Genomic DNA, 60,948 nt, shown 5'->3' with positions numbered 1-60,948 from the left:
GGGATTAGATTTGTTATTTGACCAAATAGTAGAGAACAGAGAAATCCAGGTGGAATTTAACAAATTGTCAAATTTAGGCTTGATGTAAAAAAAAAAATACACTAACATTCAGTGTTTTCCAAAAGTGGAATGGCAACCCTTGGAGAGAGAATGAGCTGCTCGACTTGGAAATCTCCAAACAGGCTGGATTATCTCCTTTTTAGATTGACAGTTGTTGGTCAGTTTGACTTAGACTGGGTCCCTTCCAATTCTGATAGTCTGGAAAGTGGTGGCAATGCTGGGGGAGGGAAGGGGGAAGAAACCATGTAGGTTGGACAGTGGAGTACAGTGCCTAAACTAACTTGGGTCTTACAAAACCTGACCTTGCCTATAAAATCATGCAAAGGAACTTAACCTCTGCAGTACTTTTTCTCCACTTGAAAAATTAAGGAGGTTGGATTAGATGATTTTTAAGGTCCCTTTATTCTCTGAAAGACCAGGAAAGTCCTGATCTCTGAAAGTATTGCACATGGCTAAAGTATTGAGTCTGAATTTGAATTTAGCCTTCAATCACTTACTCTCTGGGCCACAGTAGATTTAAGTTTCCGGGCCTTTGTACAAAATATCCCCAATTCCTGGAATATTCTACTGCCTCACTTTCTACTCTCAGCTTTCATGACTTCATGGCTCAACTCAAAGCAACTTCAATAGGTGTCCTGCCCTCCTCCCCTCTCAAAGTCTCTTTCATATACTCTGTACATGTTTCTCCTGATTCTCCCTATGATATCTCCAGCTGCTAAATGCACAATACTTGTCACACAGCAGGAGCTTAATAAATACTTGTTGACAACTTGAATATGTCTCTGCTATTTACATTCTGGGCTACAGTTTCTACATATGATAAATGAGAGGGTAAAATTGGATCAGTTGTCAAACACAGCCCACAACATTCCCAGATTAAAATGTAAGTGTAATATTTAGCAAAATAGAAATACAAGAAAACATAGTTAATGTTAATGTGTGGTTTAAGTCAATAGGCAATTGTAGCGATCTTTACTAACAATTTATCTCTGAGTTGGATACCCACTGGCCTAGATGATGTCTTAGGTCTCTTTTTCCTCTTGAGAAAGTTGGGGTAGGGGAAGTAAAGGAAAGCAGTGGGGTACACTTTGTTCTCCAGAATCTGCCCCTTGCTATTTATTCTGGGTCTCAATATGTTTTTATGAAAATATTATTAGAAAAGGGTAGTAATGACCACATACAATCTAGATCTCAGGTTCTTTGTATAGTAAAAGATGACCACTTACTGAGCTTTGGTTTTCATTATGTCAAAAAATATCAGCGTAATGAGCACTAATTCTCTACGACTCAGTTTCCTCTGGTGTCAGTGGTACTAGGATAAAGACTACTCATCCTTGTGCCTCAGTTTCCTTTTATGTCACAGAGGGTACTGGGGTAATGACCACTCATCCCTGTGCCTCAGTTTCCCCTGATGTCACAGAGGGAGGGTCCGGGGTAAGGACCACTCCGGACCGTGCCTCAGTTTCCTCCGCTGTCCGAGTAAGGACGACCTTCGCCCCCCAGGGTAGGGGGGGCAGCCTGGCCTGGACACCCCGCAGGTGCCCGAGGCCCCGCCAGTCTGAGGTCTGAGATCCCCAAGTCTGTCGGACGGACGTCCCTCCCCCTCCCTCCGCTTCCCCCGGGCCGATCCCCTGGGGCTGGGGGTCCTGGTCAGTGGGGTCAGGGTCTGCCGGGCTCTTACCGCTCCCCTCCCTCCCGCTCGCTCGCTCTCTCGGAAGGAAGGCGCTAGGGAGGAAGAGGAGGGGGTTAAGGCGTCGAGCCAGCCGCGCACACGCGCGCGCGCTCCCGAGGCGCACCCAGCCCCACCGTCCGCCCGCGGCCCCGCGCACTCGGCGAGGCGCGCGCCGCAGCTCCCGGAGCCCAAGGGACTGGGGCTGGGGTGGGGGGGCCTGCCGCAGAGGAGGAGGGGCGGGGTGGAGGAGACTCCGAGAGGGGCGGGAGCGGGTTGAGGGCCAGGCGCATGCGCGCTAAGAGGGTGGCGGTACTTGGCGGAGCACCGGAAACTTAGAAACAAAGTTCCGAGTAGCGCCGCCCCCTCCCCCAGCACCCCCTCCCCCGCCAGTCCCCCCGCCCGGCGCGCTCACCCTCGAGTACTTATAGGCACCACACACCCGGCGCTCCGCCACATCCAGCCAGCCAGGGAGCGAGCGGACCAGTCCTCGACCACCCGGACCACCACCCATCGCCCACCGCGGACCCCGGCTCCTTTCGCCATGTCCAGCAGCTCCAACGTCGTCGCCATGAGGAAGGTGGTGCAGCAGCTCCGGCTCGAGGCCAGCCTCCACCGGGTGAAGGTGAGACCCCTCCCCAAATAGCCACCGCAGCCCGAGGAGGGATTCGCACCCCAAACTCCGGAACCTTATCCCTCCGTAGACTGCAGACCTCGGGACTCCATCCCTAGCGCCGCAAAGACTTCAGTCCCCTCAAGTCCCGGCGCCCTGGGTTTAACAAGTGTCTGAGGCTTTTCCCGAGGTGGGACACTTACCCAGACCCCCGACTCCCGGTCATCTTCCGGAGCCGAACCCCCCGGACTTGGGAGTTGGTGGCCGAGGTGACAGCCGGGCGGGGCAGTCGGGGACAAAGGCACTTTGGGGATTTCTGCCCCGGTCCAATCTCCATGTGCCGCCCCGGGCGATGTCCGTTCCCCTCTTTTCCCGTGACCCGCCCCTTCTGTGTTCCCCCCACCCCGACCGCAGGTCCCCCCGCCCGAAGGCTGTTCTGTGATTCCAGCACTAAGTGGGTTCAGCGTTGGGACCCTCCTCAGGTCGTAAGTTCTTCCTTCTCCTGAGAACAGGAAGAAAAACTTGAGCTGCTCTTTCACAGGTTCCACTTTTTTTTTTTTTTTTTTTTTTTTTAAACTACCATTCTTGCTGGAGAAGAAAAATGAAATTAACCCGCCCTGGTGAATTGTTGGCTGGCTTAGGGGAAAAAGAGAGGGAGTCCCGGGAGGATTGAGGAGATGAAAGAGGAAATTAATAAAAAATGCAGCCTCCTGGGAGGGGAGAGAAAGTCCGCTTGGACAAGGGTAAAAAATGAGTTCCGATGTATAGAGCAGTTTTTAGTTTACAAAACGTTCTTAATGCTGCCCACGTCCATGCAGGTGAGTGAAAGCGTGCCCACCTCTGAGGCTTTTGACTTGTGTCACCTTGGGCAAAGAATTTAATCTTTCTGGGCCTCAGTTTCCTTGTCTGTAAAATGAGGAGATTTAGACTCAAGGACTTGTAAGACCCTTTTTGAATGACCCTTCTAGGCAGAAACATTCAGTCCACCATGCTACCCTGAGATAATCATTTATCAGCTGCCAAATCTTAGAGCCCATCCACCTTTTAAGTCCAGATGAAATCCTCATGAATGTCCTTCATACCTTTCTTAAACTTTTTTTTTTTTTTAACAATTATGAGCACTGTTACATACCAACCATTTTCTAACTATTGCTTACAATCCAGCGTTCTATCAGGTTGCAATATTGCCTGTTTAATAATTTTCTTCAGCAATTAATCATTGCTTCAGATTCATTTCTATAACTAGATTGTATTTCTTTGCTGACTAGCTCTGTTGATAGATACCTTTGTCTCTAGGACAAGACTAGACTGTGAGATCCAGGTGTTATAATAGTTGGTACTTGACGCAGAATTTCAAGACAATTCAATTTATATACATTATCTTGATTTTCACTGCAACCCTGGTGAGGTTGGTAGACACTTCAGGTATTAGCCTCATTGTCTAGAGGAAAAAAAGAGACTCGGATTATTGCTAAAGAGTATTCCCAACTAGGTAAGTCTTGAGAATAGGATTAGAATTCATTTCTGTGTCTAAAGTCAGCTATTTCTTATGACATGGTAAGAAGGAGCATTTTTTTTTTTTTTTTATTTAACATGGTTTATAGTAACTGTTGAAAATGGTGATTCCAGAATGATTTAGAATTTATCTTGATTAGGCAAGTCATAAATTGGGAGGTACCTCAAATAATTTGGTCAATCTTATGTGAAATGCATTTTAAAGTGGTGCATATGAAAACAAATGGAACCCCGAGTATGAAGATGGTGAAATAGGGATGGTTCAAGACACTCAAGGTCACAGGAAACAAGAGGTACATTTAACAAAAGAAAGGTGGAAAGATAGTGGTGGGAGTAGAATATCAAAGTTCAGCCAGTTTGAAGTCCATTTCTGTTATATGATGAAGTCTGAGAGGCTGAAGTGGATCAGAAGAAGCAGTACAAATAATAGTATATGCATACTAGCCTTTTAATTAGTACACATATCCTTTTTTGAGATATAATACCATTTTATTTGAGCAAAAAGTTGAGAAAAACTTTCCTTAAAACATTTTTCATCATCTACCACCACTTTGTTCTTTGTTATAAATAGGTTTCTCAAGCTGCTGCGGACCTGAAACAGTTTTGCCTGCAAAATGCCCAGAATGATCCCCTGTTGACTGGGGTATCTTCCAGCACTAATCCTTTCCGGCCCCAGAAAGTCTGTTCATTCCTGTAGCAAGATGATCTTATGCTACTTGGGAAGGGTGAGTTACCTTAAGAAACAACAACAAACAACCTAACAGGTTAATTCTTTTGAACACAGTTCCATTTTTGACAGATCCCCATATGTACCTGTACCTTTCCCCAATTGGTTCCCGAGTTCTCTAATGAAGTAATGTAATATCAAATTATACTTTGACTTAACAGTGCTCTCCTCTTTAGCTGTCTTAACAAGACCACCACTACTAATTTTAGCTGTATATAGTTAGTAGAGTAAAACACAAAATTCTGAATTCAGAAAGAAGTAGCTGAATTTTCTAGAATTAACTTATTTGAATAGTGAGCCAAATGATTAGGAAATTAATGATTAGAAGTTAAACCAAAAAAAAGCTTAATCAAATTATCTAAAGAAAATGAAACTGCACATTTAAAACTAAATAACCCTAATAATTCTACATTAACATTTTATTTTTTTGTGCATACTGAAGCTTAATGACAAAACCTAGTTGTTTTTTTTTCCCTTTTTACTTAACCTACAAATATTTAGCTGGAAATAATTCAATAGCATTAGCTAGTAGAAAAATAAGCAGCTTTATTCTCTATTTGAATTTTTCTTGTGAAAGGAGTGTTAACAGATCCACTCTTTATAGAAATTCCAAAATCTTCAGTGTTCAGGAAGTTGTTTCCAGAAAATACTGTGTTCCAGTTGTACCCTCCCTAATTGGGCTTATATTTTGTAATTTGGGAGTGCACAAACAAACCCATGTATGTAGAAAAACCATGTATTCAAAAAGTAACCATCACAACTCTGTAAGATGCTGTGGCACCAGTATAAAGTATTTTTATTTTAATACAAAGCGTTACTAGTTACATAGTATGTTGTATATTTAACAGGTTAGAATTCCAGCTTCATTCATGAATCAATGAATAATGGGTATACAAATAAGTTACTTGGTTTTTAAAATTTTTGTAGGCACTTGCCTTTTATACAGATGAGAGTCTGGTAATGACTTATTTTTAAAAAGCTCACAGGATATATAGCAAAAATAAGAGTAAGAATTAGAATCCATGTCTTCTGACTCAGTACAAATACTCTACTATATCCCTCTTTCTTAGTGTTCTAGTGCTTGTTTTTAGTGTAATTAATAACATATGAATATAGTTTTCTTTAAGAATAATTGTTTTCCCTTGTAATTTTTTCTTTTAGATCTCCGAATCCAGTCTTCATATGTGGATCTGTGACGTGATGTGATGTGTTTTGTGATGTGAATTGTAACCATTCAAAGGAGAGAGAATTCTGAAGCCTGCACAAAAGTTTAATTAATATTCAATATATGTGTAACAATGTGCCAAGTTAATCATCCAAATTTCAACTTGTGTCAGACTTTCTCATCTACCTCTCCGAATTTTCATTGATTTCTGTTTTGTACACTGGCAAGAATACAATAAAGTATTCAGATGAAAATCATTTTTGTAGTTCTTTTTAAGTGTTAATGATGGGTTTCAAGGGACCATGGGGTAAAAACAAAATCTTTTAAAGAAAGAAGGGAAAAGAATCCTATGGTAATAAACCAGGATCAAATGTTCAATATACATATACATAAACTTTATTCATACAGGATGTCCTTTGAGTTACTTTGGCAGTGGTGAAGAGTTGTGCTGAATTTTTAGATTCTCTCTTCTGGCCCTTATTACACCAACATCATAGAATACTGCAAGACTGTCAACTATCTGATCAACAGATTCAAGATTCTTTCGATAACTTGGTGTGTGACTAGAGAGAAATTTGAATCTTGGATCTTTGGACTTCTAGTCTGGTTATCTTTTCAGCCATTCCACAACTATTCAGTTTTCTATCAGGCAACAGACTAACAAAGTTATGCTATTTCTAGTTTTCAGTATAAGGTGAAAGTTATAAAAGATGAATATATTAATAAAGAACATACTCCAAAATACTCATTTATTATTACAACCCAGAGCTGATAAATTCAAATAATCATCAAGGGAAGGATCTGCATTAACATGTATATGGCTGAAAAGTGAATGTGTCTTCTTAAAATTGAAAACATCCCAGTCCGATGTTGTCCAGTCCTGCTTTCTCAAAATTTCATAAATGAAATTTCCTTCTACTTGTGTCCATTTCACGGGGCTAAAAATCCAAACAAAAAAAATGCTTTAAATTAAACACAGGTACAAGTGTGAAAACAGCTTAAAGTTAATAATTATATATAAAAAATAACACTAAAACTAATAAAACTAAAATATATAAACATATGACGAAAGGTAGCATATTATGTAGTATTAATCGGGCCAAGAGTCGAAAGATTTGTTTCCACATTACCTAAAATTAGATTTAGTCTGTCATTAAATAAATCTTGTTAAAGCAAAAATTATTACCCAAAATAAGTGTTTCTTCTTGATTGTCAAGATGAAACTATTTCAGATTACTATCTTACAATTTTCAAACTCAGTATTTCTAAGGATTTTTAAAAGTGGTCTTAAGAGTATAGTTTAAATTCTATCCTTTCATCCATTCCAATTTGGGCACAAGCACATCAGAGGTGAGGATTCTAGAATGGCCCTCATTCCTAAAATTTAAAACTCACTGAGAAGAGGGTTTCCTTTTTGTTTCATGAATTTAAAACTGATCAACATATATATATATATTTTAAACACACACCTTATGAACCCATTCATATTCTCCATACTTGGAATCAAAGGTTCCTTTTTGAAGAGATCTCAATTTTAAGGTAAACCGTGGTCCAAGTTCTTGAATTCCCACTTTCTTTTCACTCTTAAAAAGGTACCTTGAAAAATAAAAGAAAAATTATTTTAAAAATTCATCTTTAACGAGAAGCTAATCTAGTCTTCTTAATCCCTTTTCATTTAACAAAAAAATAGAGCCTAAGTATCCTTGAGATGGATGCACCTAGTCTTTTAGATGAATCCCTACCTAGATTATGAATCTTTCCTTTTAACATTTGCAACATATAATCATCCAGCCTCCACAAAATAATGTTATACCAGAAAACTGCTCCCTCACAAGGTAGTACATTTCAATTTCTAGGCAGTCTTAATTGTTTGAAATTTTTCCTTAAACCTGGCTTTCCATAATTTCTACCCTCCGGACTTGGATCTGTACTGAGGCTGAGCAAAGCAAATCAAATCGTTCTTCTACATTTAATCTTTAATAAGACATTACATTTTCTCTCCACCATAGCTAGTTGCATCCTTCTCTGGACTCATTTCTCCCTACTAATGCCACTCTTTAAAAATGGTATTTAGAACTGAAAACAGAATGACTCTAGATGCTATCTGACTAGTGATGAGTACAGTAAGACTATCACTGCCCTCATTCTAGACTACTCTTCTATTAATGATAATTAAAATTCTATTTGTTTGGGAGATTGAAGGAATATCAGCATAAGCTATCAATACTTACTGAGCTTAATAAACTGTCTAGTCATCTATCCCTGATCTTATATAACTGATTTACTACACAGAAAGGCTAGACTTTATCCTATTAAATTTAATCTTACTAGATTGAACTTATCATTCCAGTCTGACAAAATCTTTCTGAATCTTGATTCTCTTAATCAAGAGATTAGTTAACCCTTCATTTCTAGCTTTCACATCCTCTAAATGAATACCACATATAGTGTCCTTCATCTAAGTGAACTGAATGGAACCAAAGACAATTGTGAAGAACATTAGAGAAGTTCTTGAGTTTCATATAAACCTATTAAATAATACTATGTTCAGCTGTCTAACTTATTTTCAGTCGATCCTACCTTCTCTAGCTGTGCTCCATCTTGTGTATAAAGATTTAGCAAATGGGTTGGTTTGGCTAAGAGTGCTAAAGGGGAGCCTGGAAAGGGAGGTTGTAGCTAGTTTCTGATGAGCTGTAGATGCCACACAGTAGAGTCCTATTTGATTCTAGAGGCAACTGGGAACTACTGGAGAAAATGCTGCCTTTCTGAATGAGGGTCAGCTCTGTAATTTCTGTACATCACTCTGGCAGTTCCTCTTCCTTATCTACTGGCTCTTTCTCTACTACCTCCAAATGTGTACAAGCGTTATCCTTAAAAAACCCAACTATTTCATTCCCTCAAGAATTAGCTTAAAATCTTTGTTCCTTTCCACAACCAAACTCCTAGAAAAAACTGCCTATACACATTAGGTGTCTCCACTTCTTCCTCTTCACTCCTTAAACAACCTAGTTTCCAATTTCATCATTCAAATGAAAGTGCCATCCCCAGAGTTACCAATGATCTTGACTGCCAAGTTTTAGGTTCTTTTTTCAACCTTTACTCATCTTGACCTCAAAGTATTTGACACTGTTGATCACTCTGTCCTCATGGATACTGTCTTCCCTTTGGTCCTGATGACACAGTTCTTTCTTGATTTATCTATTTGACCATTCCTTCTCAGACCCCTTAGCTGATAAACTTATTACAGTAGTAGTCCTAGACACCCCGGACTCTCTTCTCTTTATATTCTTAATGACCTTACAAATTCTGGCAGATTTAATTATCTCTATGAAGATGACTTGCATTAAGACTCTGCTAAGCACTATTCCCATATCACCCAAACTGTCCAATCAATATTTAATCTCAACATGTGCAAAGAAAGGACTCATTAACTTTCTTCTAAAACCCATTCCACTTAGGAACTTTCCCATTTTTGTTATCCTTCCAGTTACACGGCTTCCTAACTAAAAGCTTTCTCAACTCTTCTCACTTGTCTCATAGAGCCAATCAACTGGCCATTTTCCCTTCCACATTTTCCCATCCATTCTCTTCTATTTCGTCATATGGACATCCCCTAAGTTCAGGGCCTAATCATCTCTCCTCCGAATTAATCTTCCTTCTAAGTCTGCTTTCACACTGCCAGAATGATATTCCTAAAGCACAGGTTTGACTGCGGACAAGGAGTTCTCAGCTCCAGAGACACCAGCAGTTACTTCTTTCCTCTAGGATTTTATTAAACTCCTATTCAGCACTGAAAGTCCTTTACAACCTGGTGCAGCCTACCTCTTCAGTCCTTTGCTCTTTCTACAATCCAATTAAAACTTGCTGCTCCTCACCTAGATCTGGAAAGTATTCCTTCCTCCTCATTCCTTACTAGCTTCCTTCAAGGTCACTCCAGCACTATTTTATAGATTTTTTCCCTGTTCCCTTCTCCAAACCCTCATTCCTAGTGCCTGCCCAAACCCCCAAAATTACCTTATATTTGTTTTGTCTATGTCCTGTATTTACACATACACCATATACGTATGACTTCTCTTAATTGGATGTAAGCACAGATTTTTTGCTTTGTTGCTCCAGACCTATTATCTGACACTCGGGGGAACTCAATAAATGCTTGTTTGTTGACTGACTGGAGAGGGAGAGCCTGGAGGCTGGGACACAAGCTGTGGAACTGCTGCCACAGTGCAGGTAAAAAGTGAAGGTCTCAGCTAGAGTGGTGGCCAAGTGAAGAGGAAGAAATGGATCCAAGAAATGTTGTGGAAGCAGACTCAATGAGACTTGGCAGCTGATGGGGTGAGCGAGAGTGAAGAAGCAAGTTTGAGCCCAACACTGTGAACTGGGGTGTCTAGAAGAAGGGGGTACCCTTGAGAGAATTAGAGAAGTCTGAATGAGAGATAATGTTTTGGATACAATGATTCTGAGGACACCTCAGGACATTTGATTAGAAATGCCCCAAAAGCAACTAGTGATGAGAGGTGAGAACTCACAAGAAACTGGAATCTAGTTATGTCAGAAAGAAAGGACACAAAAATGAAAAGAAGGTAGAGTTAAAACAGTTAAAAAGACAGGGGAAGCCTTAGTATAAAAAGAAAAAAGAAGGTAAGACTATAAAGGTGACAAGGAGATAATGAGATAAGGATGGTGACAACTCCAGACTTTATTGTGGAGTCACAACTACTAGTGAGGAGACAAAAGGATTCAAATCTTTTATTTCAGCAACTATGGAGACTGATATTTCACATTGACATAAATGTATAGATGATAATTCTATTTCTAGCACAGCCAAATGACTCTTTTAAGGACATCCCCTTCTTCTAGTCACCCCAGTTCAATGCTGGGCTCATCCTTGCCTCTTCACTCTATTAGTGTCAAGTGTCAGTGAGTCTGCCTTCACAACATTTCCTGTTATCCATTCCTTTCTCTCCATTTGGCTCAAGATGCAGAATGGTTTCCCTCAGAAAAGAGGTTCAAACAATGCCTTACCATATGATAAGGGAGAATAAAGGAATTAAATAAATTTAACTAAACTAAATTAAAACAAGGAAGGATCTCTCTGTCAAGACAAAGGCAAAAGAAGACAGAAGACAAAGATGCCCTGGCTGAAGAAAGTGAGTTAGAGGTAAAAGGAGAGAAGATGCGAAGCTAAGAAATGGCTGTGAAAGTCATCCACATGGGGAGGAAGGTAAACTCTTTAAGGAAGATCCAAGAGATCTTCCCCCACAGGAGCTAACCCAAGAGCCCACCCTGGGAGGCTCTGAGGAGGGAAAGGAGGAGGCAGAGGTGACTGCCCAATGAGGGATCTGAAACAGATTCTTCCTGCTGCAAGTGCCCAGGATGGGTCTGAGAACTTCCCAACCCAGAGAAGGTTCTGGCCACTTCTAAAAAACTCAAAGGACACAATACTGACAAAGAGAACACAGAAAGAACTGAGCAAGAGACAAAGTCTTGGGGGCCTGTTGTTTTAATCACTATTTTCAGATCAGAAGTTCAGACCTTCAGAAGAGAAGGGAAGATTTGATAAATGAACCTCCCGTTAACACATGGGTGGCAGCAAAAGGGATTTGGATTTCTATACCATAGCTTCAAAAATAGTAATGGCAAGCTCCTGATCCAAGATGGAATCCACCTAACAATATCCAGTAAGATTATCTTCAAAAGCCAAAAATCAAAGTTATAGTAAAGAAAACTATATGTAGATGTACATCCATCAAACCAGACACTACAGAGAACCACCACTAAGGAAGATGAAGAAAAGCAAACAGACAATTCAAGGAAAAAAAAATTCATGAAAGGAACCAAAAATACTACCAATGATCTTCACTATCTATAAATATATGCACAATATACATTAGAAGCAAGAGGAGCTAACATCCCCAAAAGAAGAATAATTTGACTATAAAGCTATCAATGAGTATCAGTGGGATGACACTAATAGCTAGTACATGCTGTAAAGGCAAACCTCATTCTGAAGTTATGAGATAAAAGGAATAAACTGCAGGCACTCTTAATTAGGAATTTAAAGATTAATGAACATAGAAACAAAAACAAGATGGTTACAAAAAGAAAGTTATTTTGCTTCAGTTTTCTATTCTAAGGAGAATAATCTCTGGATTAGGAAAAACAAAATAAAAATGACTATCAGGGAACTGATAACCAAGATTAGTAAGGAGAGAGTATGACACTCCCTCTCTGTCCATGATGAGTTCATTTTCCAGGCCAAGATTAACTATATCTTTCAGCACTAAAATGGGCAAATGTGATTACTGAGCAATTATTATCAATGATCTTTGAAAGATCATAGGGAACAAGAGAAGAAAAACAGGATTAGAAAATAACAAATGTCTATTTTCAAAAAAGAGAGTATAAACTAGAGAACCATGAACCTACCTTCAATTCCCAATATCTTTAAAGCAATACTCAACAAAGAGACAAGGGGGATAAAAAGAAAAATAAGCCAGAATTACTTCATCAAGGCCAGGTCATGACAAACAAACCCCATTTACTTCACTGAGTTACTAGACTTGTCAATCGAGGGAATACTTTCATTTACCTAAATTTTAACAAAGCTTTTGAATAAATACCCATACTGTTTTTGGAGGACAAGATGTAGAAATGTGAGTAAATTAAGAATATAGTTAGGTGAATTCAGAAATGGTTGAAGAACCAGAATCAAAGAGTAGTCAATAAAGCTTTATATCACCTTGGAGGCAGGTATCTAGTGAAAATTTTCAGGAAAGTGGGAATGGCTCTGTACTCTATGATATCATCACCCATATCTTAGCCAAAGGCACAGATGTTATTTTTATCAAATTTGAAGAAAATTTAAAATTGGCCAACTAATTTACTAGAAAACAAAGTTAGGATTCCAAAACACCTTCACAGAAAATAATACTGGGTTAAATTCAACAAGCAGGGATTTAAGCACTCTTAAGGATGTACTAGAAGCACATAATTTGGACTATAGGAATGTTATAAAAATATTGTATTCAGTTCCAAGTGTCACATTTTACAAGAGACATTGATAAGCTGAAGAGTATAGAGAATGGAAACTGAGATGGTGAGGTCCTCAAATAATACATCAAATAAAGATGGCCTAAAAGAACTATGCATGCTTATCCTGGCAAAAAGACAGAAAGGACATTATAAAAGGAAAAGATTTGCTCTGTTTGGTCCCAGAGAAGAAGGGATTGGGTAGGAATTGGTAGAAGTAGAAAAGAGGCTGATTTAGGCTTGCTGTGAAGCAAAACTTCTGAAAGGCTGTCTCAGAAGGGATTTAGCTCATTTTCATCAGGTGTCTTCATACCAGGCCTGGATGACTTCCTGAGGATCTTATTAAGATAAAGCTTTGATCAGGATGTGAGCTCACAATTCTGAGATCTTGGATACTTGAAACATATTATTAAAAAATGACCATGTATGTCTGGTCTTTTACATTGTGAAAGGTTAAGGTAAGTATCAATTTTTATTAATATTCTTAAAGTACATAAATTCTAATTAAACCTCTTATTAATTCTATTATATAACTGAAAAATTTTACCTGTGAAATCTGAAAAAGATGTAATCCCGCTGATTATGAAATGTTGCAACTTGCCTTCCAATAAACTGAGGATCATGGGGGAAGAGAGAAGCAAACATACGGCCAATGGAATGACCCAGTCTTGTTGTAAAATTATTCAGAATGACTTCAGGCGAATGCTGAGTGGGTTCTTTCCCTTTCCTCTGAAACAATTTTGCAGAATTACTAAAGGCTTAAGAGAGCTAACATAGTTCTAGCCATAAATGCAAAGTGGACAGCAAGATTTCTTTAGTTGTAGTCTTAAAATAATGCAAGAAAACATTATTCATTTAATATCAAATAAATATTGAAAATGGTTAAAATATATTTTTAAAGAATAATCAAGCAGATTAATTTAAGATATAAAACCACAGATAATCGCTTCAGTCTAACTCCCAAAAGCAAGACAATGCATTTACCTACCACAAATGTCCCCCAAATTACCTACCAGATTAAAGAAGGTCCTTTCCACAAAAAAACAAGTAAACTTTCATTGTTAGAATGCCTTTCTTTATTTTTATGAAAATTCAGGACTAAAGAAAATGTTATGTTTTCTAATACTTATAGAAGTAAAAATGGGATATTACAATTTGTGCACTTTTAGAAACTAAAATTGGAATGGAATCAATTAAAAAGCTGTTCTCTGGCCAAAAATAAAACAATTCATGCTCCAATAAGAAGAGAAAAAGAGTTTTCTGTAAGCTTTGTTAGAAGAAATACAATTTAAAAACATGCATAGTAATATTTCTCATATATATATATATACATATATATATATATATATTACATATATATATCAATTTTTATTTATTTTTTTAAATAGCTTTTTATTTACAAGTTATATGCATGGGTAATTTTATAACATTGACAATTGCCAAACCTTTTGTTCCAATTTTTCTTCTCCTTCCCCCCACTCCCTCTCCTAGTGGCAGGATGACCAATACATGTTAATTATGTTAATGTATAAATTAAATACAAAATAAGTATACATGTCCAAACCGTTATTTTGTTGTCTTACCTTTATCTCCTTGCGGAGGCGAACACTGCTCATTCTAAAATGAGCAGTTGGACCATGAGGCAAATGACTTAAAACGAGTCCATCTGATTACAAAATTAAGAATGAATAGAAATCGAACTGATTCAAAACACCATACTTTATGGAACCAGTCCCTTAGGTACTTAGAATACTTATAATCTTTATCTTGTGTTCTTTTAAACTGGGGCTGAAGATGGGGAGAGAAAATAAATATTTGCTAATTGAAAAGCAAAATAAATTGGAAAAAAATTAATCTTACCTGAGTCATTTCTCCAAAAGAATAAAAAACTCTCAGATTACAAATTAGCATGTGGGAAATCAATCTAAAAAATATACATTTCTATCTACATAACCTATAAGTCACTATCTTCCTGGCCCTAGCCTCTGATTACTATTGTACTTTACTTCAATTACTTCCAATGTACAGATGTTCTTATTTGTCCTTAATTCCTGAAGAGGACTATGACATTGGGGAGGTGATGCCATGACACATAAGTGAATTAGATTTGAGGGAGGGAGAGCTGTGCAAAGTCACCAGCCTTACTTTCTCCTCCAGAACCATCTGGATCCAGTAACAAGACACAGATCAAGGAAAGGAGGGAAGAAAAAAGAGAGGGAGAAAGAAAGAGAGGGAAAGGAGAAAAAAGGTCATTCAATGTACAGATATCATGAGCATGAATAAGCATTTAATAAGCATCTACTATGTGTGCTAAACCCTAAGTATGAACTCAAGTATGAACCAATTGCAAAGAATGAATTCTAATTTTACACAGCTCAACAATTTCAGTGGGGAGATGATTGCTGCTAATTCTCAGCAACCTAAGTCAGAGTTGCCATCTTCCTCCTGTTCATTCTCTTCACTAAAAGCTCTCAAAGAAGCAGCCAAGTTTTCCCTCAACCTACTGTACAGTTACAAGGTAATCTGGGGCATTCCACCCATCTACCTACCCAGCCATACCCACCCACCTACCAGCTGCACCAGTAGTTTTAGCAGCAGAAATTAAAAATCTGTTAAACTGGATATATGTAAATGAATTGACTCCAACTTTGGGGAAGATGTGCTAAACTTCAAGGGTTCATGCTATAGGGAAAGTGAAGATGATGAGAGGCTTAAGTGTGATAATATATATATAAAGTACTGCAAACTTTAACTTGCCATGTAAATGGGTTACTACCATAAATAGAAATAGGGAGAAAAATGAGCATCATTTGTTTGTTGCTTTTTGAAGCAATAAAAAGAAATGACAGTATTTGCCTTGAAACAGAATATTTTTCTAAAACAGTTAAATATGGGTCTGGTGATGGATTGTACGTCTGCCATCCAAGGACTAGCCCAGCTCAAGCTGGAAAGACTCAGCATTGATTTAATGGCAGAGTGATGAATTTTTTGGTCACAACAACTCTCAAGGACCATCTCCTATATTCCAGAAGGCTGTGATCTGCAAAGGGAGGTCCCACACCAACAAAATTACAGAGCCTTGAAACACAGAATTAACTAAGCAAGTAATAGTTACTATGCTACATTCCACTCACAAGCCAACTGAGGAAATGATAGTACCCATGAGCACCCTGTCACAAAGTTGTTTTCAATTTATTTTAGTTTCTCCACTTAGAATAAGCTTGTAGACAAATTTATTTAATTCATTACCATGAAAACATTACTGTTCTATTAAAACAACAAAAATGAGACATCAAAGTTGTTTGTGTTTTTTTGGAAAGCTTTTTTTTTTTTTTTTTTTTTTTTTAAACATATTGCCTATAGAAAAAAGTTTCACCATAATTGAGAGTTAAGAAAGGACCTTGGAAAGCATTTAATCTAAACTCATTTCACAGATGAAGATACTGAGGCTCCAAATGGTCATCTGATTTGCCCAAAGTCTTAAAGGTCATTAAGATCCAGAAATATGATGTACAGTTTTGATGACATGAAAAATTGTTCTATTCTATTTTCTAAATTCTTAATAATTTAATTCTAATGATATCGGTACATAATAGGCAGGCTTCCTTAATATCACTCAAATTTGTCCTACTACTTTTTACAAATAGATTTTATTTTTCTTATTGCTGAATCTGGTGATAATTTACAGAAACAGAAGAATATATAATTCATTAACATGCGTTAGTGACACATTCCATTGTGAGATAGGATAAACAACAGCAAGAAGCTGTCCATAGTTAGTAGCAACAAACACATTAAATAAGATTTTTTTTTTCAGATTAAAAAAGAAGCAGGGTGAAAAAATGTACTTATTTTTCTTTTCCAAAGGATACTTGGTATTTTACGATCTTCATTAATAACAATCAGATCTGTGAAATCTCGAGAAATACACTGAGGTATAATTCTTTTTAGAGCTAGTCCTCTTCGGTAATAAACATGTGAATTTGGTATAACAGTGGACAACTGTTCACAGAACCTTACTGTTCTCTGCAAAAAAAAAAAAAAAAAATTAAATCTCTTATAATTATAATGAAAATCATATAGTAAAATGCATGAGTTTTAGACCAGCAATCCAAAAGATAACTCTTTTAACAGCTTTAAATTGGGTCAACAGGATCTTATTATTTTTCATAAAGAGGAAACTAAGTGGTAAAGTTAATGAATATTAAGAGTCAGGAAACTAAACAAAAAGGGTCACTGTCAAATTTTTTAGTAAATATGTTTACCCCACGAGGTCTGTCTGATGTGGTAATAAGAATCTTGGGACAAGTCTGTCTGTTGAAATGAGAAGCAAATTCATCTGTAGCTTCATCATAAGCAACCTAAGAACAAAAGAAGCATGTATTTACAAAATCATATAACAGGACAAATATTTTAATGATTTAAGGCCCAGAAGGAAGACTGATACAAAACAAAACCCCAACAAGAAACCCAGAAAATCTTGCCAGTTAAGATCAATGCACTTAAAAAACAAACAATTATTCATTCATTGATTCTTTCCCCCCATTCAATTCTGGATCCAGCTCAGGTTTAACTACCATTCTTGACAAGACTTATGCATAGAAATACACTGACATACAGTTCTTACAGATCAGTTGTACAAATCACTCATTGGATAATAAACATTCCTCTATTTTTTTTTTGAGAGATTGCAAACAAATGAATGAAAAATTATTATTTTTTTAAGCACCTGGAATGTGCCAAATGCTAAGCTAAATTATGGAACTACAAAAACTAAATCAGAGACAGTCCTTGCCCCTAAGGAGTTTCATTCCAAAGGAGAGATAACACACCCAGGGGAGTTGTGACCAGGGAGGAGCACTTTGTTTCAGAAAGCTCCAAGGACAGATGAGTGGGGTTAAAAAGGAACAGACCCAGACACTCAACTAGAACAATGGCAAGTTGTTCTTGGCTCCAAAACTGGAAGGTGTGATGATACATATTGTAACACTGTAGGATGTAAGGGAGGAAAAGATAGAGTAAAGCATGGTGGGGGTAGAGAGGCCATCACTATAAGGAAGAACAGATCCCAGGACAGAAGTTCCTCTAGAGTTCAGCTTGGTCCTCCAGAACAGTAAGCAAGGTAAGTAGAGAGGTTGTGGAGAAAGTAGTAGGAGGGAAGAGAATTGAAGACTATGGGTTATTTAGGTAGTCCTGCAGTTTTCAGCATGACATCATCCATAAATGGAGATGTGAAAAACCTTAACATACATAATATTTCTTTTCCACTTGGATTTTGTATTGGACTTCCATGGCAATGGCAAACATATGTAACAAGTTCACGTCTGTATTTCTTCCTCAATATTCATATTCAAGGATTCAACCTCGTTATTATTTGTTGTATTTTTCAGACATTTCTATGATGTTAACATATGCATGAAAGACTGATCGACCAAATCAATTGTTTTGTTTTATAGTCAACAAACAAGCATCCTGAGATCTTTTATTCTTTGCAGTTTTCAGTCAACAGTAAGACATAGTCTATCAAGCCACCAGCCTCTCCTTCTTAAGACTTCCCAGTCAGATATAGAACTGGATCTCTGGCTTTAGATTTTATATCAAAGCTTTCTTGTCCGGTACTCTGGATGCCTTTCTTTAATCAGACCCACCCCAAATTGCCAGCTCCTGCCACCTGTTTAGACTCTACCAGGTCATATCTCTCCCTGCTCCTGTCTGTTGTGACAAGGGCCTCCCAAAACTCAGAGGACACATCACCACTAGCTGCCACAAGGCTGGAAGGCCTTGAAAAATCTCATTCAACTATGAAAGACTTGGTTCTTTTCAGCAGTTCAGTGACCCAAGGCAATCCCAATCAACTTTGGAAAGAAAATGCCATCTACATCTAGAGAGTAAACTATGGAGAATGAATGTAAATCAATACAAACTATGCTCACTTTATTTTTCTTCTTAAAATTTTTTTCTGTTGTGGTTTTTCCCTTTTATTCTGATTTTTCTCTCCCAACATGCTTTACAAATAAATGTGTATTTAAAAAAAATTAATGCACACATACAACCAAAAAATTAAAGAAAACACTTTAAAAAAAAACCTCATCAACTGTCTCCCTACCAATGAACTGCTATTCAGTCACTGATAATCAATTTCATCAAGGCTATCAGCTATGTTTTCTTCTAAATCCTGAGAACTGTGAAACAAGAGTCTAAATGTTTCGAATGGTGGAGATGGAGAAAACTTATAGAAAATCTGCCTGTGTCTTTTCCAACTTTATACAGTGTTTTATTTAAAAATATTTGGGAAACTATCTACATTCAAGTAGGGGCTAAACTTAGCTTTTTGCAAACTCATTTGCCCCAATTGCTTGTTTTCTGAATACTGCTCATCTCCAGTCTATCAATATGCCTATATCTGTTATGGGCATCATAATGTTGCTTATCAAGTCGGTTTACTCATGGGTTTGGAATCAATCTGGTTTCTTTCCTCTCCCTTAACCCCAAAGGTCAGGGTCAAGGGTCAAGTTTGATCAGGTCTACTTTCACAAGATCTCTGAGTGGGAGTTCAGTTTGTGGATCTGGATTTGACTCCTGGCATTGTTGGTCATTTAACCTCAGAGAGCCTTGAGTGTAGAGGAGGAAGTTCTCTCTTTCAGCTATAAACCTAGAATTATGATTCTTTCCCCTTATATACTACCATTCTTGTCATCTCTTATTTATAATGGCCTTTTGAAATCTCCACTCTCCACAAAGTTGGAATGGTGCCTCACTGTTCAAGAATTTGCTTCTCCCTCAGTAATTCTCTTCTAGACTTCACTCAAAGCCACTTCTGACCTCTTTCCTCATCTCCCAGATGTTATCTGCTCTCTTACCCCAGAATCATTCTCCATTTGCTTCTGTGTAACCTCCAGAGGCTGAACGGACTATGTCATCTTTGACTTCCCAGTAACTGGTTAGAGCACAGAATGTCCTGAAGACTTTGCAGATCAAACTTCGAATGCTGCCTTTCTTTATTTGACAAGGAAATCAAGTGTATGCTGGCTAAGGCAGATTCTAGCTCCTCCTATCCTTCCTGTCTATTTTATATCACAAACTGTCTTCAAAAATGGCACTGGGTTCTGTCAATGTCTGTTCATTTACCATTCTAAAATGCCAAAAGCTTGTTTAAATACGTCAATAATGTCTTAATTGTACAGTTAAATAATTTCATTTGTACACTTTATTCCAACTTGACATTAGTTCGGATTTTTATTTTAACAAGTCAATATAACTGTACACAGACAGCTAACTTGGAAATGACTCAATTAGATAACTAATCGTTTCTTGTCTCTTAGGAGAGTCAATTTCTTTCTTTTTTTTTTTTTTTTAAAGTGATTTTTTAGTGGTGGCCACATTTGCCTCCAGACTCTTTATTCAAGTGTTTATATTTTAACAAGCAATTTGAATTATTATTAATTAAATCTCTGCTCTGAGAGGCTAATGACTAGGTTGGCTGTAAAACTGACTGGTTATGTTGGCCACAGCAATTCTCAAGGACTAAGTTAGAGACAACTATCATCTGCTCAGAGACTATCCACATGGAAACTGAAATTCAAGTTGATAACACTTTGAAAAGTTGCCTGTAATACTTCTGATCATCTACTACTTCCCCACTAACTGATTAATCTTTTGATCCTTCATGCCTTTCTGATCTCACACCCTCCTTAGCTTCCATGGGTTTAAACTGTCAGCTCTTTGCAGATGGTTGACAGACCTGATTAACCAGCTTCTCCAATCTGCCCATTTGAGATCTCAAACTGAATGTTCTACAGTCATCTCAAATTATTGGCAACCTAGTTCAGATCCTTACTACCCCTTACCTGGACTACTAAACTTCTGGTTGATCCCCCTGCCTCCAGTTTCTTTCATGCACAAATCTAAGTATGACCATGCTGTGGTTCCTAATGGATGGGTGTGATGGGAATAAGTATTTATATAATGTTTACTATGTGCAAAGCACTTTGTGAATAGCTTATCTTATTTTTTCTAACAGCTTTGCAAGTTGGTGCTGCATTACTATATCATTTTACAGATGAAGAAACTGAGGCAAACTGGTCCAGGGTCATACAACCTCATAAGCATTTGAGGCTAGATTTGAATTCAGATCTTTCTAACTTCAGGACCAGCACTCTAAACATCTACCTAAACATCATATTGCCTGTCTTATTACTATTTTGAATCAAATATAAACAATACTGTTTCGCACTTAAAATGTCATATGAGCTAGACTCTTCCAATCTTTCTATTCCACATGTCTCCAGTTCATCCACACTGGATTGCTTGTTCTTCCTCTCAATTACAGTCCCTCTCCTAATATCTGTGACTTTACCTGATTGGGCTTCATGTCCAGTATGGAGGTTCCTCCCTTCTGCTGGTTTCTTTTCCAGACAAGACTCACTTCAAGCATTGCTCTCTGTAGGCTTCCCTGGTTCCACTAGGATTCTAAGTCTTTTCCTCCTAGGCTTCTTTGCTTCTGTAGTATATGTCATTTATCCATCCATCCATCCATCCATCCATCCATCCATCCATCCATCCATCCATGTTGTCTCCCCTTTAGAATATACTTGAGGGAAAAAACTGATCTGCTTGTCTTTGTATCCCCATTACTTAGCATAATGCCTAGTGTACTGAAGTATATCCTTAATAAATCTTTGATTGTCTGAATATTTATAATCTTGTAGGAGGAAAAAAATGGGCTCCCAAAGTAGTCAAAACTTATTTTAAGAGTTCAAAAATGTTTTTAAATTTAGAATTTAAATAAGTCCCAAATAGATATACAAGTTGAAAATAATCATTTTCAAAAGATATCAATCCCATAAGTACATAAAACTCACACCTACATGGGCAATTTTGATTCATATTATATATACCATTTTACATGCAGATCTTCCAACTAGTGGTTAACACACATATTTCTGCTTTTGCACAGCCAAAATTCAATAGGATTTCCTCTTGGATATTTTACTGCCGCCAATTAAATGAAGGCCTTAGACATGGAACTTTATGGTCTGAACATTAGGCATGCTTAACTGAAAGAGTATCACATTTTCCCACTCAATTATCAGCTTCTGTTCAAATAAAAGTCTTGTCCAAGTAGACTATGCAGCAAAAGCTTATACTTATTATACCTCAGACTCACATTCATCTGTAACATCATTAACTACAGATTCATTTGATCTTGTTTTTCATCACAGTTTCAGTTCACTCTGAATTTTTATTCTTAAGACTTTATACTCCGAGTCCTAGTATTTTTCTAGGCATTAAAGTCTTTTGAAGCCTTTCTTCCAATATCAGGTTTAACTGCTCTGGCCACATGTAGGTTTTCTCACTCAACCATGTGGAGTTGGCACTCAATTCAAATGTAACTTTTATATATTTTGAAGTTACTATCTTTTGAAAATTATTTTCAACTTGTGTACCTTTATTTTGGAACTCGTATTTAATAAACTCATCAGAACAATAACTTATTGAAACACTAGATTTAAAAACATTTTTGAATTCTTAAAATAAAACTACTGAAAACTTTCCCATCTCCTACTACCACATAGTCTCTCCCTACTGGCGGGAGGAAAGGGATCAGACTTTGAAAATGTATTTGAATGTACTTAACACAAATCCCCTTTGTACTTCTTTCCAAAGGAGAAGAGCATCTATCCATCTAACAATCTCTTCCTTTTCCTCTTCATATGACAATCTTACTCTTAAATCCTACCTCTACAAAAATATTTAAATTTATTTTCAAATCAAACACTTTCACACAAAGGACTAAAAACAAGTCATTTTCTAAAAGAGTTCATACCAATTACAGCAAAGTTTTTGAAAACATGTTTAAGCAATGTTTTGAAACACAAATTGAAACTAGTTTCACCACAATGACTCCACATAGTAGGGAACCAAATTACAAAATCAGTCAGGACTTTTCTACCAAACACAAACTCTTCTAACGAAGAGTTACCCTTGTAACTAAATGTGTACGTGCAAATGTTACATAAGAAAACAAATGTATCTCAAGTGTAAGAAATGGGTATGATTTAATTTTGAGAATTAATATTCCAGTTCATGAGTCACACACCAAAATTTGGAAGACCTGGGTCTGAGTTATGCTTTGCAATGATTCCTGCTGGATGACCCTAAGCAATGAACCTCTCACTGACATCCTCTAGGACTATTAAGTCAGAGAACAGCTGCTGAACTACACCAGTAAATAATGTTCTATCACCCAAGAATTTGTTATGCTCAGACACAAATACAAAAAAAGGTCTCAAATATCAATAGATAATACAATTTTAAGTACATAGTAATTAGGAATGCTTCAGATCTCAAGAAATTCTACAAAAACCAGAAATATGTTCTATAACTGTCAACAATGAATAAATATTAAAATATCAAATAAGAACAACCTGAATAATTAGGTCAACTGAATCCCTTTAACAGCATTTTGGTTTTAAAACTGAGAAGGAACAGAGTATAATAAAATAAAAAAAGCACTAGTTCTTGGATCAATTCAAACTTCCCAGACCTATTTGCTGTGTGACCATAAGCAAGTCCCTTAATCTGTCTGAGCTGCAGTTTCCTCCTCTCTAATGGGAGGGTTGTATCACCTGGAGGAATTATTCTCACAGAGTTATAAAAATCTGTTAAGATATTTGAAGTAAAAGTGTTTTGCAAGCTTAAGTAGCAGTATATACATGTAAACTTTCATTTACTAAATAAAATACAAGGTTAGTTTTATGTAAAGTTTCTAAAATTACCTCTTCATCATTGGGGTCAACTATCGTCTCATCATAAACTCTCTGGTTTTCGATGGTCTTGGGCACTGGTTTTGGTGGTGCCTAGGTAAAAAAAAAAAAAAAGTATTGGTTTTCTTTTCTTTTCTTTTTTTTTTTTTTTTTGACTTTTTTATTATAGCTTTTTATTGACAAAACATATGCATGGGTAATTTTTCAATATTGACCCCCTCCCCCTTTTTTAAAATAACTTTTTATTGACAGAACCCATGCCAGGGTAATTTTTTACAGCATTATCCCTTGCATTCACTTTTGTTCCGATTTTTCCCCTCCCTCCCTCCACCCCCTCCCCCAGATGGCAAGCAGTCCTATACATGTTAAATATGTTACAATATATCTAGATACAATATATGTGTGCAGAACCGAATAGTTCTCTTGTTACACAGGGAGAATTGGATTCAGAAGGTATAAATAACCAGGGAAGAAAAACAAAAATGCAAGCAGTTTATATTCATTTCCCAGTGTTCTTTTTTTGGGTGTAGCTGCTTCTGTCCATCCTTGATCAATTGAAACTGAGTTAGATCTCTTTGTCGAAGAAATCCACTTCCATCAGAATACATCCTCATACAGTATTGCTGTTGAGGTATATAATGATCTCCTGGTTCTGCTCATTTCACTCAGCATCAGTTCATGTAAGTCTCGCCTCTCTGTATTCATCCTGCTGGTTATTTCTTACAGAACAATAATATTCCATAACATTCATATACCCCAATTTACTCACCCATTCTCCAATTGATGGGCATTCATTCATTTTCCAGTTTCTAGCCACTACAAACAGGGCTGCCACAAACATTTTGGCACATACAGGTCCCTTTCCCTTAAAAGTATTGGTTTTCAAAGAACACACTTTACATGCACTTTTTGGCAATACTAATTTTGAGAGTATAGACAATTTAAATATGAAAGCAGTCCCCTAAAGAAAAACCTTATTATTATCATTATTTTGCTTTACTTTCTCCCTAGACTAAGCAGCAAAAATCCCAAATGAAATACATTTTATCACCTTTATAGCAGCATAATCTCTAGTAGAAATACTAACAAAAATTAAAGTGATCAAAACTTGGATGCAATAGTTTGGAAAAGAAATAAAGTGGAGATCTGGATAACTAATCACTAATAAGATAAAACAAAATACAAGCAAAAAGAGGAAAACCTTATATAACTAATATCACTGATAAAAGTTTACTATAAGAAATACATAAACTAAAACAGATATGTAAACATCCAGATTTCAGTGGATTTGGAATCAGAGGTCCAATTACCAAGTAACTAGTAACTTAGTCTCCACAGCTTAGTCTCAGTTTATTCAGATGCAAAATGAGTAAGTTGAAATATGCAATTTCCTATTTTTATCTTGGGGCCTTTTCGCACACTGTCCACCATCATTAGGATGCTTTTATACTCCACTGCTACTTCCCTGATATCCTCAGAATTCCTTCAAGACTCAGCTCAAGTGCTACCTTCTGTGGGAGGATTTTCTCAGTCTTCTAGCCACTTGAGTATCTTCCCCCCAAGGATATCTTTCTTTTATTCTGTAGGCATCCAGTATATCTTTAGTTGTCTCTCCTATTAGAATGCAAGCTGAGGACACTGACTTATTTTTGAGTTTTTGCCTTTCTTTGTATACTTACTGCACAGCATAGCACTCAGAACATAATAAGAACTTAATTAACTGCATCTTTATCCATTCACTCCTTAGGTTCTTACAAACTGGTTTCTGTTTCTACTATAACTGTTCTCCTTCAATGTGTGGTGTGGGGTCATTTTCCTCCACCTTCCCAGGGAATCAAACATGGTACTGCCATCACATCAAGTCAAGTCAACAAGCACTTATCCTAATTCCAGGAATTGTAAAAAACAAACAAACGAATAAATGAACAACCCTCTCCCCACAGTTTCTATTTTTAAGGAGATCAGTAAAATGGTGGAGACAAGTTACAAATATTTGCTACAAATAAAATATATACAACAGGATTAAATTGGAAGTAATATCAAAGAGAATGCCATCAGTATAAAGAAAATACTGGTAAAGGCTTTTCTGTCTTTCATTCCTTTGAAGTTTGTCTTACTAGCTTCTTTTCTCTCTATGTCTCCATCTAGCCCTGACTTTTCTCTTGAATTCCTGTCCAACACTTCTAACTATCTACAGAGGAGCTCTTCCAGATACCTTATTTTCAACATGCCCCAAATTGAACTTTCTTTCTTCCCCAAACCAGTCCTTCCACTCCCCAAACCAGTTCTTCCACAAGTGTCTCTATTTGTCTCTTCATATTCTCCCAGTTAGCTAGACTGAAACACTCATGATAATTTCAAAGTTTCCCTTTTCTTCCTCTACATCCCATCAGCTGCTAACTTCTAATATTTTATGCATCTATCCCATCTTCTCCACATTCACCATAACCAGGTCCTCAACCCTTCTTACCTAGACCCCTCTCACAACTTCTTAGTTGGACTTCCTGCTCCTAGTAGTCTGTCCCCTCTTCAATGTATCCTTCCCCTGAAATCTGTACACACTGGCTTTCAGAGCACCTCTCAGATACTGGTGCTTCTTCACTCAAAAGCCTTCAATGACTCCCCACTGCTCACTAAACCTCTAGTTTTATTCCAAAGAGAGAAACACATATACAGTAGATGCCTAATAAATGTTGAATTTGATAGAAAAGAATAAACTTTTTATCCTGGTAGAAGGATCTATTGCATCCCACCTCTACTCCTCAGCCTCATTACAAAGAAACCTTCTATCCTTATCTCATTTTACTACTACTTCAAATACTCTGCATTTCAACCAAGATAGAATATTTCCTAGCCCTTCTTTCTATCTTCACATCTTGAAAAAAATTAATGCTGTTCCCATTCCTGAAATGTATTCCTCCACTTCCCTCTCATCTTTTGAGATCTGACACTTCCAACAGCACTTCTGAATCTCAAATCATATAAAGAAGCAGTAATCCTCAAAATTATCTCATGATGATTAAAACTAGACAAGGAGGAAAAAGAAATAACTGCTCTCAATGTCCAAATGTTCAAAACATCCTGAAAATGAAAATTGCTTGGGAAAGAGCTATCTGCTAAGAACTGTAAGAAAAATGGAAAAGTAGAATTTGGCAGAAATTTAGGTTTAAGCCAGTATCTTATACACCACAATAAGTTCAAAATGGATATGCAACCATACTATTACAAGTCAATATCATATGATGATTTCTAGAGAACCATATCATGAACCTTTCATAAATATGACTAGGGGTAAAGGTTCTTAATCAAACAAAACATAAAATCAATAATTTTAATTATATGAAATTGAAGTTTTTGCATGAATACTATCAATGTTACTAGGGTAAGTGGAAGCTAGATACTGGGAAAAAGGTTTTGCATCAAATATCTTTTGACAACTGTCTAATGTACAAAAAAATAACAAATTCTATGATACCCTAATGAGTAAATGGTCAAGAAATTCTTTAAAGAAAATCGTAACCTATTAACCATATGAAAAAGTCTCCAAATGATTGATAATAAAAGATGCACAATTCAAAACAACTCTGAAGTTTCACCCTATACCCAAAAAATTGGTAAAAGTGACAAAAGATGGGAACAGCTCATGTTAGAGCATATGTGAAAATTCTGACGTGCTAACATGCTGTTAATAGAGCTATGAATTGATCCAACTCTTTTGAAAAGCAATTTAGAATTGTCTAAAAAAAGTGACTATACTCTTTGACCCAATGCTCATAATATATAAATAAATAAATTTGTAATATATAAATATATAAATGTTTATATTTTTTGATCCAAAGATACCATTTTAAGGCATTTACTCCAAGGAGGTCAAAGACAAAGTTCCCATATACAACACAACATTCCGTGTAGCATATTTATGGTAGCAAAAATTGAGAAACACGTATTCCCATACTTTGAGGAGTACAATTATGAGGTGCATGAATGTAACAGAATATTATTGCTTCAGAAGAAGTTGTGACTATGAAGAATTCAGAAGGTTGGGTGACACATGAACTGATATAGCAGATTCACAACAACTAAAATAAAGGGAAAAAAAACCCAAAAACCACAAGCTGAGCACTCTCCTTTTAGTGAACAAGGCTATCTGTAAAGAAGATAAAAGGAAAGGTACTCTCACCTCCACTTCTCTACAGAGGGAGGCAGTATGGGTATGGATAGAGTACTCCTTGTACTGCCAGGATGTGGTAATGCTTCCTTCTACCTCCACCCATTTGCCTTCCAGTATATTCTGATACCATAGACAGGATGAGCTTTCCTATGCAGAGATCTGGTTGTGTCATTCTGCAGCTCAATCTTCAATGAACTATGAACTAATGAGCAAAATTCAAACTCCTCTCATAGGTAGTCTAAGCCTTCTACATCTAGGTCTATTTTGCTTTTTCTATTTGTCTGGGTTTTGTGAGAAATGCTTTGTGAACTACAAAGGGACCGAAATATGTATCAGCATCTTTATTACTCAAATTCCTCTTTATGCATTCCATTCTATAAGACTGTCAGGCAAACACCTGATAAACTTTTCTAACATAGTCAATAGTGGATGTAAAAATATTCTTCATCTCCCTCCTTACTTGTTGAATTCCTACTCATATTTTTTAAGCCCAAATCAAAAGCAGTTTCCTGTATCAATCTTTCTGGAGCCACACTGCAGACCTTTCCCCTTGGGTGTCACATAATAGTTTATTTTGTACCTGCTCTAATAACCTAATTCAATCAGGATAGTTACTTGTCTTCATTCTTGCTTCTCTTCTAACCTGTAAATTTTAAGGGGTATCATATCTATTAATTTGTTAGCTCTCCCAGTGACCACACTTATTTAGTTCCTATTGTGTTCACAACAATGTGTATTCAGTCTGTTGATTTATTTCTGAGCATTATAAAATAGAAATCACAAAAAGTTAAGGATTGTATTTACCTTATCTCCAAGTGCCTCTCTTTCTTTTTTAAGCTTTTTCTTAGCCGCCAATTTTTCCTAAGGGACAAAAACAAAAACAATACATGAATAATAAAAAAAAAATTATATCAAATATGTACACTAAAAATTATCAAAGACTACTTAAATAAAGCCCTGAAAATGAATTAAAGCTGTCAGTGTCTGCTACGAAGATATCTCTTAGCATGATTTTTAAAATACAGGTTTCAACTCAAAATAATGACCATGTGTATAATATGGCAAAGCATTGTTCAATTCATCAAAACAAAATTTCAGTAATTCTCTACCAATTATCTCCTTTCATTCAACACCACCTACCTTTCAAATTCTGAAACCTTACAAGGACAACAAAGGCAAATGACATTGTTTCTCTAAGACTTCTCCCTCTGTAAAACAGGGATAATTGCTCTTTCCAGAGATGTTATGAGGATCAACTAAGATCATGTATGAAAAGCAATTTATATATCTTGAAGTCCCTACATACATGTTGATGGTGGAATAATAAGTTACAAAACTTCCTGAAGCAACTTTCTTTCAATTGAAGTCAAAGTAGATAACAATTCTGAGGAGAAGGCTTGGGATCCTAAATGTCACGAATTGTACTGTACTTCTTAATTCATTGCTAACCTTTCTAGGACTAGCTTTGGTAGATTTTGCTGAAGGAGAGCACATCACAGAAGCAACATTTCACTTAATTTTAAATCCTGTCCACATTTCACAGTGTCAAGCACTTACCTAACGGGTAGCATAAGGATCATATATTTAGAGCAAGAAAAGGCCTTAGTATTCTAATCAAGCCCTCTCATTCCATAACCAAAGAAGATGAGTTTGAAGACAGGTTATGATTTGCCTATGATCTCCCAGGATATAAGGGACAGAACCTAGGTCTCCATTTTTTCTGCTACAATCTCCTACCTAAATATTCTGATTATAATTTTTCTAATTCTTCATTCTCCAAATAGCTATCAGAAGAGATTAAAAAAAGAAGCATTCAAGCACAGATCCTGTTCTGTATCTAATCTTTTTTCCCTATTAAAACCTAGTATAATGACTGCACCTAGTAGGCTTGCTGAATAACATCACACCCCTTCCTTCTCAGGAAGCAATGCAATGCCCTGTAGCCTCAAGAAGAAACACAAAGTCCTTAGTCTGGCATTGAAGGCCCTATTTCATTTAGTTTTACATGTTTAAGTCACACAATCCAAACCAAAATGTTGCCCCTACACTATATGCAAGATGCTGTGCTAGAAACTAAAGATATACAGACAAAATGAAAAACCAGTCCCTGCTCTCTAGAAGAATGCAACATGAAACAGTGAGTAAGATCTGTCTGAATTTTGCCTCATGCAGTCCCTCTCTCTGGGACTTCATAGTTACTGCTTTGAAAAAGGTAAAAAGGGAGAAGAGGCAATAGGATATTAAAACATATATTCACATGCAGAAATCAAAGAGAGCACATGCAAGCTGATCTATGAAGTAACAAACAGAAGCTAGTTTATTATCAAAATACGTTACACACTACCCAGATAGAAAGCAAACAAATATGACACAGAATATGATAATAAGCTTGACACAAAGGCATGATATAGTAATGATGGGGACTCAAATTATACAGACATCTGCTGGACTATGTATTTCTGCCAAAAGCAGAGCAGTTAAAAATCTCTCAACTCACCTTAATGATAATTTCAACCTTCAAAAGAAGGAAAAGCAAATCAATATGGGTGAAGTTGACTATTCTGATGAATAGAGAACTGGTTGCTACGGTGGAAATAGCTGGCACCTTGTAAGGAAATGCCCACTACCATTTAGAGTTTGTGATACAGGAGAGGACAGATAAAGACATAGTTTGGCAAACACCCTCGCTTCTGGGGAATGTATGTGAAAGGTTCATAGAAAGATTAGTTATATCACATGGACTAAAATCTAACAAGGGAAGTTTAGTTCAGGAGAGATGGGAAACTTTCAGCAACGAAATTCTCAAGACTTAAAGGGAAACAATTCCAGTGAGGAAGAAAAGTGGCAATTGTCTGTAGAACATGATATGGATATACAGAGAACTCTCCAAGCAACTTAGATTTTAAAGAAATATAGAGAAGATAGACAGAAAATGACAAAGGATGATTACACATTTGTGGCAGAGTACCATAAAAATGATAGCAAGAGTGCTAAATTTCTGAATGAGCTGAGGCTGGTGGCTAAGAACAAAGTGTTTTTTTGAAGGATTTTTTTAAAAGCTATATTGAGGAAAAGAAAAGAATCAAAAACATAAGACTCCTACTTTGGGTAAACAGGATTAAAATTTAGAAAGGCTGCTAAGCTCTTAACATGAGACTGCTTTTTCTGCCATAGAAAATGATCTCTGAATAGGTAAGAATGGGAGATGATAAGGAGACAGGAGCAACTGGACAGTGCAGCGGATGGTATCAGAACTGGAGTCAGAAAATTCATCTAAGATCAAATCTGGCCTCAGATACTTACTAGCTGTGTGACCTTGGGCAACACTTAGTCCTGTTTGCCTCCATTTCCTCATCTATAAAATGTGCTGGGTTTGTATCTCAAGGCAATCATAAAGGAAGGGAAAGGACCCACATGTGCAAAAATAGTAAAAAATGGTAGTGATAAAGAATTGGAAAATGAATTGATGCCTATCAATTGGGGATGACTGAATAAAATATGGTATATAAAAATAATGGAATATTCTAGTTCTATAAAAAATAAACAAGCTGATTTTTGAAAGGCCTGGAAAGATGCTGAGTGAAGTGAGCAGAATTATTGTGCACAGTAACAGCAAGATTGTGCAATGGTCAACTATGAAAGATTTGGTTCTTTTCATTGGTTCAGTGATCCAAAGCAATCCCAATAGATTCTGGACAGAAAATGTCATCTGCATCCAGAAAAATAACTATGAAGAGTGAATGAAAATCAACAGATGCTATGTTCACTTTTTTTTGGTTTTTTTTTTCCCTCTCATGGTTTTTTCCTTTTGTTCTGATTTTTCTCTCCCAACATGATACACAAAGAAATATGTTTTTCAAAAGTTAATGTACATGTATAACCAGAAAATAAAACAATCATAAAATAAAATAAGAAATCTAACACCTCAAAAAACATTTTTTTTTTAAATATGCTGGAGAAAATGGCAATCCATTCTACTATCTCTGCCAAGAAAACACAAAATGGGGTCACAAAAAAAATCAGGCTTGACTGAACCAATTGAACCAGAAGCTCTTAATGAACTAGAGTCACCTGCCCAGAGGTAGTGAATACAGAATTGGATTGGGAGTCAAAAGAAGAGCCAGGAGATCTCCAGTAAGTATTCCATGGAGCTCTGTTAGACCTTGTATCATTTTAACTTTTGAAATGAACGGACTGGAGGTATATGTCATCCTTATCAAATTTGCAAAAAAAAAAAAAAAAAAAACACAGTTAAAGAGAAAGTAAAAATGGTTTAGAATCAGTAGCCAAAAAGATCTTGCTATACTTGCACATTAGTACTAAATAGGGTAAAATTTAATGGGGTTGAATCAATCAAGTAAGCAAGCACATGCTAGGCATCTATTTGCCAGGCACTATGATAGGAGCCTATACTATGAACATAATGAATGGAAAAAATCCCCACTCTCAAGCTTACAGTCTGATGATTTTTAAATGCAAAGACTTATGTTTCAAGTTAAAAGAAAAAAAAGTAAATTATCTCAAAGTGGCAGAGACATGGTTCAATAACAATTTGTCTGTAAAAGATCTTGGCCTATTAATGATTGGCAAGTTCAATCAACAATGTGATAGGGCAACTAAAACCACACTAATGTTCTATTAGAAAAAAAGTCATAGTCTTGCTATAACACTCTATTCTGATTGGGCCATACATGTGTTTAGTTCTGGTTTTAGAGAAGTTTTAATTTTAGTTTTAGTTCTAATTTTAGAAAAGGCACTAATAAACTGGAGAATCTTTTTTTAAAGAATGCTAAAGAATTTCAATTCCATGCCAAAAGGATCAACTAAAGAACTTGGGGCTTTTTAGCCTAGGAAGAAGCTTGTGGGTGGGGAAGACTTAATTTGATAATTGTCTACAAGTACCTGAGAGATTCTCATGGTAAAAAAAGAATTAAACTTGTTCTGTTTGACACCAGAAAGCAGACTGAAGGGCAAAAAGTAATAACTGAAAATAGGCAAATTAGGGTTGACTGAAGGAATATTTTCCTAACAATCAGAACAATCCAACAGTGGAATGCATTGTTTCAGAAGTGGGGGGTACTGAATATTTCCATCACAGGGTATCTTCAATAAAAGCCCAGTTAATCACCTGTTGGATAATTTTCTTTCAGTTGCACTGTCTCCCAGGTCCTTTCAGTTCTAAAATTGGAATTCTATAAGCATGAGTCACAATTTGAACCTCAGTTTCCTCATCTTAAAATAGGGGTAATAATGACTCCCACAAAGAGTTGTAACAAAGTTTCTAAACTTCAGAGAGCTATAAAATTTATAAATTTGTAAATTTATAAATGTTCATGAAATACACACAGAGACAGATAAGTATAAACATCATTTCAGAAGGAAAAAAGTACTAGATCAAGGAAGCCTTGATCAACATGAACTGAGTAACATAACAACATGAATTGAGCCTAAAAAGAAGCCAGGGTTTCCAAAAGAATGAAGGGCAATCCAAGCATGTGAAAGGTAGAAGCATTTATACAGTGCCAAGCACTGTGCTATAAGTGCTCTTACAAATGTTAGCTCATTTGATCTTCATAACAGCCCTGTGAGTTAGATGCATTTTACAATTAAAGAAACTAAGGCACACAGAAGTTAACCAGGGTTCCACAGCTAATAAGTGTCTAACTGGACTTCTAGACTTCAGGAAGCAGCAATTTAGCCACAATGCCATCACTCTTTCTGAGGAAGAGTAAAAAGGGTTAGACAAAGACACTAAGGATGGAGAACAAATAATACAGAAACTGTAATGTAATGTAAACCTGGAAAAGTAGACGGGGTCAAATAGTGAAGGGCTCTAGTGGAAATAGGGAGCCAGTGAACTTTTTCTAAGCAGGAGTGAAAAGACAAGGTCTAAATGTTAAGAATATTTGACAATTTATTTTTTTATGAATTGAAGAGAGATTGAAACTTGAGTACTGAGTTAAGAGACTGTTGTAACAGTCCAGGAGAGTAGAAAGACTGAATTCAATTGGTGGCCATATCAACATGGAGGTAGAATAGCCCAAACTTGCCAATGCTACCTGCATATGAGGTATAAGCAAGGAGTTACCTCTCTTAAGTTACTTCAGGCCTAGACTACTGCAATAGCCTTCTGAATGGCCTCCCACCATCTATCAAGTCTTTCCCCTCTTTAGAAAACCCTCCACTCAAATCAAACTAACTTTCCTAAAGCACAATTCTAAGCAAATTATTCTTCTATTGAATAAATCCATGTCTCCCTAATTCCTCAGGACCAAATATAAAATCCCATTAGGCTTTTAAAGCCTTTCATAACCTGGCCCCCTCCTACTTTCCAATCTTCTTATACTTTACTGTCCTCCACATACTCTACAATCTAGCAACACAGGACTCTGCTGTTCCTCACAAAAGACATTCCAAATCCCAATTAGTGCTTTTCCATTGGCTGTCCTCCTAATGCCTGATGCTACCTCTCTTCATCTCTCAGCTGAAATCCAACCTTTTCCAATAAGCCTTTCCCAATGTGCCCTAATGCTACTGCATGCCCTGAGGTCATCTCCAATTTATCTTGTTGTATATATCTTGAATATAATTGCTTGCACGTTGTCTTCCCTATTAGACAGCATCCCATGATGTGGACAGGGACTATTTTTGCCTTTCTTTATATCTATGGTGAAGCTCATGGTAGGTGCTTAATAAATATTTACTGAGATTACAAAATTAGAGACTAGGAGGATGGCAACACCCTATACAGAAATGGAATTTCGAAAGAAAATCAAGTTTAAAAGGAAAAATTAATTCCTTTTTAATATCTTGATTTTAAGATAGCACCCAAACATCCAGTTGAAGATACCCAATAGGCAGCTGGTATGCAGAATTTGGGAAAGATCAAAGTGGTCTATACAGAACTGGGAAATATGCAGAGAGAAAATTGAAATAGATACAAAAATAAAAATAACCAATGTGGGAATTTGTTTTGTTTACATTGTATTTTGGTTACAAATAGGTTACTCCTACATCAGAGGAGGGAGAAGATGGCAGGGGGAAAATTGGGGTATATAAACACAAGAAAAATGAAAAGAAAGAAGGCCAGAAGAAATCACAAACAGGACAGTTTTGAAAAATAACTTGTTATATTTATTATAGACTTTAAAATAAAAGTTGCCTCTATGTAATAGAGGTTTTTAGTTTCATGTACAAGCTTCTGCTGTTCTCTAATGTACATGGAAAAATGGAAATGAATCAGTCCCTGCCCTCAAGGAGCTTATAATCTAGTCAAGTAAGATATGTACATATATAAGAAAAGTAAACCCTACATAATATTCATCTTCAAGTACAATCTTCTCCTCTCCTATATTGTTTGCGGAAATGCTCATTTTAATTTGACCAATTTGGCTTAATTTACCAAAATTAAGAATTTAAAAAAATTAGCTTCTGCCTTCATGAAGCTTATAATTTGCTTTTGGAAGATATTTAAATATATAAGTATATACAATACCAGGGATTCTAAGAGGTAAGAAGGGAGTAAATCCCAGGTCTAGGAAAGATACAGAGGTACAGAAATGAGTATCCTGTATATGTAATAATAAAAAAACCTAGTAATTTGGTTGAAACAGAGTTTACATGAAAGAAAATGAGGTATAATCAGACTAAAAAAAAGTAGGTTGGGAAAAGCTTTAAACACCAAAAGAGCTCTTATTTGATCCCTAAAATAACAGGCAGACACTGGAGTTTATGGAATAGGAGAGTAATAAAATCAGTCCCATCTTTGCCTCATTTGATCTTTACAAATTACTGTGAGGCAAATATCATCACCTCTGTTTTACAGAGGAGGCAACTGAGACTAAGAGAACTATTTAAGTACTGAACCTAGCCTCTCCTAAGTGAGAGCTAGGATAGCCTGCCTAAAGTGTAGCCAATGCTTTGACAAAATATCTTGTACTATTGTAGTGAAGATGAAGAGTTATGAATTAGGCTAGATAATGTTATAATCAAAAGGATTCAAAATTGGTTAGATGTCTGGACTCCTAAGAGCAACTGGTAATAGTTCATTATTGACCTGGCAGGAGTAGACTCCAATGGAGGATTCTAGGGATCTACATTTTTTATCAGTAACTTTAATAAAGGCACATATGACAAATATAATTATTATTACTGTTGTTAACATTTATATAATGCTTACTATACAGCAGGCACTGGACTTTACAAGTATTATCTCGTTTTAATACTCTCATAACAACCCTGGGAGTTAGGTGCTATTATTATCATTTCTGCTTTACAGATTTAGAAACTGAGGCAAACAGTTGTAAGGTGACTTGCCCAGGCCAAATCTAAATTTAGGTCTCTCTGATTCAACGCCCAGAACTAAACCCACTGTAATTTACGGATGAAAAAGTTGGGACCCAAAGGAGTCTGAAGTAGGGGTCCTCAAACTACAGCCCGCCGACCAGATGCGGCAGCTGAGGACGATTATCCCCCTCCCCCAGGGCTATCAAGTTTCTTTATTTAAAGGCCCACAAAAAAAAAAAAAAGTTTTTGTTTTTCCTATAGTTCGGCCCTCCAACAGTCTGAGGGACAGGGAACTGGCCCCCTATTTAAAAAGTTTGGGGACCCCTGGTTTGGGCGGAAACTAGCAAATGGAAACTCATCAGGGATAATGGTGGCACAGCTTTGCAAGCTTTTTTTCAGGTTTTTTACAAAACCCTAAGTTCCTAAGTATAAGATGAGGGGGACCATCGTTAGTTTCAGAAGACAAAAAACTCAGCCAGTGCAACCTTGAGCAGCATCGAGAAAGTTCGCCAGGAAGAGGGCACGCGGTGGGCATCACACCTCCCTTCGGGCTGCCAGCACCAGCTTCACGTCCAGGCTCCGAGCCCTACCAGTCATCCACGAGATCACCAGTGGAGGAGGCTGACCTCACGCTGCAGCTGTGCATGCCCCGGGGAGCCCAGAAACCGACCCTTCCTCTCAAAGAGGAGGACCCCGAGGCCCCGAATGGTTCTCCCGGAATGACCCCCGCCCCCCGGCCTCGGGCACCTTTCGTTGCTGCTGCTTCCAGCGTACAAACATGAAGTGGCGCCGCTGCTTGTTCTTGATCTCCGAGATGCTGAAGCCCGGCGGGAAGGCCACAGGCCGCGGCTGGGGCGCCTCCGGGGCTGCACTTCTCGTCTCCCCATCCCCGGGGTCATCCCGAGGGGCCTCGGCCGCAGCTTTCCGCTTTGCGCCCCGCCGGTCCTCGCTTTCGCCTCCGGTTTCCCCGCTGCGCGCCATGCCGAGGCCTCCGGTGTGTGGATACGACGGTTTGTACTTCCGCTTCCGGCTCCGGCCCGCTGTGCACTTCCGGGTCACGACCTTTGCTCTGGGACTTGGAGATCAGGAGAGGAGGAGCAAAGGGGGAGGAGAAGGAGAAGGGAGGGAGAAAGAAGGAGAGAAAAGAAGGGGAGGGCAGGTGGGAAAAAAAAGAGGAAGGAGCAGAGAAAAGATAAGTGAAGGGGAACAGAGGGGGCTGAAGGAAGGGGGAAGAAGGAGCAGGACGGGATGGAGGAAAAAAGTGGAGACGAAAGTGAGAGATGGGAAAGTTGGGAGAAGGAAGGGGAAAAGAAGGGAATGGAGAATTGAAAGAAAGGGAAGGGGGGAAGGAGAAAGGGAGAGAAAAATGGGGAGAGGGAGAAGAGAAGGATGGAGGGGGCTTTGGAGGGAGGACGAGATTCAAAACGGAGAAAGGGGGAGGGGAAAATAAAGCAGAAAGTGGGGAGAGAAGGTTGGGAGAGGGGCCAGTTGTGTTGGGTTGGATGCTGCGTTCTGCCTCTGGCCAAGTCCCAGTTCCCTGGGCGCTTACTTTTCTCCTTTACAACAAAAGGAGGCAGAACAGTGTCTAGAATCCAGATTACCCCTCGGGATAGCTCTTGTAAATCCATAGTCCTGGCATCTCAGGCCATCTAGTCCCAAGGATAGCTCTCAGTTATTAACAACTGTTAAGCATCAAGTGGAAGATTTCAGAAAGACTTGGACAGAGTAACATGAAGGGATGCAAAGTGAAGTGAGTAGAACCAGAAGAACATTGTACACAACAAGATGATGTGATCCCCTTTTCAACATGGAGGTGATTCAGGCCAGTTCCAATAGATTTATGACAGAAAGAGCCATCCACATCCAGAAAGGAATTATGTAGCCTGAATGTGGATGGAAGCATAGTATTTTCACCTTTTTTTGTTTGCTTGTTTTTTGTTTTCTTTCTCACTTTTTAAATCTCATTTTTCTTGTGTAGCGTGATAATTGTGAAAAAATATATAGAAGAATTGCTTATGTTTAACATATATTTGATCACTTGCTGTCTAAGGGAGGAGGTGGGGGAAGGAAGAGAGAAAAATTGATACACAAGATTTTACATATATTTTAGCAATAAAAGGCTAAAACAAAAAGCAGTCATTTATGGTCAGCACTACTAGACAAAATGGAATTATCTCTGCCCTCTAATATGGTTGATAATGCTGGGTTTGCACGACATGATGGTAGACACCAAAAGCTGGAGTTCAGTCCTGTGAAGAATTCACAATGACCATTCTCTTTAGCAAAAGGTAGATTTATTTAGAGGAATAGTTTACAGACAAAATGGAGGGATATAATAGACACTGAAAAGGATAAATATGAAATAGAGTGAGAGAGCATATGAAAGACAAGCTCCTCAGTGGAACCCTCAGTTAGGAGAAAGGGAGCACCCCATGAGGTTGGGGCATGCCCTTAGCTGCCAGGCTAAATCAGGAAAGGGATTTAGCATCCTAAAAATGTTAGTTATAAGATAAGTGAGGTTGGCAAGCATAGTAGAGTTAGGGGAGATACCATGCAGCATGGGGGAAGGGGAAAGAGAAAGACACCATAATTGTAACACCAATTGAAGTGGGCTAAATTCCAAAAGGATTTAGCAAAGAATCAGGAGCAAGAAGATAGGAAAAAAGTTAGAGAGATCAGAGCTTCATGTTACTTATTTGCTAATTTTCTGGCTCACAGGTAGGTTTGAGGGGTGGTTTATTCACTATTGTCTCAGAAACTTGGTTATCTCTGATCAACAGATTGCCTGTCTGACAATTAGCAATGTTTGTAGGGCTATACTATAGTATTTCCAAGCCTGGGAAACTTTAAAATCATTGACAGATTGTTAGAACAATAGTACGCCTAAAATCTGGGGGCCTTAGGATTATGCTACATTTCTCCTAGAAGCTGTACCCTATCATCTGTAACACCTTTAATATGATATAAACATATATGTGATTTCTACTGGTGACATAGGTTCAAGTACTGCTTATTCAGCTGGTTTGCTGCTTTTATCCATAATTGAAGGAAATGCTAAGTTTCAGTTAGAAGTTAGTGTAAATAAAGATGTACCTTTTGTCATCCAAGTTCACTATACTCCTTGAAATCTACCTACAGACCCCATATTAAGAACCCCTGCCATAGACCTTGCCTCATTGGATTGTTGTGGGACCACAAACACTAGCTACTGTTAAAAGTCTGCCTATTTACTTTACATCTTTCCTTTTGGGGGCTCTGGAACCCATGAAATAAGTTCCACAATGTAAAAGTACAAACAAGTTTCTGACCTAGATCTGCTTCAGAAAATTTGATCCATTATTTCCTGGAGTGTGTTCCTAACTGCCACAAAATAATTCTAAAGACACAGGATGAATCCTTTTCATGGGAATCAGGGTTAAGCAATTTTTATGTTGGCAGGTTTACTGATTCACAAGCAACATGATGATAAATGTAGCTTTTGTCTAACTCTTTAAAATGTCAGGAAGCAGCAGAAGATTGAATTGCGCCATATAGTTTATTGACTACAATTACAAGAGTAGCCCAATTGATCTATGATGTGTCCCTGCTTCCCTGGAGATATATTTCCTGAGCTTCTATTAGTAGGCAATAGTGGAAAGGACTAGTCTTACAACTATAAGACCTGGATTTGAATTCTAGTTCTAATGCTCTAATCCTGGAAGAGTCACTTAACCTCTCTAAAGAAATCTCAGTTTCCTCTTCTATAAACTAGTATAATGATATTACTTGCTTCAGGTTTTTTGTTTGTTTTTTGGGATTTTTTTTTTTGGTAAGTAAAGCACTTTGTAAATATCAAAGTGTCATGTAAATGTTAGTTATTGTCATTATTATGTGTGTAACATTATTATGTATATTATTATTTTGTGGAATTACTCTTGTAATGGGTGCAAAAACCTGGATGGAGTCTACAAATCTCAAAAGATGTCAGTGAATAGATTTTAAAGGGTCCATGAAATTTCTTTAATGTTTTTGAAAACTATTTTAACATAATTGATTTCTTTTGGAATCCTATGTATTCATTTATAAAATATATAGAGAATTGACTCAAATTTATAAGAATGCAAGCCATTCTCCAATTGATAAATGGTCAAAGGATATGAACAAATGATTTTCAGATAAAGAAATTAAAACCATTTCTAGTCATATGAAAAAATGCTCTAAATCACTATTGATCAAAGAAGTGCAGATTAAGACAATTCTAAGGTACCACCACACAACTCTCAGATTGGCTGAGATGACAGAAAAAGATAATGATAAATGTTGGAGGGGATGTGGGAAAATTGGGACACTAATACATTGTTGGTGGAATTGTGAACTGATCCAGCCATTCTGGAGAGCAATGTGGAACTATGCCCAAAGGGCTACAAAATTGAGCATACCCTTTGATACAGCAATGTTTTTCCTGGACCTGGATCCCAAAGAGATCATAAAAAAGAGAAAGGGACCCACATGTGCAAAAATATTTGTAGTAGCCCTTTTAGTAGTAAAAAGGAATTGGAAACTGAGCAGATGCCCATCAGTTGGAAAATAGCTAAGTTACGGTGTATGAATGTTATAGAATATTATTGTTCTGTAAGAAATGATCAGGAATATGATTTCAAAGAGTCTTGGGGAGACTTACATGAACTGATGCTAAGTGAAGTGAGTAGAACCAAGAGAACATTGTACACAGCAACAACAAAATTATGACAATCAATTCTGATAGATGCGTCTCTTTTCAACAGTGAAGTGATTCACGCCAAGTCCAGTGGTGGAGAGAGCCATCTGCATCCAGAAAGAGGAACTGAATGTGGATCACAATATAGTATTTTCACCTTTTTTGTTGTTGTTTGCTTGCATTTTGTTTTTCTTTCTCATTTTTTTCCTTTTTGATCTGATTTTTTTTGGTGCAGCATGATAATTGTGGAAATATATATAGAAGAATTGCACATGTTTAACATATATTGGATTACTTGCTGTTTAGGGAGGGGATGAGAAGGGAGGAAGAAAAAATTTGGAACACAAGGTTTTGCAAAGATGAATGTTGAAAAATCTCTTTGCATATATTTTGAAAATAAAAAGCCATTATTAATAAAAAAGAAGTCCTATGTGTTTTATTTCTACATTTTAAAATTATTCTGAGAAGGAATCCATAGGTTTCAGCAGATTGCCAAAAGAGTCCATAAACCAAAAGAAGTTTCCATTCTCTAAGGAATTGTTGAAGGCTGTTATTTTATTTTCAAAACATCTAAACATTTTGACTTAGGATATGAGAAAAAATTTAATTTAGTAGATCAAAGAATTCCAGGACTTAAGTTTTAAAAAGAAATTTGGGAATCAGTCTGATACCCACATTTTATAGATGAAGAAACCAAGGTTCAGAGACAGATTCAAAACCATTCAGCTAGTTGGGAACAGAATCAGGATTTAAACCTAAGTCTTCTCATATAATATTCTTTCTGATGAGATTTTGGTGTACTACTATCTCAAGGGATTTGCAGAATCTTTTTCAGAACTGCTCTTTTACCTTAAGCATTTCCTTGGCGTTCAACTCTCATTTGCTGTAGATGTGCTTCAACCACTCCCCAATAAACTATCTCAGCAAATAGGCTAAATTAGGTGAAGGGTAACCCACAAATCTTGAAATTCTTGGTGAATTAGGAGAGTATCTACCCTGAGCATGTGACAATTGCTCCTGGCAGAATGAGTGATTGAGAACAATTTGTTCTAATGGCTATGAAAGCAACTAAAGTAGGCTTTCAGGGTTAATCACTGCATCCCAGGCCATCACAGGTTGTCTTATCTTTTGTCTTAACACTGAACCTTGATAATTCTAGAAGAGAAATTACTACTAATGACTTTGTGCAACTCTGACTCATTTAAATCACCTATAAGTCAAGACATCATCCACAATGCCATTGGGTCTCTTCAAGATGAAGGGCAAACAACTCTGCTACACAATAAGGTTGGTTTCTTATATTTTTCTGAGGAACTATCTAAAAGAAATTGTTCAAATACCCTCCATAAATATTCACAATGTCAATAAAAACCTGGAAAATGGAATGAAGATAAAAAATTTAAATTGATAATTTTAATTGTTAGGAAGTTTTCATTCTAGCAGGTCTAATGTTGGTTCTTTTCAGCTTTTATTCACTGCTCTACATTCTGACTTTTAGAGCTAAGCAGGGTAAGCCTAAACTGTCTTCCATGTGGCTGACCTTTCACATACTAAAGATAGCACTCATGTTAGCCCTCCCCATTACAATGTCTTATTTTTTCCTGGTTAAACATCACTTCAGCCATCCCTCATTGGTCATGATGACATGACCTCAAGACCCTTTACCATCCTAGTTATCTAATGCTTTCCAACTTATGTTCTCCCTAAAATGTGCTCCTCTCCAAATCGACCTATTATAGCTGCGATGGTCTGTCTTGGACATAGTACAACAGGACAATCCCTTTCCTATTCTTGAAAACTACCAAATGTCCCTTAAGGACTCCTAAAATCATAATAGTTTTGGAAACTGCTATACTGCAGGATTGACTTCATTTGAACTTCTAGATTACTAAAACACCCAGATCTTTTTCAGATGAAATAGTACTTATCCATAGATCTTCATAGAATTGTCATAGAATCCCTCCATAGAATCTTCATATTTCAAGGTGGAAAGGGCCTTAGAAGTCTAGACAAGTCTTTCATTTTATAGACAATCCCCTTAGGTCTCCTTAGCTATTTCATTGCTATCATCAATAAAAGCCAGACCTTCTCATTTGATTTTCCTTACAGGCAGCAATATTCTTTCCACTAATTGGGGGAAAATTATATTTGTAGTGACAGATGGATGACAAGTGATCTGTAAGGTCTTTTATCCTGGCGAAGGATTCTTCAGAAAGACAGAAAACTCCTGTCCTATACTAAAGTTGATCCCAGTTGCTCAGGCTTGTAAAACTGATTCATTGTAATCAGAAAGATGGCAAAAATAACTGATGCCCATGTTTTTTCTATAGGTATCTACATGGCATTCTGACTTCTAGAAAGTAAATGAATCATCAGATTCTGCACTTTGCAAATCATCCAATTATGCAGTGTTATACTTTTTTTGTTCTTTGGGAAGGGTAAGGAAATGATATCTCTCAGTATTTGAAATGCTGTCATATGGTAAAAAGAGGGATTTGATGTGTTCTTTATGGTCCTAAAAGATAGAATTGGGGTTAATGGATGGAAGTTGTAAAAAAGACAATTTAAAACCTGACATAAGTAAAAATTAGGTCAATCTATAGGCTTCCTTGGGAAGTGAAGGGTTCCCCTAGAAATCTTTGATAACTATTTGTTAGGTATGCCATTGAGAAGAGCCTTGTTTAGTGTCTGGATTGGACTATATATGACTACTGAGAACCTTTGAGCTCTGAATTCTTGGATACAGAGAAATTAGGTGCTCAAAAGTCATATGGGGGGAGTATAATAGAGGTTTGAGAGTAAAGAATTTGTAGTTCAGTGGGATAAACACTCTCTTATAGCTCTGCAGGGGATTTGGATGATCATGATATTTGAATAAGAAAAGTAACTTGAATCATCCTTGGAAGCTTTTAAAGAAATATCTTTGAGAGAGTCTACTGAGAAGAAAGAATTCAGAAATGGCATCCCAACTCCACCTGTGATCTAATTAGGAAAAAAAAAATCTAACTAGAAAGTATCAACAGCAGAGGGACAAGAGCCACAGAAAAAGCTGAAGTTAGGGCAATCCTAAAGTGAGGAAAGATTGAAGTGGACCAGTGAGCTTCTATAGACATCTTGGAATTATACATATGAGTTGATTAAGATCTATATTGTTGCAAGAAGTACACAAACCAATGTAGTCACAGATTCCCTGAAGTGTGTATTAGAGTATCCACAGTGTATAGCATCATGCCTTGCAGACAACAGGTACTTAATAAGTTTACTGAATTACACTAAACTTTGTAGATTAGATAGAATAAAGTTTATTACCACCATTTTTAACTAGGAAAAAACTAGGGAAAAATTGGGCAATAGTTTTCTTTTAGTTTTGTCTCTCCCTTATTTTAATTATCAAGACTATAATCATATCACAACAGGAATTTGGTAGTATCCAACCTATTCCAACTTTCTCTCCCCACAAACCACTTATGTAATTTTCAAACTAATTTTCTTCTAATGATCAAAAAAATTCACTTGCTTTAAATCTAGCTGGTTCTGAGGTTCTTTGAGAATTCATTTAATATGCTATTTGAATAAGTATAAACGTAAAATCTTATACTGATTTCAATGAGGCAGCATAATGATAAATACAAGACTCAAAGGATATATAAAAAGATAGAAAAAAACATAAATTCAACAAGGTTAAACTGTATATATTTTTATATGACAAGACAGTATTTGTAATTCTCAACCACTTTATAATTATAACGGCAATTAGAAGTATATGTAGTCAGAAGGTATAGATATCAGGTGAGTGTGATGGCATGAATACAAAATAAAATGTTGAAAAAGAAAATTGCATTGGAAGAAGGATGAGGAGATTGAATGGGGTAAATTATCCTACATAAAAGTGGCATAAGTAGTTGTTATAATGGAGTGTCAGACAAAGCTTAAAACTTATTGTTACTAAAATTGGTTCAAAGGGAATAACACATACATATACACAAAATTGGGTATAGAAATATATCTTATAAGGAAGTAAAAAAGGACAAGGAGTGTCCTATTACTATTATGTTACTATTAAAATAAGAGAAATCATATAAAATACTTGGGAATCTACCTTCCAAGTCAAATTCAGGAACTGCATGAATATAACTACAAAACACTTTTCACACTCAAAAAAGAGCATGGAGAGATAAAAGGGAGTATATATTGGAGAAGGTGGTGATCAGAACTAAAACATTTGAGAAAAAGAAAAGGGTAGGGTGAGAGAGAGAGAGAGAGAGAGGATAAACAAGTAAAAAGTAGCATGATAAATACAAAATTATAACTATAAATGTAAATGGAATGAACTCATTCAAAAAAAAAAAAAAGATGTGCATAGTAGAATGGATTTAAAAAACCCAGAATCCTACAATATGTTGTGTACAAGAAACACATTTGAAACAGAGAGATGAACATGGCAAAAATAAAGGACTGGAACATCAGTAAAATAGAAAAACTCATATCAATGAATTGGGCATGCAACAACAACAACAACAAAAAAAAAAAAAAACTAGAAAATTTGATTTAAAAAAGGAAAAAAGAAAACCAAATTACTACATCAAATATGTAAGAGGTGAATTCACCAATGAAGAGGAAATTAAAATAATTATTAGGAGCTATTTTGTCCAATTATATGCAAATAAATTTGACACTCTAAATGAAATGAATGAATTATCTACAAAAATACAAACTAACTAGATTAACAAGTTATTTCTGTTAATTTTATTTAATTACTAAATAACCCAATCAAAGAAAGAGAAATAGAACAAGCCATCAATGAACTCATTAAGAAAAAAATCCCCAGGACCAGATGGATTCACAATTGAATTCTAGTAATCATATAAAGAATAATTCGTCCTGATACTATATAAACTATTTGGAAAAAATAGGGTAAGAAGGAGGATAAGTAGGACTCCCACTAAATTCTTTTTACAGCAAAAATATAGTGCTGATATCTAAACCAGGAAGACTCAAAACAGAGAAAGAAAATTATAGATCAATTTCCCTAATGAATATCGATGCAAAACACTTATTAAATACAATTATAGCAAAGAGATTACAAAATATTCAGAAAATTATCAGCATAATTGACCATATCAATAACAAAACTAACAGAAATCATATAATTATCTTAAGATACAGAAAAAAGCTTTTGATGAAATCTAGCATCCATTCCTATTAAAAATACTAGAGAGCACAGAAATAAATGGAGCTTAGCTTTATAATAGTTTTCTAAAACCATCAGCAAGTATTTTCTGCAATGGAGTTATCTCCATTGATAGGGTTGTTAGGAGTCTTCCCAATGCAACCAAGGATGAAGCAAACATGTCTATTATCACCCTTATTATTTAATATTGTACTAGAAATGTTAGCTATAGCAACAAGAGAAGAAGAAGAAATTAAAGGAAATAGAATAGGCAATAAGAAAATAAAATTATGACTCTTTCCTGATGGCTTGGTGTTATACTTAGAAAATCCTGGAAAGTCAACTAAAAAAACTACTTGAAATGTTAATAACTTTAGCAAAGTTGAAGGATACAAAATAAGCCCACATAAATCACCAGCATTCTATATTATCAAATAGTCCAGCAGAAAAAAATAAAAGGAGAAATTCCAATAAAAATAATAATAAATCATATAAAATACTTGGGAATCTACCTTCCAAGTCAAATTCAGGAACTACATGAATATAACTACAAAACACTTTTCACAAAAAATAAAGTCAGACCTATAATTAGAAAAATATTAATTGCTAATGGATAGGCTGAGCCAATATAATAAAAATGATTCTACCTAAATGAATCAATTTATTCAGTACCATACCAATCAAACTGCCAAAAATGTTTTATAGAATTAAGAAAAATAAGAAGATACATCTGGAAGAACAAAAGCTCAAAGATATCAAAGGAATTAATGAAAGAAATGTAAAAGATGATTTAAGCACACCAGATCTCAAACAGTATCATAAAATGATAATTATCAAAACAATCTGATATTGACCAAGAAAGAGAGGGACATATCAGTGAAATAAATTAGGTTCAAAAATTCATTATAGTAAATGACCATAGTAATCTAGTATATGATAAACCCAAAGATCCAAGTGTTTGGAACAAAAATTCATTATTGGACAAAAAATATGGTAGAAACTAGATATAGATCAACATCTCATACTGTATATGAAAATAAGGTCAAAATGGATACATAATTTACCAATAAAGGGCGATTACATACGCAAATTAAGAGAGCATGGGATAGTTTATGAAATTTATACATAAAAAGAATTTAGGACCAAAGAACATAAAGAGAACATTACAAAATATAATCACAACCACAAAATGTAACGTAGATCATTTTGATTATATAAAATTAAAAAGTTTTTGCACAAATAAAACCAGTGCAACCAAAATTATAAGGAAAGTAGAAAACTGGGAGAGGGTTAGAATTTTTCCCACAAGCACCTCTGATAAAGTCCTCATTTCTCAAATATATAGAGAACTGAGTCAGATTTATAAAAATAGAAGTTATTCACCATTTGAGAAGTGGTCAAAGGATATGGGCAGGTACTTTTTAGACAAAGAAATCAACGTTATCTATAGTCAGATGAAAAAAAAAATGTTCTAAATTACCATCAAAGGGGCAGCTAGGTGGTGCTGTGGGTAGAGTATCAGCCCTGAAGTCAGGAGGACCTGAGTTCAAATCTGGTCTCAGACACTAAATACATCTTGGCTGTGTGATCCTGGGCAAGTCACTTAACCCCTGATTGCCTCAGCAAAAAGAAAAAAAAATCACTATCAGAGAAATTAAAATTAAAACAATTCTGAGAAGCCATATCTATAAGAGTACCTATATGAACAAAAAAACATTTACCCAGAAAATTTGGATTTTGGAAGGGGTATAGGAAAAGTGGGTTTTGCATTGTTGGTGGAGTTGTAAACTGACCCAACCATCTGGAGAGAAATTTGGGACTATGCCCTAAGGACGATAAATCTGTGTATATTCTTTGATCTAGCAATATCACTGCTTTCTAGCGATATCATTGCTAGGTATATATTCCAGAGATCTTCAAAAAAAGGGAAAGGACCTATAAAAATATTTATAGCAGCTCTTTTTGTAGTGGCTAAGAATTGGAAATCAAAGGGATGTCTATCTATTAAGGAATGGCTAAACAAATTATGGTATAAGATTGTAAAGGAATATTAATGTGCTATAAAAAATGACAAGCAGGATGATTTCAGAAAAACCTGGAAAGACTTACATGAACAGATACTTAGTGAAGTAAACAGAACCAAGAAAATGTTGTACACAATAACAATATTATTTGATGAAGAATTGTGAATGACTTAGCTATTGTCAGCAATACAATGATACAATACAATACAATGCCAAAGTACTAAGGATGAAGCATATTTTCTGACTCCAGAGAAAGAACTAATATTGACTGAATACAGACTTTTTTTTAAAATAACTTTTTATTGATAGAATCCATGCCAGGGTAATTTTTTACAGCATTATCCCTTGCATTCACTTCTGTTCCGATTTTTCCCCTCCCTCCCTCCACCCTCTCCCCCAGATGGCAAGCAGTCCTTTACATGTTGAATAGGTTACAGTATATCCTAGATACAATATATGTGTGCAGAACTGAACAGTTTTCTTGTTGCACAGGGAGAATTGAATTCAGAAGGTATAAATAACCCGGGAAGAAAAACAAAAATGCAAGCAGTTTATATTCATTTCCCAGTGTTATTTCTTTGGGTGTAGCTGCTTCTGTCCATCTTTGATCAATTGAAACTGAATTAGCTCTCTTTATTGAAGAGATCCACTTCCATCAGAATACATCCTCAAACAGTATCGTTGTTGAGGTATATAATGATCTCCTGGTTCTGCTCATTTCACTTAGCATCAGTTCATGTAAGTCTCGCCAGTCTTCTCTGTATTCATCCCGCTGGTCATTCCTTACAGAAGAGTAATATTCCATAACATTCATATACCCCAATTTACTCAACCATTCTCCAATTGATGGGTATCCATTCATTTTCCAGCTTCTAGCCACTACAAATAGGGCTGCCACAAACATTTTGGCACATACAGGTCCCTTTCCCTTCTTTAGTATCTCTTTGGGGTACAAGCCCAGTAGAAACACTGCTAGATCAAAGGATATGCATAGTTTGATAGCTTTTTGAGCATAGTTCCAAATTGTTCTCCAGAATGGCTGGATGTGTTCACAATTTCACCGACAATGTATCAGTGTCCCTGCTTTCCCACATCCCCTCCAAAATTCCACATTATCTTTCCCTGTCACTCTAGCCAATCTGACAGGTGTGTAGGAGTATCTCAGAGTTGCCTTAATTTGCATTTCTCTGATTAATAATGAATTGGAGCATATTTTCATATGTCTATAAATAGTTTCAATTTCTTCTTCTGAGAATTGTCTGTTCATATCCTTTGACCATTTATCAATTGGAGAATGGTTTGATCTGAATACAGACTTAAGCATACTATTTTCTTTCAATTTTTTCTTCAACTCTTACACAAAATGACTAATCTAGAAATGTTTTACATGCACATGCACAACCTATATCTGTTTATATCTCAGGGAGAGAGGAAGGAAAAAAGGAAGTAGGGATGGGTTGAATTTGAAATTCAAAACTTTAAGTAAAAATGTCTAAAAATTGGAAAAAAAAAAAAAGAAGAAGAAGAAACTCCGGACTATGAATAGTAATTGCCCTCTAAGCACTTAGCCTTCAAGTGAGAATTGGAGAAATATCCCTGAAGGCAATGCTACATATTTAAATAATGAATCAATTTACAAAAAATTGATTTAGGGTCAATTGATTTTGGAGAATAAAAAGCATTTTTGTTCTCAAAAATTAATTTTATGATCAAATGAATAAATATGGATCGTCCCAAAAGTCTTAGTGCAGCTTTAAGCTATAAAAACTTAAAAGCAATTAACTTTAGCTATTATGAAACAATTAAAATTTGAACGTGTATCAAGACTTTTGGGCCACCGTTTATTTACTAGGCATTTACTATACCCAAGGAACTAGGCTGTTCACTCTATAAAATATGAACAAATAAAAAAACCCCAAAATCATAGTTTAAGCTTATAGTCTAAGCTTTGAGGAGGTAAGACATAAACATGTGAAAAGTTGTCTGATACAATTTTTAGTTGTTAATACAAGGTGTAGTTCAATCCATATGAGACTCATAATGCCTGCAGCATATAGATCCATAGTCCTAGTAAGAGCAAATTAATATTGTATTTTCTTCCCATCAGTTACCAACAAATACAAACAGAAAGAATCTAGGTCCCTTATTACCTTCAGCTAGCTAAAAACCCACCTTGTAGTGCATCGACTTTACTGTTGCCTTTGGTCAGCTTCTGTAGCAAGTAGATTTAGGAATTAAGTGGACCCAATGGACTTCTGTATTTGCCTTTACTGCTGGAATGCTCACAAATAAATTCAGTTCTCAGCTACCAATATCCAGCAGCATCTACATGTCTCTTTTTCTCAGAGACCTTCTTGTTGTTCAAGGCTTTCCTCAAATGCCACTGAATCCTTGAAACCTTCCCTGATCCAGTTGTTCAAGTCATTTAACTTGTGTTTGCTTCAGTTTCCTCAATTGCAAAATAGGGATAATAATAGCATCTACCTTCCAAGAGTAGTTGTTGGGAAGCTCAAATGAGAGATTTGTAAAGTACTTAGCCCAGTACCTGGCACATAAATAGGCTACATAAATGCTTATGCTCCCAGTTGTTTCTACCTTCTCCTTAAATTGTCTTGAATCCCCCCAAAAAATGGAAACTCATTGAGAACTGCGACTGTTCAGGTTTTTTCCTTATATTTCCAGTGCTGAGAACAAAACTTTGAAGAGTTAGAGTTTAATAAATGTTTATTGAACCAAATAGAATTAAATACTTATTTGTTCCTTTGAGTTGTTTTTAGTGGTTTTTTATTTTACATTTTCTTGTTTTATAGATCTATTAATTTTATGAATGAAATTTTATGAATTTTGGAAGCAAGTGAGACATAAAACCTAATTTTAATAAGGCATCATACTTTTAAAATATTTTTATTTTATTTCTAATTTACAGAATAAAATAAGCATTTCTATAACAGTATCAAAAAAGTTGCACATGAAGTTGCAAATCTATTATGTACAACTTCTTATTCTTTTTAAATACTTTTTTTTCCTCTTCCCTTCTATCCTAGAGATGGCTACCATTAGATTCAAATACAGATACACATATATGCATGTATATAAATATGTAAAATCATTCTATACGTTCTTCCATTTATCAGTTTTTCCTCTAGAGGCAGATAGCATCTTTCTTCATATATCCTTTGTATTTAATTTGGATATTTAAGTATCACATTCCTCACTTGTAACTAGTTATATATACAATCATGCCCAGATTCTTAATCACACTTGTTGGTAGAAGAATAAATTATCAACATAGTTACAATCTCACAGATGCATAAATTTCTGCCTCTATGTTGATGTTCTTTAACAACTCTATGTAGAAATTCAGTAGATTAGAGGCATTGGTCATGATACTTTGTGTATCCAGTGATGCTTCTAGATTGAATACATAAATGATTTCCAGCACTTTAATCTGCTTTTTATTGCTTTTCTTATTAAAAGTTTTCTAAGTCCTTTTTTACATCCTAAACGAGCATAATGCTCCCTAATTGTTGAGTCCTGAGTCATAGCAGCTGGACTTAAAAAAGATCTTCTAAGATTTGGCAGCCCAGAATAAAATATTGACTCAGCAAAACCATCAAGAGTTGGTATAGAAAATACAGGAAGAATTGTTCCAAGTCATCTCTGGCTCCCAATTAATGTTAAGTCAACATTGGTTTAATTTGTTTTGTTGTGGTGCCAAGAGCTTTACTAGTAGGTCAAGGAAAATTGTCAGCGAAGCTACTTTTGCTAAATCCTAATAAAAAGAATGTTCCCATGAAAACAGAGAAGAAACTCAATTTATCCTACTTGACAACTAGGCAGCATTCTAAAGAATTTCTAACATATTGAATCGAATAGTCTTTGCCATGAATATAGTGAGGACTGGGAAGATGGATATCAAACTCAATAGGCTGTGCCCACAAGGAACTTACATTCTGGGTTATTCCTTGATAAGTTGCTTTATAAGGGAAAAGGACCCACAGGTGCAAAAATGTTTGCAGCAGCCCTTTTTATAGTGGCAAGAAACTCCTGAAAACTGAGAGGATGCCCATCAGTTGGAGAATAGCTGAATAAGTTACGGTATATGAATGTTATGGAATATTATTGTTCTATGAGAAATGATCAGAAAGATGATTTCAGAAAAGCTCAGAGAGACTTACATGAACTGATGCCAAGTGAAATGAGCAGAACCAAGAGAACATTGCCCACAGAAACAAGATTTTGTGATGATCAATTCTGATGGACCTGGCTCTTTTCAACAATGTAGTTGTTGTTTCAACAACGAAGTCTATCAATTCTGATAGACTTGTGATGGAGAGAGCCATTTGCATCCAGAAAGAATATCATGGGGATTGAATGAGAATCGTTAAGCATTTTCACCTTTTTTTGGTGTTGTTTGCTTGCTTTTTGTTTTTTTCTTCATTTTTTTTCCTTTTTGATCTGATTTTTTTGTGTGCAACATAATTGTGGAAATATGTATAGAAGAATTGCCCATGTTTAATCTATATTGGATTCCTTACTGTTTAGGGAAGAGGATTGGGATAAGGGAAAGAAAAAATTGGAACATAAGATTTTGCAAGGTGAATGTTGAAAATTATCTTTGCATGTATTTTGAAAATAAAAGTATTATTTTAAAAAAATAAGTTGCTTTATAATTGTCTTCAAATCATTTCATGTGTGAATATCTTATTTCTCCAACTTAATATATTCTGTATGCATTATATAAATATTTTATACACATATATATGAAATTCTTCATTTTAAACATGTGATATTAACACCCAGAGAAAAATAATTTACCCAAGAACATATTACCAATAAGTAGCTGGGTCTGAATTCCAGCATAAGTCCTCACATTTCTTCCCTCTGGAAAAGCAATGCTCTTTACATTGCCTCCTTCCTAGACTATTAGCACTGTGACTACACACAAGGTTAGCTTGCTGGTTTCTGACTAACTTACTATTATTTAGTAATTAAAAACATTTAATCAGAAAGAAATATATCTCAATACAGTTATGGGAATGAAATTCAAATCGACCATCAAAGCTGGCAGGATAGTAATTATTCAGCTGAAATGGAGGAAACTCAATAAAAACTGATCAAAATACTAAATGCAAAACTTGTTTGAAAAAGTCAGTTATCAAAACACTAAATCATAGAATCTTTTAGTGTTAGAGCTAAATAGGACCTTAGAGACTACCTACTCCTAAATCTAAGGAGATTTCCTTATTCTGAAGATAAGAAAATTCAGGCCCAAAGAAAGGAGAGTTGATATACCCAAGTTCACACTGGCCCCTGAAAAAAAAGAAAGCAAAAGCAGTCATTGCATGATAAAGTTGGAACTCTGCATGGGTCATATACTCTTCATGAGGAGTTCACTCACAGTCCACTCTATGATTGTTTTCAGCTATTAAACATCATTAGTGTTGTCTAATTATTGGCACCATAGTCACTGTTATGACTAGGTAAATTCGTGTAATGACTTGTAGAACAAAGAGGTCATTGACAGTTCTTCCCTCTGTGAGACATCATGATCTAAATCTAAAGACTAAATAAAAAGTAAAAAAAATAAATAAATATTTATAATCTGAAAAACTTTGAAATGCTCTAAATATATAATGATCTGTTTTTCTTCTAACATCCTACTTTTACTACAGAAAGCTAGGTACAAGGAAGGAATTAACATCATTTTCAAGGAAGCAAAATTGAAACCCAGAAAGATTAAATATCTTTCTTGATAGAAAAGAATCAATGCAGCTCTGGGATTAAAATCCAAGATGCCTAAATTCTAAACCAATATCTTCTACTCCAAGAGTTTGCAAGCTCTTAAATCAGTATCACATAAGTTTTTATTATTGTGTGTGAGTATCCTAAAAGACCTGCAGAACTGTGGACTGGCTCTATATGCATTTGAAAAGGCTAGGAATGTAATAACAAAGACCTTGCCTTTGGGTTTAGTTCATTTCTGTGCCAGATTCTTTACCCAGTTATTAGAGAAAAGACTTAGTTTAAACATAGTAGATCGCAGAACCTTTAGTTGTTGGTATTTGTGCAAACAATTGCCAGGTTTAAAGATGAAAAAATTCAGGCCCAAAGAAAGGAGAGTTGATTTACCCAAGATCACTCCTTTTATAGAAGATGAGAAAATTCAGGCCCAAAGAAAGGAGAGTTAATTTATCCAAGATCACTCCTTTTATAAAAGATGAGAAAATTCAGGCCCAAAGAAAGGAGAGTTGATTTACCCAAGATCACTCCTTTTATAGAGTGGACTGAGTGAACTCCTTATGAAGAGTATATGACCCATGCAGAGTTCCAATTTTACCATGCAAGTAGCTGAGCCTTCAGAGATGAAAATTTGGGAGGTCCATAGAGTGATCATTATAAATTGAGATGTGATTTCTGAAAATAAGGGACCCAAATCTATAATAAAAAGTTATTATAAATCAATCAATCACTAAAAGATGTTTGAGGCCCCTCAGCATCAGCAGTATAAAGAGCTTCTCTACCTGTGGCCTAACCCTAACCCTAACCCTAACCCTAAATGCCCTAGATGTATGCTCATGAAGTATGTCTTCTTATAGTGTTTGTTTTCATGAGAGAATGCACCCTAAGTCTGAGAAGAAAATGCTTTGTTGTTACTTTAATTACGCCATTTCAATAAACACCTTTTTTTTTTAGAAAAAAAAACTAGTTATGTTTTCTGGCTTATTACTAAAATTAAACACATGAAGGAATGCTCATGAGTTATAATTTTAGGGGATGTGAGCCCTGGTAAGGCCAGTTTGCTATTTGGGAAGGTTTCTCCCATATGCTATAGTAAATTTACCCTGATTACTAAATTCCTGTCTCTTAATCTGTAGGATAAGTTCCCAACAAAGCTCTTGAAGACATATGACATTAGATATAGTAAAAAGTGATAGAGAGAGTAAGGAAATCAGGAAACTAGGCTTGAATCCTGATTCCCAAATGCATACTACTTGCGTGACTTTTGCTGTTGTTGTGTCGATTAGTCACATCTGACTCTTCATGACCCCATTTGGGATTTTCTTGGCAAAGCTACTGGCATGGTTTGCTATTTCCTTTTTCAGCTAGTTCAATCATTAAATCTCTCTGAGTCTTAGTTTCTTTAGCTGTCAAATGAATATAAATATTTGCGCTACCTATGCCACAGGGTTTTCATGGAGAAAAAAGTTTTACAAGCTATAAGGTACTTTATAAATATGAACGATTATTTTTTAAAAGCTCAAATCAGAGGTTTTTTTGGGGAAAGATTGGGTTTCCTCTTACTAAAAGTGTTGAAGGAGACTAGATAACCACTTGTCATGAATGCTGTCAAAGGGATTGCCATTCAAATATTGGTTGTTATGATAGTTGATCTCTGAGATCCCTTCCAATTCTGAAATTCTGGGTGGACATAAGAATATTTTAAGTGAACAAGTGGCAGATTCACCAAAATTTGTATTTTCCTGGTTTAAACTGTCATTTTTTGCATTGGACTAGTAATAGAATTTTAAATTTAGCTGAAGGGCAAAAATAATTGACAACCTGAGTTTGGCAAATTCTTCTCACCCAACAACTGAGGTTTTCCTTTGTTCCACCCCCCCCCTTTTTTCTGTCAAGGGATTTGAATAATCGAAGGTGGAAAAGGGTTATTCATGTCTATGTGTGATAAGGGAATGAAGAGATTTATTCAGAGCACCAGCTGGAAGACTGTTTTGGTGCTCATAGTCCAGTGAGATTTGGTTCCTAGAATTTTCTGTGCTAGGAGAAAAGGGTAGACTCCAGATGTATTCTGTACTCAAGCCATTCAAAGGAATGATGGACAGTTGGGCAGAAAAAAAACCAGAATTGATAATTTTAAGAGTCTTTTGGGGAGTCTTTTGTGTAGGCAAGGAATTATACCATGGAAATAGAAACCAAAAATAGTAGGGTTAGGTATTAGGTAAACAGTGATCATTGAAATTAGGATAAGAAAAACTTGCGGTAGAAATGTGCTATTTTTGAAGTTATTCAAGATTTCTTTTGGTGATCTCTTTGGAGACTAAATGAGGAATGGGAGAACGAGATCCATTTGGATTATATAACCTACCAGATAATATAAATTGTTCATGCAGCCTAATATAGAATTTAAAAATTATTTGGTCTGTTTTTGAAAAGACTACTTATTTAATATCTTAACTCAAATCTAATACAAATACTCTTTCTGTATTGTAAAATGAAGGTTTAATACAATGTAGTATAATTATAAAGATTCAAGCTTAGCAAAAGTAAAAGCAATGATAATTTTGTAGGACAGCAACAATTCTCGAATATACAAGAAAATTTGTTTATATCAGCTTGAATATATTCCTAGCCTCAGAATTCCCACCACTGAATTAGCTTGTAACTCATCTATGACTTGGTAGAAAAATATTCCTTAAAACTTTGAAAAGTTAAGTAAATTGTCCAAATTAACTATAAGTCAGTATCAAAGGCTTATTTGAACCCAGACTTCATTCAGAGTGCCTACTACTCTGCCTGTCAATAGTGATGCCATTATTATCAATAAAAATAATTTTGCAGAGAGTTAATTTTGATTTTTTTTACAAATGCCAATGTCTCTTAAAATAGATTAGTATCTTGACTGAAGTGACACATTACATCTATATAGGGTTTCCCTTAAAAAAAATTTAGGACTCATTCATTTCTTTGTTCATTCAAAATATAGAATATCCACTATGTATATACTGGAAATATAAGGAAGCATAACATAAGGTCAAAAAATGCAAAGAAAAACAAGAATTGCACATATAGAAGTCAATATAAGAAGGTTCAGGACTGCCCAGTTTTCTTTTTCATTTATGTGTGATATGGGAATGATTTCTTATATCAGTCCACCAGAAATAGTTAACTCATTGAAAAGATTCTAAACCCTTTAAATGATAATTTCTCACTTAAACAATATTAGATATATATATATATTTAAGACTAAATGGAACAGGAGATTCTTTGCCTCAGTTGCTACCTAGCTTTAATGACTGAGTAAATACAGCTTTAGCCACACTGAGACCTATTGAAGACCTAGCTTAAAAAGGCCAATGTATCCCATTTCATGCAAGGCCATATCCAGTTGTCTTGATCTGTATCTTGTCAGTGGACTCACTCTGAAGGGAAACTGAGGCAGATGATCTTGCACAGCCCTCCCTCACTTAAATCCAATTCACTTGCATGTCATGGCATCATCTTCCTGATGTCATGGTCCTCTTGGAGAATGAACGACAAACAACATGTCCCTTGTAGGCAATGACCAACAAAAATTCTGGTGAATTTTTATAAACTTCAATAAATAAATGTAGTTTTTCTTGAAATATTTACTGGGATCTATCAAAAACATGGACTATGATGGACAATCAAGAGAAATTCCTAGCTCAGTATTCACATACAAATCTATCCAAATGGTGTCAGAGAAGCTCAGAGTAGCAAAGGACTTTTGTATTCCATACTTATTTGAACAAGAATCCCTAGCCTCTAACTTCTATATGATGACCTCCAATGAAGGGAAATCTACTTCCTCCTGAAGAAGCTCATAGCAGTTTTGGAGAATTCTAATTGTTAACAAGTTTCCCTTCTTCTAAGTTTAAATTTGCTTTTCAACCATCTATCCATTACTCATAATTCTGCCCTCTGGGGCTAAGCAGAACAAATCTAATATATTTTTTGCATAATAGGTCATTAAATACATGAAGACAACATCTGTTGTCTGTTATCATTGTCTCATCCATCTTAAGCAACAATCATTCATTTTTTGATCTTTTTTCCTTTTCCCAAATATAGTAAACACCAAAAAGCCATTTTTTGTTGGTGTTGACAACTCTGGTTCATTCTAAGCTTTAGTTCTTCTGACGCTTTTTTTCAAATATCAAGCCATATTTTTGCATTTATCCGCTGTTGCCTGTCTTTGCATCCAACTTCAATACATGTATTTAAAAAATCTATATTTAATGGTCAGTTCCCTTTGTATACCCTTCAGTTTCTTTAGGAAATTCCCATTTTTCCTTTTCATCAGAATATTTTTTCTTTGTATCTTTTAAATTTCATTTTTGATTATTTCTTATCCCTACTGTGCCTGTTTCCTCTTTATAATTTTAGTCCAAGAAGTCTTGTTCATCCTTTGTCTGTGCCCTTTGAAATCTACTAAACCAAAAAATCTAGATTGTGTGTCATATTACTTTTCTTCTTGATCATTTCCCATCAAAGTTTCCTTCATTTTTATCCTAGCAACTAGTCCCTCTTTGTTGATGAAAACCAAATCTGGAATAGAATTCCCCCTTGTTGGTTCATAAAAGACTTTGTCACTTCCTTTGCTGAATCTAAGTAAACTCTTAAGTGTAGTTAGTCTGAATGTTTTTAACCAACCAACATGATATGTTCTTAACAAAGCTGTTTTTTTTAACCAGTGTCTTCTTTTCTGGAATTCATTAATGCTTCTTTTGATAATAGGTTTTTTAAATGTTTCCCACGAAACAAAGTCAAATTCTTTAGTTGCAAACTCATTTTTCTTCTTTTTTTTGAAACTTGGGTCATTTACCTTTCTTCATAGTATCTTCTATGGTATCTCTCTCATTCTCTGCAATTAAAAAAAAAAGATTATTGATAGAGGTTCAGTAGTCATATCTGTAATTCTTATGGTACCTTGGGATGTAGTTTATGTGTGTCAGATTACTTGAATGCATCAAGGGAAATGACCCACTTTATTATTTTGTCCCTACTTTTCTTTGGTATGAACTCTTTGTTCTGTACAATAAAATTAGAATAATTAACAATAATTCTAAAAATATGACAGTTATTTATGAAAGGAAGATGGTAGTGAATAGCTCTCCTTGGCCTTGTTGGCCCTATCTTGATGCAGACCATATAGAATTCTCAAGTCTTAGAACGAGAGAGACATATAGACATACAGAGAGACCTTGAGAGAGACCTTCTTCCCCTCCCATAACAAGAGAGAAAGAGAGAGAGACAGAGACAGAAAGAGAGTCAGGGAGAGACAGAGAAAATTAACAAGTCAATTCATAGGCTGTTTATCTGTCTCCAGATGATCCGTAGCTATCTAATGATGCTCATGATGTAAACTTCCCCTTCATAGATCCTCAGTCCTTTGAATATAACTCAATGGAGAGCCACAAGTTTGATTCAAGAAAGTACAGCTCTGTTCATAAACACCCAATCTGATCAACCTGAGATTTTGGGTATCATTCTTCATGAGACTCATTATTCTGAATGAAGGTAGTATAAAAGTGAAGAATGAGGTATCAAATGCTAGATGATAATTGACTGTCATCTGTTAATTATATTATATTTCTAAAGATGGTTGAACAGACAGGCTCCTAACAAGAGTTAATGAATAATAGAAGATAGCAGCATTACTAAAAATTGTCCTAATTTGGGCAATGATTAAATTAAAAATGAGTGATGTAGAGAATTAAGTGCTATGAGTCCACAATGAGGAAAAAAGCTGTGGTTCAGGTGGGTCAATGAAGGCTTTAAGGAAGAGAACTGATCTCTAACCTTTACTAGCTTCTGATTAACTCAAAAGATATTTGTTAAATACTTCATATAATGAATTGTTCCCTTAGTGCAGGAGATCCATAAAGAATCAAACTTTGTTTTTTTCCATCATGGAGCTTAGATGTTAGTAGGGGAGATAAGGTATAGATATTAACAAATAACATTTATATAAAACTCTAAGGTTTGTGAGGCAAGTTTCATACGTTTTTTCATTATAGTCATCTCTAGAGAAATATCTAAGGTAGAAACCATTTGTTGTTGTTAAGGCAATTGAGGTTAAGTGACTTACCCAGAGTCATACAGTTGGCAAGTGTTAAGTGTCTGAGCCCAGATTTGAACTCAGGTCCTCCTGACTTCAGGGATGGTGCTCTATCCATTGCACCACCTAGCTGCCCTGATAGAAAAACCATTATTGTCTACATTTTACAGATTAGGAAACTGAGGCTGAAAGGTTAGGTAATTTGCCCTGGGTCATGCAATGTCTTGGGAAGGATTTGATCTCAGCTCTTTCTAACTCCAAGTCCACAACAGAGTTATATGACAATATACTAAGAGATACAAAATGCATCAGGAGTTAAGAAGAAGAAGATCCCATTAAATTGGGAGCATCTTGGAAGGCTTCATGAAGGGGCTGACATTTGTGCTGAGTCTTAAGGAGCTGGTTAGGAATTGAATAAGTAGAGCTGGGAGAAGGCTATTCCAGGAAAAAAGGACAGCATGAACAAAATATAGAGGAAGGAACATGAAGTACACATTGGCAAAACAGCAAGAAGCCCAGTAGAAAAGTCCATGTAGCCCAGTGGGTGTCACAAGTATTGATTTCAACCTCACTGAAATGGAAAATTATTATTAAACCTCTCAGTATATTTGCCAGAGCCATCAGTTCAGTCAGCAAGTTTTCAATTATAGTGATACCTGGCTTTACACAATGGATTTGTTGTGATTAAGTTTTGTATAAATCAGATTGGAGCAAAATAATCATATTTCATTAATAATAATAGTAACAGTAGACATTTAGCAACTTGAAGTTTGCAAAATGTATGACTATTAAAGGTAATGTCATCTCCAATTATTAAAGGAAGAAATTGAGGCTGGATGTCATCCATTTAAGAAGCATTAGAAAGGGGATTTGAATTGCATTGTTATGTGATATTTAAAGAAGCCTTGATAAGAAGAGGCTATAAGATATAGTGCATAGAGTATAGGATTTGTTAGACATCCTGGATTCAGTTACTACATATGTGATTTTGCACAGGTCAAATCATCTCCCAGTGCCTCAGTTTCTCAATCTGTAAAATGAGATGATTAGATTAGATGACCTACAAGTTTCCTTCTAACTTTTGATCCTAAAATAATCCCCATGAATCTTTTCATAGTAAGAATCAGTTACTCCCTAATTTATTTAAGTTGTACTTTGTGGATTTTGAATTTTAAATTTTCTTAAAGCAGAACCTACTTTTATATGATAGGATATACAGGGTAATCCAAAAACCAG

The 60,948-nt window shown here is 36.0% G+C and overlaps 2 protein-coding genes across 2 annotated transcripts; one reads left to right on the top strand and one right to left on the bottom strand.

Moving 5' to 3' along the window:
• Positions 1-2,037: 2,037 nt before the first annotated feature.
• On the top strand, positions 2,038-6,006 carry GNG5 (G protein subunit gamma 5). Its single transcript, XM_051999191.1, has 3 exons — positions 2,038-2,354; positions 4,429-4,582; positions 5,746-6,006. Exons 1-2 carry the CDS (start codon positions 2,274-2,276, stop codon positions 4,552-4,554), a joined length of 207 nt encoding a protein of 68 aa, XP_051855151.1. The 5' UTR covers positions 2,038-2,273; the 3' UTR covers positions 4,555-4,582; positions 5,746-6,006.
• A 116-nt stretch (positions 6,007-6,122) lies between these two features.
• RPF1 (ribosome production factor 1 homolog) lies at positions 6,123-37,025 on the bottom strand. The gene is made up of 9 exons (XM_051999190.1): positions 36,749-37,025; positions 28,520-28,576; positions 23,557-23,637; positions 17,044-17,139; positions 16,651-16,804; positions 14,362-14,444; positions 13,326-13,507; positions 7,219-7,345; positions 6,123-6,687 (listed from the first exon to the last, which is right to left on the bottom strand). The coding sequence occupies exons 1-9, from the start codon at positions 36,980-36,982 to the stop codon at positions 6,646-6,648; spliced, it is 1,056 nt and encodes a 351-aa protein (XP_051855150.1). The 5' UTR covers positions 36,983-37,025; the 3' UTR covers positions 6,123-6,645.
• Positions 37,026-60,948: the final 23,923 nt, after the last annotated feature.

This window comes from Antechinus flavipes, chromosome 4 (genome assembly GCF_016432865.1).
Source record: "Antechinus flavipes isolate AdamAnt ecotype Samford, QLD, Australia chromosome 4, AdamAnt_v2, whole genome shotgun sequence".
NCBI lineage: Eukaryota > Metazoa > Chordata > Mammalia > Dasyuromorphia > Dasyuridae > Antechinus > Antechinus flavipes.
Note: the sequence above shows the minus strand (reverse complement) of the source record. Positions and strands in the feature narration are given on the sequence as shown.

Excerpts from the sequence above, each read along its gene's own strand:
- GNG5 (XM_051999191.1), top strand. The coding sequence starts at position 2,274 with ATGTCCAGCAGCTCCAACGTCGTCGCCATGAGGAAGGTGGTGCAGCAG. Across the intron at positions 2,355-4,428 it reads CCAGCCTCCACCGGGTGAAG|GTTTCTCAAGCTGCTGCGGA; the intron begins GTGAGACCCCTC and ends TGTTATAAATAG.
- RPF1 (XM_051999190.1), bottom strand. The coding sequence starts at position 36,982 with ATGGCGCGCAGCGGGGAAACCGGAGGCGAAAGCGAGGACCGGCGGGGC. Across the intron at positions 28,577-36,748 it reads GGAAGCAGCAGCAACGAAAG|GAAAAATTGGCGGCTAAGAA; the intron begins GTGCCCGAGGCC and ends TTTGTCCCTTAG. Across the intron at positions 16,805-17,043 it reads CATCAGACAGACCTCGTGGG|AGAACAGTAAGGTTCTGTGA; the intron begins GTAAACATATTT and ends TTTTTTTTGCAG.